General features: G+C 41.8%; 1 pseudogene; it reads right to left on the bottom strand.

The window, feature by feature from the left end:
* Positions 1-29,399: 29,399 nt before the first annotated feature.
* Positions 29,400-29,518, bottom strand: LOC145405432 (5S ribosomal RNA; annotated as a pseudogene).
* Positions 29,519-72,089: the final 42,571 nt, after the last annotated feature.

Raw genomic sequence — 72,089 nt, 5'->3', positions numbered from 1 at the left:
ATTTCTTAAGTCCTTGATGATTTGGTGACCAAGTACTGCACTGGGATAGTAATTGCCGACAAATGTGCGACCACCATTATCAAAGGAGTATTTCGAAGTTGGATTGTTTCGTTTGGCGCAACTGGAAAAATTCTTACAGATAATGGATGTGAATTCAACAAAGCTGAAATACAAGCATTGGGAGAGGCCTTTAATATCAAGATAATGACGACGTCTGCATAGAGTCCATGGAGCAACGGAGTACATGAGCGTCAAAATGCAGTCATAAGTGACATTGTTAGGAAGATAATGGCTGATACCCAGTGTGACTTGGATGTGGCCTTGGCTTGGGCAGTATCGGCAAGAAATGCTCTCACCAACTACGCAGGTTTTTCTCCTAACCAAGTTGTTTTTGGTCAAAACCCTGGCCTGCCTAATGTGTATGCAAATGATCCTCCAGCCTTGGAACCTACATCACCATCAAAAATTGTGAGGGACAATTTGAACGCTCTTCACTTAGCAAGACAAGAGTTTATAAAGACTGAATCGGGTGAATGTTTAGCTAGGGCTCTGCGGCACAACAGACGTTCGAGTGACTTAAACGACATACAAAATGGAAATAAAGTCTTTTACAAAAGAAGTAAGTCATGAATGGCATGGTCCTGAAATCATAATAGGCAGAGATGGAAAACAAATTCTGGTGAGACACGGTGGTGTCTACATGCGAGTGCACGTGTGTTGTCTAGCACGTGCTCCAGAACGAAATAATACAGTTGGAGACAGTGTCAGTAGTTATGAGAAGAACAGTGTAGTCCAAGGGAAGCCTAATGACAGTTCTTCACAAGTACTGAATGACTATCCACCGGATGATGAGTCGGAAAATGGTGCAATTCTGGATGATCAGCCTCCCACAGTTTCTCTTCCGGTTAAGGAGCCTCCCAAGGTTTCTGTTGGTCAGCATATAAAGGAAATACATTCAGAAACTGGAGAGTTGGTGACTGGAAGGATTGTGAGTCGGGCGGGTAAAGCCACTGGAAAGTACAAACACTGCTACAATTTGAAGAGGGACTCTGATGGCAATACTGATTGGGTGGATCTGCAAAATTATTTTAGCACATGGGAAGTAGTTGATGATGAAGCAGAGATGCTTGTTCTTTTCAACTCTGAGGACGTATTATGAGCAAAGGAAAAAGAAATTACAACCTGGCAGAATAATCATGTGTATGAGGAAGTAGATGATGTTGGGCAAGATGCCATAACAGTTCGATGGGCTGTGACGGAAAAAATGAAAAACAAAGAGCCGATTGTTAAAGCCCGTTTAGTCCCCAGAGGATTTGGGGAAGACACAGTGGATCTCCGGAAAGACTCTCCTACATGCTCAAAAGAGGCTGTGCGTTTGGCACTTTCTTTTGCCTCCACCAGCCAATGGGATTGCCACGCTATGGACATGAAAGCTGCTTATCTGCAAGGTAACGACATTGAGTGAGTTGTTCATTTATGTCCTCCGCCTGAATATGCAAACGGTAAGCTGTGGAGACTAAGGAAAACGGTTTACGGCCTTTGTGATGCTGCTAGGCATTGGCACCTGCGCGTTAAAGATCAGTTGTTGAGTCTCGGAGCTAAAGTGTCATCACTGGATTCAGCACTGTTCTCTTGGAGTAATAGTGGCAAGATCGAAGGCATTATATGCATTTATGTCGATGATTTCCTTTGGGCTGGTACACGTGAGTTCGAGCAGCAAGTGATAAACCATTTGAGCCAAATATTCCTCATCGGCAGTTCGGAATCAAAAGCTTTCAAATACGTTGGTCTAAATGTCATCTCCAACAGTGATGGCAGCATAATGCTTGACCAGTTCCAGTATGCTTCATCTTTTAAACCAGTTATGCTGAGCAGACATCGTGCAGCAGTAAAATCAGGAGAGCTGTCTGAGTCTGAGAAAACTGAGTACTGAGCATTAATTGGGCAACTCAATTGGACTGCCACACACACTCGACCAGATATTGCCTTTGATGTGTGTGAGTTGAGTATGACTAGCAACTGAGCTACCGTAGCAGATTTGCTTAGGCTCAACAAGGTGATCGCAAGGGTGAAGACTGACAACATGAGGCTATACATTCCAAGTATGGGGCCACTCGATGAATGTTATATAGAGTGCTTTTCAGATGTCTCTTTTGCCAACCTTGTAGGCAATGGGTCTCAGGGAGGCTTTGTGATCTTCCTACAAGATACTAGTGAGGCGAGATGTCCCTTATTCTGGCAGACAAGAAAGATCAGGCGGGTCATCAAATCTACTTTATCTACTGAAACATTGGCGCTGCTTGAATGTGCTGAAACTGCTGTATATCTCGCCAACATATTGCATAGACGGGGTGGATAGACAAGGATTGTGGAAAGTATTAGGAATATATGGAGTAGATGGGAAGTTGTTGAATGCTGTGAAGAGGGTGTATGATGGTGCTGAGGCTGCAGTGCATGTGGATGGTGAACTGAGTGACTTTTTCTCTTTGAAGGTTGGGTTGAAACAGGGATGTGTCATGTCTCCATGGTTGTTCAGTCTGTACATGGATGGGGTAATAAAAGAGGTGCAGGGTGGGGTAGTGGATGTTGGAGTGGCCCTGGTGAGAGAGGGTAGTGTTTGGAAACTCCTTGTACTGTTGTTTGTGGATGATCCTGTGTTGTTGAGTGAAGATGAAGGAGAGCTGCAAGACTTGGTGGATGAGTTTGGGAGAGTGTGTAAGAAACGGAATCTAAAGGTGAATATAGGGAAGAGTAAAGTGATGGTCTTTGAGAGAGGTGGGGTCAGTGAGTATACTGCGAGGTTGGATGGCGAGGAAATGGGAAGTGTGAGTACGTTTAAGTACTTGGGTGGTGTGATGAGTGAGGATGGAGGTTTGGAGGGGGGAAGAGGGAGGGGGAGGCCGAGGATGAGATGGAGGGATGGGGTGGAGAGGTATATGAGAGATGTGGGGTGTGAGTTGGGAGAGAGGCAGTGAAATGGCGGGGGACAGGGCGACGTGGAGGTGATTTGTTTGTGGCCACCCCGAATGGGGTTGAGGTGTCTGGCAATAGATAGATAGACGGATACTGCATGAGGTTTCTGGACGTGGAGATTTCAAGACCAAGTGTTTCGTTGATAACAAGAGTCTAGTGGACGCCCTTTACTCCTATAGGAGCGTAGAAGACAGAAGATTGCGCACTGATATTGCTCTATTACAAGACATGTTGGAACGAGGGGAGATTGATGAAGTGTCTTGGGTGGATACATCACAACAACTGGCTGACTGTCTCACCAAGAAAGGTGCCTCAACTGGGCGACTGCATGCAGCAGTCAGCCGAGACTAGAAGGATTATAATACTTCAAGGGACACCACATATCTGTATGTAGTTACAGACTGGGTCTTAATGATACTTAAACGAAAGTCTATGTATTGGATACATAGTGTGTATAGGACACCAATAATCCATTCAGTTTCGTCCTTGGGATCTTTCATCAAATTAAGAAGAGAGGACGAGAGTGTTAGAGCATATTGCTGTGTGTGTGTGTGTGTGTGTGTGTGTGTGCGCACGCACTGGTTATGTTCCCAGTGGTGACGTAATCGGAAGGGTCTTGTGGCATGCAGGTGGAGCCCGCTCACTTGGAAGTGTGAGGCCGGTGAGTTCGGTTGTTTCGCATTCCAACAGGGGGTAATCAGGGTAATAAGAGTAGTTAATATTATTTATTATTATCTATCTATCTATCTATTGACAGACGCCTCAATCCCGTTTCGGGTGGCCACAAACAAATCGCCTCCAAGTCGCCCTGTCCCCCGCCATTTCACTGCCCTGCTCCCAACTCACACCCCCCTCTCACATATACCTCTCCACCCCATCCCTCCATCTCATCCTCGGCCTCCCCCTCCCTCTTCCCCCCTCCACCTCACTCACATACACTCTCCTCGTCAGTCTTTCACCCTCCATCCTCTGCACATGGCCAAACCACCTCAGTGTGTTCCTCATAACGCTTCCTATCACATCCACATCAACACCACAACGCTCCTTTATATCCTCATTCGTCAGCCTGTTTCTCCATGTGACTCCACAGGCTCTTCTTAAATAACTCATTTCCACTGCTCTCACTCTTGACTTGTGTCCTTCCAACAACGTCCAAGCTTCACTTCCGTACGTTAGAGTTGGTATCACAATACTGTCATGTAGTAGCTTTTTCACTTCCATGCTCACTTCTCTGTTTCTTATCACTGCTTTCAAAGAACCAGCAACCTTTCTTCCCTGCTGTACCCTTTCAAGCACTTCACCCTCCTAACCTCCATCCTTACTCATCACACTACCCAAGTACTTAAACGTACTCACATTTTCCAATTCCTCACCATCCAACCTCGCTGTACATTCACTGACTTCACCTCTCTCAAAGACCATCACTTTACTCTTCCCTACATTCACGTTTAGATTCCGTTTCTTACACACTCTCAAACTCATCCCCAAGCCTTGCAGCTCCCCTTCGTCTTCACTCAACAACACAGTATCATCTGCAAACAACAGTACAGGGAGTTTCCAAACACTATCCTCACTCACCAGGGCCACTCCAACATCCACTACCCTACCTTGTACCTCTTTTATTACCCCATCCATGTACAGATTGAACAACCATGGAGACATGACACATCCCTGTTTCAAACCAACTTTCAAAAAGAAAAATTCACTCAGTTCACCATCCACACGCACTGCAGCCTTAGCACCATCATACATACTCTTCACAGCATTCAGCAACTTCCCATCTACTCCATATATTCTTAACACTTTCCACAATCCTTGTCTATCCACCCTGTCATATGCTTTCTCCAAATCCATGACAGCCGCATACAACTTCTTTCCCTTCTCTAGAAACTTTTCCACTAAAGATCTAAGAATGAATATCTGATCTACACAACCTCTTCCCTTCCTAAAGCCTCCCTCTTCTTCTCCAACTAGTTTCTCTGTTCTTTCTCTAACTCTGTCAATAAGTATCCTACCATACACTTTTCCTATTAAACTAAGAAGACAAGTGCCCCTATGATTACCACACACTTCCTTTTTCCCTTTTCCTTTGTACAAGGGAATAATTATACCTGACTTCCAATCCTCCGGGACTCTACCTTCCTCCCAGGCCAATCTGCACATCTTCCACATCCATTCTACTACTATCTCTCCCCCATGCTTCAGCATTTCACCACACACTCCATCAATTCCTGGGGCTTTCCCCGATTTAACTTTCTTCATTGCTTCCACAACTTCTATCCTACTGATTTCTTCCTTGTCTTCTCACCTCCCTCCTTCTCCCAGCCATTCCCCAGCCACTTATACTCGCATTACTTCCATCCTCTACGTTCAACAATTCCTTAAAGTGTTCTCTCCATCTGCTCACTTTTTCTCCCTTCTCCACTAGTAATCTACCATTTTTAAACTTTCACTCCCCTGCTAACTTCACTTCCACCCTGTCTTACTTTTTTCACCTCTTTCCAGAACATTTTCTTACAGTCCCTCCACTTTACACTCAAATTCCTTTCAAATTCCTCATCCACTCTCTTTTTACTCTCTCTTACTAATCTTTTCACCTCTCGCTTTCTTTCTACATATAAATCTCTCTTCAGCCTCTCAACTTCTTCCACGTCCCTATTTCTCATCCATTCATTGTATGCTTTCTTCTTTTGTGCCACAGCCTGTCTCACCTCTTCAGTCCACCACGCTGTTCCTTGCACCCCCCTCTGTCTTCTCTTCCTTCCACACACCACATCACACGCTGCACATATTTCTTCTGTAAATATCCTACACACACCTTCCACGTCTCCCATCTGCTCCAATTCATATTTGCCCAATCGTTCCTCCACTTCTCTCTTATACTCTGCCTTTTTCTCATCCTCTTGTAACCTTTCCACTCTCCTTGCAACTACTCCTTCGTCTCGTCTTTCCCTTCTTCTATTCCTCCATCTTACTTGAATTCTAATTCTGGCCACCACCAAGTAGTGGTCAGAAAGTCCACTCCCCCAACCTCTATACACTCTTGCATCCTTTACACATCTTCGCATCCTTTCATCCACACACACATAATCAATCATTGCCTTCCTTTCATTCAGTTCACCACCCACCCTTCTCATCACTTGCCATGTATACCTGTGGATCATTTTATGCCTGAAGAGGGTATTGGCTATCACCAACCCCCTTCCAGCACAAATGTCCACTAACGCACTCACATTCTCATCTATCTCAGCAGGCACACCCCACTCACCAACTATTCTATCCACCTTCACATTCCCAACTTTACCATTCATATCACCAATTATTATTATTATTATTATTATTACTGGTTATGCTGTGTGATACAATGTTACTTTTATGTTTTACAAACCATTATCTGTGCAGCATGTGAGGTGATGTGTGGGGTGAAGTGATGACAAAAGGGGGTGCAAGGAACAGCACGGTGGAATAAAGATGTGAGACAGGCTGTGGCATGAAAAGAAGGAAGTATATAATGAGCGGATGAGAAATAGGGGCGTGGAAGAAGTTGAAAGACGGAAGAGTTATATGTAGACAGGAAGAGAGAGGTGAAAAGATTAGTAAGAGAGAGGAAGAAGAGAGTGGATGAGGAATTTGGAAGGAATTTGAGTGTAATGTGGAGGGAATGTAAATGTTCTGGAAAGAGGTAAAGTGAGTTAGACAAGGTGGCAATGAAGTTAGTCAGGGAGTGAAAGATAAAAATGGTAGATTACTAGTGGAGAAGGGAGAAAAAGTGAGCAGATGGAATAAAAACTTTAAGGACTTACTGAACACAGAGAATGAAAGTAATGCGAGTAGAAGTGGCCGGGGAATGGCTGGGAGAAGGAGGGAGGTGATCTGACAGGAAGAAATCAGTAGGATGGAAGTTGGTTGGAAACAATGAAGAAAGTCAAAATGGGGAAAACCCCAGGAATTGATGGAGTGTATGGTGAAATGCTGAGGCATGGGGGAGAGATAGTGGTTGCATGGATGTGGAAGATGTGCAGATTGGCATGGGAGGAAGGTAGTGTCCCGGGATTGGAAGTCAGGTATAATTATTCCATTGTGTGAAGGAAAAAAGGAGAAAGAAGTGTGTGGTCATCATAGAGGCATCTGTCTTTTTAGTGTAATAGGAAAAATATATGGTAGGATACTTACTGACAGAGTTAGGGAAATAACACAGGAGTTAGTTGGGGAAGAACTGGCAGGTTTTAGGAAGGGAAGCGATTGCATAGATCAGATATTCAGTCTTAGATCTTTAATGGAAAAGTTTCTAGAGAAGGGAAAGAAATTATATGCAGCATTCATGGATTCGGAAAAAGCATATGACAGGGTGGATGGACAAGGATTGTGGAAAGTTTTAAGAATATATGGAGTAGATGGGAAGTTGCTGAATGCTGTGAAGGGTATGTATGAGGGTGCTACCGCTGCAGTGCGTGTGGACAGTGAACCGAGTGAATTTTTCTACCTGATGGTTGGATTGAAACAAGGATGTGTCATGTCTCCATGGTTGTTCAACCTGTACATGGATGGGGTTATAAATGAGATACAAGGTAGGGCAGTGGATGTTGGAGTGGCCCTAATGAGAGAGGGCAGCGTGTGGAAACTCCGTGTACTGTTGTTTGCAGATGATACTGTGTTGTTAAGTGAAGACGAAGGGGAGTTGCAAGGCATGGTGGATGAGTTTGGGAGAGTGTGTAAGAAATGGAGTCTAAAGGTGAATGCTGGGTGGAGTGAAGTTATGGTCTCTGAGAGAAGCAAAGTCAGTGAATGTACAGTGAGGCTGAATGAGGAGGAAATGAAAAATGTGAGTGCGTTTAAGTATTTGGGTAGTGTGATGAGTAAGGATGGAAGTTTGGAGGGTGAAGTGCTTGAAAGGGTACAACAAGGAAGAGACGTTGCTGGTTCCTTGAAAGCAGTGATAAGAAACAGGGATGTAAGCACGGAAGTGAAAAAGTTACTACATGAGAGTACTGTATTGTGATACCAACTCTAACTTATGGAAGTGAAGCTTGGACTTTGTTGGAGGGACAGAAGTTATGAGTGAGAGCAGTGAAAATAAGTTATTTGAGAGGAGCATGTGGAGTTACATGGAGAGAGAGACTGACGAATGAGGATGTGAAGGAGTGTTGTGGTGTGGATGTGGATGTGATAGGAAGCGTTAGGAGAAACACACTGAGGTGGTTTGACCATGTGGAGAGGATGGAGAGTAAGAGACTGATGAGGAGAGTGTATGTGAGTGAGGTGGAGAGGGGGAGAGGGAGGGGGAGGCCAAGGATGAGATGGAGAGACGAAGTGGAGAGGTATATGAGAGAAGAGGGTGTGAGCTGGGAGTAGGGCAGTGAAATGGTGGGGGACAGGGTGACGTGGAGGCAATTTGTTTGTGGCCACCCCTTATGGGATTAAGGCATCTGGCAATTGATAGATATAGATAATTAGTATTGTTATTATTATTATTATTATTATTATTATTATTATTACATTATTCTTTATGCTGTGTGTTGACAATCGTACTCCTATGTTTTAAAAAGCTTTTATTTCATTTTCTGCCACAAATCACATGAAAAGTTCATCAAAAATTACTATTAATAACCATAACAAAACAAACAAAGAAAACATGTAAACAAACACAATATATGGTCAAAAAAACACCTATATCGGTATCTACACATTACACACATAACAATACCAAAATATGTACAGTCTAGCACAAATAGAAAATAAAAGTTATTGTTATGACAACACTGGGCAAGTTTACACAACCTTGGTGAACTCTGACTGCGATTTGTGGCGAAGTTTGTTTGTGGCACACTGGCAGGTTTTGGCGTACGGCCCCTCATATATAAAAATAGCTAAAGAAAAAAATGCTGACTTTGTTTTATTAAGGGATGGTTTGCAAATCTCTGTGTACAACATTAACTGTTATAAACAAAAAATAAGCTTATTTAACATTTAATATCACTTAACTGTGACATTAATGATCAATACATCTTTAACCTTAAAAGGTGATGTTCCTTCCATGAGTAATCATCAAGTAACTGATACATTACTTTTGTAATGTATTCTGACTTTCCTGCCACCTCATTATTGTGCATCGGAGACATGGATAACATCAATGGTGGCAAATTTGATAATAAGCCATAGTATACTGGAAACATTCCTGTATTGAAGATAACCAAAAAAAAAAAAAAAAAAAAAAAAAAAAAAAAAAAAAAAAAGAGCCAAAAGAGGTTCCTTTGGGAAAATTTCTGATTCACTTTTCCCCAATACCAACAAGGAGGATTCTTAAGCTTCTTTTTGTGCAGATTCCATCAGCACATTGCACTGTATAGCTCGGGAATACATCAGCCATGCAAAATAATGGTTTACAGTACAACACTTCATAAAGGTAAAACAAGAAACACCAACATGAAGATTTGAGTCTTGTCACAATCATTACCTTTCAGCTGGGGTCTGCAGAGTCCACATCAGCTCCTACGATGAACTAACTGCAAGTTGCCTTGTGCATGTCCAGTTGCTCTCACACTACACACCTGAATCACAGATTACTTTATTATATACAGAACAGTAGACTATCTAGTGGACAAGTACTTAATGTTACATCAGTGCAACTATGTAATACATTTAGAAGTCACTGGCCTGGAATTAAGAGATTATTGAGTACTTCCTGAGGAAATACAGAAACCAGTAAAGATTAACCCTATCGTGCACGATAAGTTTTGGTAAGTTTACTGGTGCACGATTTTATTCCACCCCATCTCAACCAGCCCCCCGCCCCCCCTTCCCGTACGCCTATGAAAACATATATTCTCGTGTTATTTTTGCCACCAAACATATAAATATTGCCAGAAAAACTCCATCATCTTGACTGTTTGACTGTTCAGCCGATAAGCATAAAAAATAAAAAAATAAAAAAGTAAAGTACAAATGGAAGTACATTAGGCTAGCGTGAATGAACATTTCAGAACTTCAATCTCAGTTCCCAACATCACAGCTCAAATGTTTTCCATCATACAAAAAATTGTTATTAGATGTTTAGAAAGAGAATTTCATCAGCGTTCTAATAAACTTTGCGGATTTTTTGTACGATTTTTAGTTTTTGAGAAAATAGCTAAAACTAAGTCATTTCCTACAGGTAACTGATGTTTTGTTCAGGGCGCTTTAGCGCAAAAGTTTCTCAAAGAAGTTATGTTTTTATTTCATAATCTTGTGTAGAATTTCATGGACTTTCTCATGGTATCTGCAGATTTCTCATGCGCCTCATAGTTCCCGAAGAAATTGCAAAAAACTACCGGGTACCAATGCCCGCGCTGCACTTTCATCATGTGCGCACAGTAACCGTTATATTCCCGCCTATGTAACAACAATTTTTTAACACAGATATTACACTGTTATTTCATGTACATACATAGAATATTATGCGCTTTATCACGGTTCTTTAGCCCCTACACCGCGGGCATGTTTACCGATGTTTTGCGTGTGCCGTGGGGTTATTCGGGCGCCGACAGACTCTCAAAAAAATTTTGCCAAAAATCAGTTATTAGTCCTAGAATATTAAAATTATATATGCTTATGGCACATACCTTCAGCTTTCTCCTGAGGTGTTTGTTGAGCCTTCGTCAGTTACCGTAGGACTTGTGGAGACCTCTGAAGTTGGGTAACGAAGTCTCCACTTTACACTTCCCGACAACCCGTAATATGATTACCACAGCCAGATATTAACACTATAAACACTACTCTATGATTTTCAGGTAGTTTGGGATCCATACTCCAAAAAAAAAAACACTGTGAAAGCAATGAAAATTATGAGCGCGTCTGACCGCCGCACTTGCGCTAGTTCGCTCTTGGTACTCTGTCATTTATTATTCATAAAACCCCTTACACTTTATACTTCTATTACTATATAACACTTATATATATCTACAGTCTTTATCCATAAGTTTCCTTCAGTAGTATTAGTTTATTGTCACTGTAGGGATTCAATTTCTTTCAGTAAAATACGTAGCATTCACTTTCTCGTCCTGTATACTAGCATTGAGAGTGAATGTCACTTTCATCTTCACTCTCATAACTCATAGTATTCAGACATGCTAGAGTGAAACTTTCACTTTCATTACTCCTTGGGTATATACTCGTATTCTTATAATACTACTCATTTACATTTCTATTTACGTTCTCTATTTTATTTACGTTATTTACATTTCTATTTTATTTACACTGTGTTATGCACTGTCACTTGAAGTAACTTATAAAACTATTTTCCATTGTTCACGTATATTTACATTCATTACTTTCACTTGCTGTTTACACATTATTTACAATTCCACTTGCACTGTTTTACTCAACAGAAAGATCGTAGTCACTCTTTTATCAATTGTCAGCCCTTTACCTCTTTCCACACGAGGTTTAGTAGGGGGTAAAGGTCACAGGGCCCTTTGCATGGGGGTGAAAAAGGCCCTGAAGTCAGCAAGAGGATGAGCCATACCTCCTCTTCGGAAGATGAGAGAGAACTGATAAAGGAGGGCCGGCCCGGGTAGAGGCCTACTTAGGGGATATTCAGTACTACCAACGTAGCTCTTGAAACAGCTATGTATTTCACTGAAATGATTGGCAGGAAATCTAGACAATACATTATAAATTAGGTACCGGTAGTTCCAGGTGAATGTAAATATCACTTAGGCTTCTCCCTTCCCTCCTTATATGTATATTTATTACGAAAATAGATACATCATATTTCAAGGGGAAAAAAACAGCGAAAATTAGCGAACGAGTGCACATGAGGTGTTGTCAGGTGATAATTAGCCAATTCCAGGTGTATGGCACTCTCACTTACCTTATTTCTTTCTTGTATATATTATTTGGTATAAGAATAGGGCATAGGGCTTATTTCAATGGATGAAATCAGTGAAAAATTCCAGGGAAGATTTACTTACCGTAGCACGGCCAGGCAGGCGAGAGGATAGGGTAATGGAGGGGGGGTAGGGAGGGGAGTCAAGAACGGGGAGAAATGGCTAAATTGTCAACAATGGATGGGAGTACAGATGAGATTAGGAGTGCTGACTAGTGTTGGACATTGGCAGTACTGATAGATGATACAAGCCCCCACTTGGAAGCCCGGGTGAATTCAAAATAACACAGAATCACAAAAGCGACGCCCCGCGGTATGATCCCTTGCTCCCAAGCGTCACGAAAGTGACGCCCCGCAGTTAAGGGGTTAGGGAAATTGATACATCCAAAAATTTTCGAGTCAGTGGACGACAAAGGTAGAATACTCCTCGTAGCGCACTGCAGATTTTGCCCATAAGCGAGGTAAAAACACTCTTTTCCCGCCTATCTATCTATCTATCTATCTATTGGCTGACGCCTCAATCCCGTTTGGGGTGGCCACAAACAAATTGCCTCCACGTCGCCCTGTCCCCTGCCATTTCACTGCCCTGCTCCCAACTCACACCCCCCTCTCTCATATACCTCTCCACCCCATCCCTCCATCTCATCCTCACCTGTACCTAAAAAATACTCCCAAAGGCTGCTTTTTCTTTTTATGTCATGTACAGATGTAAATTTTAATATGCTTTCTCATGATGTTTTCAAAACATTAACGCGACTAGTACCTAGACGAAAAAGAACAATATATCTCCTGGCACATTGTCAATTTTTCCTGCCTCACCCACAGCTACATATTTTTGCTTGCTAGGCTTTATTTTGTTTTATTCAAAGTATACACGTAAAATATCATAAGTTTTTTTTATAGTACTCTCAGAAACTCGACATGATCACTAGTCTTTTTGCTAGGTACTAATACTGAAGCTGTACTTTCTTCCATCTCATATGTGTATATGTAAAAAACAATACATATTTGTGTAAAAAATACAGAAATATGAATATAGGTCAATATACAAATCAACAAAATATGGACAACTCACTTCCTCCAGAGATGTTGAGCTGCTGGAAGGACCTTGAGGGGTTTGAAGATGAGGAGTTATGTAGTGTGTGTGTGTGTGTGTGTGTGTGTGTGTGTGTGTGTGTGTGTGTGTGTGTGTGTGTACACTCTACTAGGGAATCCGTTGATTGGCACGGTACCACTCGAAGCATATCACCCACGCAAAGCGGCACATCACATACACGACACATGTGACTTGTGTCCCTCCTCTTCTTCACCAGGGAACACATGTCTGTCAACCTTGCGCTAGGATTGCACTAACACATGCAATGCACTCAAAATATTTCTCCACGAACATTTGCTGCACAATTTACGTATATTTCACATAAATCATATGTAATCTGTCAATGTCTGATAACGGTACAATATCTGTTCACTGAAGTCTGTGGTTGTATTGTCATAAAGACTTTGTAGTTACTTGTAGAGAAGTATATTTTAGACTTGTGGTCGAGCGGCTTTTATATCTTGTAGTAGTTTCCCCACCAGATGTCATGTAGTGACGGGAGAGGTAAAGAATAGTATGGGACTATTTTTATTTGTCTTGGAAATATTAAACAGGTATAATAGTATAAGTCCTGGGTAGCTACCTCCCTGTCTCGCTATCTCTCTCTCTCTCTCTGTTCTAAGGCTAATCTCCGTCTCGACCTCTCTCTAGGGTCGCTTGTCTCCTTCTGTGTCTAGCCTGTTCGGTGGCTAATCTAGGTCTGAGCTCTCTTTCCTAAATTCTGGTATAGCAGGGGTGTGTCACATGTGTTCCTCGTGGGTGGACTAGATCTTTCTCACGAGAGGACTGCTGACAGCTAACTGCATCATCTCCTTACTGGCCGCTGTCGTCAGCTTTCCTCCGTGTAAGCATGTTTAGCGCTGCTAGATTCTCGCAGACACAACACCTTCTCATCATTTGACTTCCTGCTTCTATCTGTCTCTCTATCTATCTATTTATCTATCTATCTAGTATGATTTGCAATTATAATATGGAGACCTACCACATTGCTCTGCCGCGCAAAAATGGCGTACCATCGACATTTAATAGTTATAACATATTAATACATACTACATACACATTATAATGAACTTATAAGCTAATTAAGTGAAATACATAATATTGTAAAGTAACATAATTGTATGAATATTGTATACATATATTATTCATAGTAAATAGTGATTATTCAGTAATATTACATTTTAAATAAGTTGTATACATATTTGAATAAATGCAATGGTTGTTGTATAACACTTGTAAGACGTGCATGTACAACAGACGTACGCATATAATTGTGCAATGGTAATACTGCTAGGTTATACATTACATATTTGAGTTATCACTTTAGTAATGTCTAATATTTCACCTAACTTGTATGATGATACTGGTAATACAGAATTGTGCTATAATTGTATGACTTATAATATTGTACTAACATTGTGGTACTACATAATTGTAACATTTTATGAATTGTTACTAAATATTGTGGTAATGCATAATTGTGTTGGCCTTATAATTGTAGTTACATTTTGTTAATGCAACTATTACATAAGTGTCTTGGCCTTATAATTGTAGTTAAAGTTACATAAAGTTACATCTTGTTAATGCAACTGTTACATAATGGTACATATCGTTTGTAGTTACAAAATTGTAGTTAAAGTTACATAAAAGTTACATCTTGTTAATGCAACTGTTACATAATTGGCAAAGTGTAACATAATGCAATCGTTTGTCGTTACATAATTGTTACATATCGATTGTAGTTACATAATTGTAGTTAAAGTTACATAAAAGTTACATCTTGTTAATGCAACTGTCACATAAATTGGTACATATTGTTTGTAGTTACATAATTATAATATGGAGTAACATAATTGTAATAACTGCAGTCCTAACATATGCTGCGGTCGATGATAGTGATGATGTGTCGTGCCACTTGTATGTGGAGACAACAATTTGCTTTTTTGTTTGTAGTTTATGTGGTATTTTGACTTATGTAGTAACACTTACACTTATTTTCATTTGTTTGTTATGTGATCTTACTCTATTTCTCTTTTTTCTGTTTTACTTTTCTTTCTTTCTTTCTTTCTTTTTTTTTTTGTATGTATTGATTTTCTATAGTTTGTTTCTCTTTGCTTGTGTACGCTTTTTTCCATGTTGTTCATGGTTACATAATTACTGGCTAATTTCCTTGGGATACTTTTTCAAAGTTTAGTTTATATTGCACAGATACTATAAAATGATATTATATAGTCCCATATTTTGTTATTTTATATAAAAAATATATACACTATATACAGTATTAACTATACACACTGACTTGTTGTTCACCTGTACCTATCGTGGGTAATATGTGTGTCAGCACTGTGTGGAAATCATTGTCTTCACGATTGTGTTGAAGATGTTCACTCTTGCTAACGGCATTTGTGTTGGCCATTTTTTTTTTCTCTCTAGTTTACCTTGTAACTTAATTTGTCTGTTTCCACTAGGTAGCTTTAATTAATAAATGTTTAATATAGTTCTTTTAATTGCTCACTGAGTAACTGTGATTGGATATTTTCTTTATTACTTTGTAGATGTACTAATGTATAGTTGTATGTATGAAACACGTATTTTACGTAGGTATAAATGGTAACACTCGTTGGTAGTAAATAAATATTATAATAAATGAATGAATATATAGTGTAGAATATTTATTGTCGGTGCAAGTATTTAATGATTGAATTATGCAGATAACTGAAGTAAGTATGTGTATTTAAGCTGTAACTATACAACACGTTTTATATGTTTGTGCAGAAGCTTATTGTCTATCACTGTGTATTGTATGAATGAAGTAACTATGTAACTCACTAATTTTTTACCGTGGTGAGAAATGGTGTGAGTGGTGTTGCACGTGGTGATAGCGTTGTCCTTTGCGGGTTGATTGGCGTGTTGTCGTCTCAGCACATGGTGACGTCGGCTTCCCACACTGGTAGCTGTGGTGAGTGAATGAGTAGCGATGAGTAACTTGAGTGAAGACGAGTGAGTAAGATGAGTTGTAAATATGGACTTGGTGTTTTGCTGTCTTGACCTCTTCACACCTGCGTAAGCGGTGGGGGTTGGGTGGATGTAGCAGAGAGAGGAGGGTGAGGTCTGGTGGTTATGAGTTGTGAGTCGTCTCTCACTCTTCGTTTGTTTGTTTGTTTGTTTTCCTTCTTTCTTGATGTATTCTTGGTCCTTTTTTCTTGTGATTTACTCGTTGTAGGATGAAGACTGCCGCTACTTGTAGGTGCGTGTAGAAGATTATACAGACGACGTAGAGTTGTTAATTGTAGTTGATTGTAGATGGCTGTAGTTGATTGTAGATGGCTGTAGTTGATTGTAGATGGCTGTAGACTTTGTAGAACTGAAGCTAACCTTGTAGTCTCGGTTGCTTTTGTAGAAATTTGCTTTTAATTCGGAGACGATGTCCGCAGATTTGCTGGTTTGTTGTTAAGCTACTTGCAAGGCGTCGAGTGATCTCTTGACCTCTGCATCAGCGTAATGATCTGGGAGACGGAGGGGGCAGGAGCTGATATTGTTGGTTGTTGTCAATCTTGATATTTTGTAGGAATTTAATGTTGATTCGTAGACGAGGTTCGTATACGTTCGCTGCTACCAAATGTCATAAAGACTTTGTAGTTACTTGTAGAGAAGTATATTTTAGACTTGTGGTCGAGCGGCTTTTATATCTTGTAGTAGTTTCCCCACCAGATGTCATGTAGTGACGGGAGAGGTAAAGAATAGTATGGGACTATTTTTATTTGTCTTGGAAATATTAAACAGGTATAAGAGTATAATTCCCGGGTAGCTACCTCCCTGTCTCGCTATCTCTCTCTCTCTCTCTGTTCTAAGGCTAATCTCCGTCTCGACCTCTCTCTAGGGTCGCTTGTCTCCTTCTGTGTCTAGCCTGTTCGGTGGCTAATCTAGGTCTGAGCTCTCTTTCCTAAATTCTGGTATAGCAGGGGTGTGTCACATGTGTTCCTCGTGGGTGGACTAGATCTTTCTCACGAGAGGACTGCTGACAGCTAACTGCATCATCTCCTTACTGGCCGCTGTCGTCAGCTTTCCTCCGTGTAAGCATGTTTAGCGCTGCTAGATTCTCGCAGACACAACACCTTCTCATCATTTGACTTCCTGCTTCTATCTGTCTCTCTATCTATCTATTTATCTATCTATCTAGTATGATTTGCAATTATAATATGGAGACCTACCACAGTATGGCGTACTTTTGTTGTCTGTCATCCTTGCATCAGGTTTGCACTAACACATGCAATGCACCCAAAATACTTCTCCACGACCACTCGCTGCACAATTCACATATATTTCACACTAAATTATACGAAAATATATCACTATCACAATCACTCCATCCCGACCTCCGCAATTATTCCATTCCCGACTATAGTGTACCACGTGACACATGTTCCCTTCCCGAGTATGCCGTACCTCTATATGGCACACATCATATTTCTCCACGACCACTCTCTGCACAATAAACGTATATTTCACACTAAATCATGTGCAGATATATCACTATCGCAATGATTCCATCTCAGCCTCCTCTATTATTCCCTTCCCAACTACAGTGTACACGTGACGCCCATTCCATTCCCGACTACGTCTATGGCATACGTCACACCTGCTAGTTCACTTCACTTATCCAGGCACTATATGTTTCACACAATATAAGCATTGGCTTCACTATAAAGGTATAATATTCACATCATCTGGGCAGGGTGAAGCAAAGTGGCAAACCCCGCTATAGCAAACACGACTCCTGCCCTAGGCCCAACGGCTGATAATGGGCCCAAATGCTTTACGAACAATATACAGTGAGTCCTCGAAATACGAAAACCCGAAGTACAAATTTTCCACAGTACGAAATTGATTAACATAGGACAAATTCCACTGTACGAAAATATATGTCTCGATGATATGAAAATCGATACGAAAGGAAAGGCAGAGATAGCCCGATTAGCCAGACTATATGATGTGAAGAAGTGCCTGAAGTGTCTGAAATCACGATTAATCTGGCAGAAACAAAACAAATACTGTTAGATTAATTTATTTACCAGTAAATGTACAATGAAAGAAACAACTATCTTCCCAGTTCAGTCTGAAGAAAATTTACACCAGGCAAAATACAATGAAAACCCTGTTTCTACTCATGTGTGTTTCAAATGGTTCGATTTTTCCACGCTATATTCGTCAGACTTTGGGAAGATACTTGTGTCTTTCATTGTACACTCGAAGCAGTAAAAAGCCCTTACCAATTCATGATCCTCCAGCTTGTTTCTGTAATTTTCTGACAACTTTCAGTTTGGCAAATTACTTTTTCTTGCTGAAAAATTTCCTCCCCGTTATTATTGTCACTTTCCCTTATGATAGTTTCCAACACAGTGGAAGAAACTCGACGTGCTCAAAGGTGGATATCGCTTCCCAATTTCCCAACTGGAGGTTAGGTTAGGTTAAAATTATTAGGTACAGATAAGCTTGGTTAGGCCAGGTTTAGTTAAACACTTAGGGAAGAACAGTCCTTTCAGCCATCATGTTAACGAAATAAACGAGTTGTCACACCAGAACAGCTAAAAATGACGGGGAAACAGATTTAATAAGAAACGTTTACTGTATTTACCAACCCAGAAATAATCTGGAAAAAAAAAAAAACTATCAGGAAGAGCTGATTTGGTAAGGTGCTTTTACTGCTTAAAATAAAACGTATGTTTAGCCCCCTCAATGGCTGTGGGTTCAGATATTTGCGTGCTCCAATGGTCGGCCTTGGGGCCATTTTGTCAAAGTTCTAAAATCAATTTCTTTTTGTTACATATGTGGAACGATTCGTCTGGCACACCTGGCTTTATTTTTAATTATTTTTTCCCCTAAACCCATCCTGTGATTTGCTATGATTCATGTAAGAATTAATAAAATTAGGATGCGTGTTACATCAGCATGTATACATCCGCTGAAAACATCTGGGACGAAGTGAACTAAGAATGCCAGACTGCTTGAGGTGGTAGAGTAGGGTTGTGTAAACACATCAGTGACCCTCATTCCCTTCCCATAATTGCTCGCAGTTTTTTATAGCTCACCCTAACTCAACGTCACTGACACCAGTACAGTAAGGCATTGTTCAGGGCCAGCAGCTATGAAAGCAATAATGGAATACATTATTGTTTGTATCAGTCCTCTCTTTCACTCATACACATAAGAACAAACAAAAGAATGAGCAGTAAATGTACACTAACTTTAAAGAGCAGAAATAACTGTGCTCAGTCGGTCCAAAATTTATTGGGAAGAGTGATATTGAATGCTAATCTACGAGAACATGTGGGACGAAAGAGTAATTTTTTTTTGATTAGCAAACATTTTTGTTCCATATCGTCTCTTAAAATTGTAACACCCATAATCTTTCGTGTAAGCATACAGCCTAAAGACCTTACCAATTCAGTTCATATTCCTCTAGTTTGTCTTCTATATTTTTCTGACTATTTTGAGGGTGGTAAATTAAGTTCTCTTGCTGAAAGAAACTTACTCAAAATTACGACGCATGTAAACATCAGCGAATACATCTGGAGTGAAGAGAATGCCTGACTGATGGGATGGTAGAGTAGGGTCATGTACACACACAAGTGACCATTGTTCCCTTCCCGTAATTGTTCGCAGTTTTTTATAATTCCCTAACTCAACGTCACTGTTGTTCAAGGCCGGCAGCTATGAAGGAGTTAATGGAATACTGTATGAAAAATTCAAAATGGGCGAGGAGCATAGCGCCGCACTCACTTGCCGAGAGAAAACGAACTAACCCCTCTCTGGTAAGCAGATTTTCGCGCGCTTCTCAGTTGAGTCCACGTCCCTCCTCTCCTCAGAGCCTCGCTGTACGTGAGGATATTTTAGTAGCCCTTCACCTTTTTGTATTGTTTCGCCATGCCTACCAAGCGCCCTGCATCATCTCCAGCATTGGGGAAGCCCGTTGCAAAGAAGCAGCAGCACGGTACTCTAATTCTGGAAAGGTAAATGGAAAATATAAGACCCCATGAGGAGGGGCAGGGAGTCTCAGAGATTGGGGGTGCTTTAGGCCTTGATATTTCCACCATTGGGACTGTGATAAAGAAAAAGGAGATGTACAAGAATATGGCCACCTCCTTCTCTACAATTGTATACAGGTATTGCTTACTTCTTAATAGGGGAGAGGGTGAAGTTTAGGTGGGGGGCCGAGGGGGTTCTGGGACGCATCCCCCCATTTATATGTATATTTCCATGAGGAAAATCGTTCCGATATCTGAAATTTTGAATTACGAAAGTTTTTTTTTTTTTGGTCCCTATCCCTTTCATACATCAAGGACTCACTGTATTTGTGTTCCATAGACACAACCACTTCACAGTATACTCAAAAACACTACACAATAACATTATTTCAAACATGGCTTCTGCCTTGGGTGGGACGGGTAAAACAGAGGAGTTAAAGCGACAACGGACGCAGCACGGCCCTTTGGCTGGGCTAGTCATGAGATACTGAGGATTACTGATGTGCACTGTCCCACCAGAGCGCTCGCAGTGTTGCCAAGTGTTTACTTTGGACGCGAGACTGGCCTGCAAGAATGCACCAAAATTTGAAGCAAATCGGCCGAAAACTTAATTTTTGGTGAATTTTTTCTGCTTTGTCACCCAATTTGCATCAATGTGCTTTTACCAGGAAACACCCAAAGACTGTGAATCACGTCATTGTGCCCTGGGGGCTAAATGTAAAGTATTCCTGAAACAAAGATACATACAGCAATTGTAATTACATAATTTAAACAATGACTGAAGGTAGTAGGTGGTGGCAATGATCATCCACTCACTTAATGTATGATAGTACTGACCTTCCCCCTTCCCATTATATTTCAGCATCTGCCTTCCTCTCGTCTTACCTCTCCCTTTCCTTTCTGATACTTTTTATTACTCTCTTTTCCATATCAGGTGGCTTTATGCTCAGTGACAAGCCTAATAGTTTCCTATAACCCAGGAAACCATTACAACACTGGCTGGTAACAATATAACCAAATCAAAGGGTGAAGTGGAGCCTCCTCTCGTGCCCCTATTAACCCTTAGACTTACCAGTGACGACCTGGGTAGTCATGCGTTTGTCAACCTCTGACGTCAGTATGACGACTTTGCCCATCATCTGATGTAATCTCTAAAGAAATATTTAAGAAGTCGTCATTTTTGTTGGATGACAGACTAAAGTGGGCGGAACTAAGCCTGCCACAGCTGGTGCATGCATGCTCACTTGATTTGCTCAGCTCAGTGTGGTGTGAGGTTCCTCACAGGTAGGATGTACACCTCTTGACCTCCCGCCAAACCCTTATGCTCCTTTTTCTCGCGTATACTGTATATGCGGTATTATTATTTAAGAAATTACAACAAATAATGCATTATTGGAAAGGAAATTTATTCTGGTACGTATTGAAGCAAAAAATATTATTACTTCATGAATAGTTTCTTTTTGGCGGATATTTTTTTAGAGGACAGTGTAAAACTTTAGCATGTCAGCTAACTTCTACTCACTTTTGTTGCATTTTGAAAGACTGACAAAGAGAGTGTATTTGAGTGAGGTGGAGGGGGGAAGAGGGAGGGGGAGGCCGAGGATGAGATGGAGGGATGGGGTGGAGAGGTATATGAGAGAGGGGGGTGTGAGTTGGGAGCAGAGCAGTGAAATGGCGGGGGACAGGACGACGTGGAGGCGATTTGTTTGTGACCACCCCAAACGGGATTGAGGCGTTTGGCAATAGATAGATAGATAGTCTTTTTGGACAATGTATGATAGAGCAAAACTCTCCATCTTCAAAATGAGACCAAAGTGGCCTTTCTATGATGAACAGTAACTATCCTATGAGCGTTAGAAGTAAAATGTTTCTATGCGACTGTTCTGAAAACTCTCAAGCGAGAGTTACATGCACAGCCAGAATTTACGCTCCTTCCTTCACGGGAAAAGGTTAACTGGATGGAGAGTTGCAACTGTGGCTTTCATCCAGGAACCGAACCACACTATTCCCCGCACCTTGCCTGGGTTAGGCACTGTCAGCCACAAAGGAACATCAGGTCATTGCATGGGACAACCTGTAATGCTGCTTGCTTGTAGCTGATGGGTCTGCTTGGCCTGACAGTCTGGGGTTGATCAGCAACAAAAAAAAAACCACTGACTGTATCACAGATCTGGCAAATCCTTTGTGGTGAATATGGGTGCCAAGTTACTCCGCCATGTGCCACCTCTGCATCACTAAACAATAGGTAGCTACTGATTGCTCTCACATTTGTTTCCTAATGTAGACTGGATGCTTCCAATACCAGCCTAGTGCTATTACACTGACTTATTCTACATTCTGACGCCACCAAAACCGTCTAGAATCACAGGAATGACATTCTAAGTTCTGTCACTGCCAAATCCCTTTAGAGTCATAAAATGTAAAAAATGGCAACTGCCTTGGACTGAAAGTCATTTGAGGTACTATCCAAAATTTTCAGGACAGGGATCATGATGCCTAAATGGATTGTAGCAGCGCAATGCCCCTCTACGCGGCAGTACTAACATGCATTGTGAGTCAGTGTGTCATGCTGTGAGAAGCTCAGAGGATGTGGGGATTTGTGAAATTTATTTGTTTGCTTTTGTGCATGTGTCATCAGGCAATTTTTTAAACATGAAAAAGGAACAGTGAATTTGTATCAGATTTTCTGCAAATCTCAGGAAAAATGCAGAAGAGACCCTGACAATGATTCAACAAGTGTTTGGTAGGCAATCGCTGGGTCGGACTCAGGTGTTTCAGTGGTATGCATGGTTGGCCGGTCAAACATCGGTTGACGATGACAACCAAACAGTGAGACTTTGGACCCGGAGCGGTGGCGTCTTCGTCGTGGGTCTACTCCCCAGAGGCTGTCAAAGAGAAGAGGAGGACAGCATTGGGGCCAAACCACCGCAAACCCCCCCGGACCCTCACGGGGCTCGAGTACCTGGCAGTGGCTTCGGCCGCCCAGGCAAGTACCACATCTCCCAACACAACACACACAACAACACTGTTTTTTCTACACCGAGAAATGACTCGCCAGCTGTCATTCCTCAACGACTTCTTCTAGCCAGGGACATCGAGAGCAATCCAGGACCCACCAACAAATACGAATGTCCAACATGCTCAAAATCTATCACGTCGAGCTGACAGACAAAGGGTCAGTTCAGTGCAATTCCTGCAAGAACTGGACCCATTACACCTGCACAACACTTGCATGCAGAAAACATTACACAAACACCTGGACCTGCTCCTTCCCCCCACCCACCAACCCCCCTTCCAATCCTACTCCTACTTCCTTCACACCTCCACAGCCAAACCCAACGATCCCTCCCACACCATCCAGTCCCTCAACTCCTCCCATTCCAACCCATCCTAATCCACCTCAACCCTTAACTCCATCACAACCTCCTCCTACCCCTTCCCCTCGACCCACACTACCTACCCCCCGTGCTGCGGCAGCCAACACACATCGCACACACAACATAAACATCCTTCAGTTAAACATAGATGGCATAAACACCAAAAAACAAGAACTCACACAATTCATCAAACAACAGAACATACACACTGCCATCTTACAAGAAACAAAACTACACAGAGCACAGAAAACACCGACATTTTGTGACTTCACCACCATTCGACAAGACCGGGCCGACGGTGGTGGCGGTGGACTCATCACCCTGGTACACAAATCCATCAACTTTGCAGATACCAGTGCACACACATAGTCACTTCTCCTCCCACATGACACCACAACAGAAATACAATCAATTAAAATACGTACTGGTAACAAATCACACATAACAATTGCTAAAACATACATTCCCCCCCAATCGTCCCCCACAGTACAACACAATTACTCTCCACAGATACACCACATCACTAACATACCCAACATCATCCTGGGTGGTGATTTCAACGCCAAGTCGTCGGCCTGGCATGTCAACAACACTGACACAGACAGAGGGCTGGTATTGCAATCCCAGACAGATCATCTTTTCATACTGAACAATCTAGACCAACATACCCATATCCCACACCAAGCCCTCTTCCTCCCATCATCTTCAGACATCACCTTCTACTCCCCAAACCTCGCCCCCACTACATCATGGAGAGTGGTCAAAACCCTAGGTTCTGATCACCTCCCAATCATCATCACTACCAAAACCAGAATCACTCCAGCTGGCCACAAACACACATACACTAATTATAAGAGAGCCAACTGGGAGGCCTTTGTAACTAAAACAGAACAACTTTTCGAAACATTAAACAGTACACCCATCACAAACATCAATACAAAGCCCTCTTCCTCCCATCACCTCCAGACATCACCTTCTGCTCCCCAAACCTCGCCCCCACTACATCATGGAGAGTGGTCAAAATCCTGGGTTCTGATCACCTCCCAATCATCATCACTACCAAAACCAGAATCACCCCAGCTGGCCACAAACACACATACACTAATTATAAGAGAGCCAACTGGGAGGCCTTTGTAACTGAAACAGAACGTTTCATAACACTAATCAGTACACCCATCACAAACATCAACACAGTTGTGCACACTTTCAATACAATTATACAAAATGCAGACAAAAGACACATTCCTAGAGGCAACAGAAAGAGACACAACCCCAACTTCACACCAGAAATTCAAGGCCTCATCAGACAGCGGAACACACTGTGACACTCCCCAACACCTCATACACAAGACACTGTACAACAAAAACAAGAACTCAACACTCAAATAAACAATAAAATATCAGAACAGCAAACACTAAACTGGAAAAATTACCTCCAAACACTTGACCACAAAACAAACATCAGCAAACTCTACAAAACACTAAACAGCATCACACTTTCCAACAGCAACACCACACATTCACATGCTGCCATCACAACAACAGACACCATACCCTCAAACAAACAACAAGCAAACACTTCCATCAATCACTTTTCACAAGTCAGCCATCTAAACCCCCATCCCGAAGACTGGTGTATCATCTGACGTAAGAGACAGTTCCTCACAGACCCAGACTACGCACCTTTCACTTACAACCAGACGAAGCACATCATTAACAACCTCAAGCACTCATCTGCCTGTGGACCAGACAACATAAGCAACATTCACCTTAAACACCTTGGACCACAAGGCATTCAAGCACTCACCAACATATCAAACTACAGCTACTCACACAACATAATACCCAACATCTGGAAGCATGGCAATATCATCACTATCCCTAAACCCAACAAAGACCCCACGTTACCCTCCTCACATCGCCCCATCACACTCCTCTGCACCCCCTCTAAAGTCACTGAACGACTGGTACTACAACTAGTCACACCTCACATTCCCCTAGTCCAGTCACAACATGGCTTTCAGCCACTACACTCCACAAACACCCTTTTACAGACCTTACACAGAGAGTTTTCGATGGCATGAATTCAGCTAGGCCACCACACAGAACACTCCTAATCACACTAGACATTAGCAAAGCTTTTGATGCCATCCCCTGCCACAACCTCACAAACAAAATACTCAACACAAACATGCACAATAACACAAAAAGATGGCTGGCAAACTACTTAGCAGGCAGATGTGCACACGTAACATTTGCCGGTCAGTCTTCTATCATCAGAAACTTCACAAACAGCGTCCCCCAAGGATCTGTTTTGTCCCCTACACTCTTTAACCTATACATGCACGACATACCCACACCCCACACACCACAGGCACACATAGCTTCCTATGCAGATGATATAATACTTACATGTATGCACCAAAATGCAAACACAGCTGCACACATCCTCCAACCTTACCTCAACACACTACACGAATGGTTCACCACAAACAGGCTCAATACAGCCCCAACCAAATCTACAGTGACCCTTCTCACAAACTGGACAGCAGAACACAGTCACATCCCACACCTAAGCATAAACAACACTCCCCTACCACACACACACACACACACACACACAAAATCCTTGGTGTAACATACATCAATGTCATTTAAACAACACATCACAAACATTAAAAATAAAATAACACCAAGACTCAATGCTTTGAGGTCATTTGCCCATACAACATTCGGACACAACAAAGAAACCACCACCACAGTATACAAACAATACATACATTCAGTGATGAATTATGCAAGCCCTACTTGGTCTTCTAACCTCACTAAAACACACTACAACACTCTACAGACCATACAGAACAAGGCCCTAAAAATAATCACAGGCTGCACAGCTACTACACCCACAGACCACCTACATCAAGAAACCAAAGTCCTCAAAGTCAAGGATCACCTAGACATCAGAGGCACCCAGTTTCTTGCTGCAGCCTCCACACCCCCACAACATCCACTATATTACATGGCAGCACTTCCACCCACACCAAGGAACATCAAAACAACACCCAGCACACGATACCATACACAAATAATGTCATCTCTCGCCCCTCGCCCACCTCAGGCCAGCTTCCAGAAGCATATCCATACTCAGATCACTCGCCGCTCCATTCAGTCACTTAAAGATAACACATAGCTGCATGCACGGCCTCCTGACATCCACCCTTCTGAATCCTATCTCCCTCGTGAAGACGGGGTCCACCTGGCCAGGCTAAGTTGTGGGCACCATCCAGCCCTCTTAACCCTTTAACCGCAGGTGTCATCCCAGAATGACATTGCAAAAACTGGACCAAACCGCGGGTGTCATTCTCGAATGTTTGTGAATATTTTGAATACCGCGCGTTTTTTCCATGCGCCAGTTGTTTCAAGGGAGAGTAGCTATTAAGCTCTTTCACTCCAGCCGACCCCCACCTCCCTCCTCCCACCCCCCAGGCCCCCACCTCCCACCCCCTGGGCCCCCCACCTCACCCCTGACCAAACACGCATCAGTATCTGTCCAGCTGTGTGAGTGACAACACAGCTGATGTGGCAGTGAAGTGCAGGCAATTACAGTGCCTTTTACCTGCCTCAGTGAACACAGAGTGGGTGTTTATCATATGTGCAGTGTTCATATATGTTTATAGTATTATTATCAGAATGAGGTTGGCATTTGGTAATGGTGTGTGAGCGAAAAATAGTGATTACAACACCGCTGATGTGGCAGTGAAGTGCGGGCAATTACAGTGCCTTTTACCTGCCTCAGTGAACACAGAGTGGGTGTTTATCGTATGTGCAGTGTTCATATATGTTTATAGTATTATTATCAGAATGAGGTTGGCATTTGGTAATGGTGTGTGAGCGAAAAATAGTGATTACAACACCGCTGATGTGGCAGTGAAGTGTGGGCAATTACAGTGCCTTTTACCTGCCTCGGTGAACACAGAGTGGGTGTTTATCATATGTGCAGTGTTCATGTATGTTTATAGTATTATTATCAGAATGAGGTTGGCATTTGGTAATGGTGTGTGAGCGAAAAATAGTGATTTTAGATCGCTCACTTCTAATGGCACTGCCCATCCAGTGATAGTAAACGAAATCATGAAACCTACATCACTGCAAAGCCGAAGGTTAGTACTTTCTAATGGTAACTTATTTTTCGCTCTAGATTTATTCTGTGCAGAATTATAAAGGTTTAAAGTTTGTTTACATTTTGGCTGGAACCCCCGTGGGAGAGGCCAGTCGGGGCAAACAATGCCCGCGGTTAAAGGATTAAGCTACCAGAAGAGGCTGGATGACTCCGTCGCTGATGCCTGTCCAGGATGCAACATAGCACCCCATACTGTTAAGCACATTATGGAAGACTGCATTGCACACAATCACCTACGCCAACAACACAACATACACTCTTTGAGAGCTCTATGGGAAAGCCCGGTCTCAGCCATGGCCTTCCTAAGGGACTCGGGGCTGTTCGGCCAGACTGCCTAGGGAACAACAACTACTACTAGTACTGGCACAACTCCTCAGAATGTCGCAAAAATTCAGCAGCTCATCTGTGAGGACTGACACTGGAACATTCATGATATTGGTGGGGTGGTAAAAACTGGTTTTGACACGTCAGAGGATTCTTGCTACAGCAACGTGTCGATGTCTGCACTGAGCTTTTTGGGCTCACCTCAGAAGATGAAACCTCCTTGTCCAGGCCTTCTGTGACTTTTCTATGTTCACAAAAATGAAGCTTAAGCTGACAGGCCAGTGTTTTGATACCACTGAGGACATCCAGAAGGAATAGCAGACAGTGCTTGACACTCTCATCGAAAAGGGCTTCCAAGGAACGTTCCAGCAATGGAGGAAGCACAAGGGAATTACTTCAAGGGTGATGGTGGCTAATAGGAGCTATGGTGATTTTTCAAATTTATATACCATTAATCCAGCAAATTATGGGTTGCACCTCATATATAACCCCTCCAGTTCAGCACACTTTCTCACAAGCTGAATAAATTCGTCCTTACATATCCATTATAATTGAAGACAGGACAACATGAGCCTACTTCAATACTTATTATTACAAGCCAAACCTTACTGTACCTATTCAAACACATGTGTCACCTAACTTAAATTGTCTGAGCTAACAACATAAGCTAGCCCAACCAAAATAACCTAACCCATCTTAACAAGCCAACCCTAACCTAACCTATGATGAACATAGTTCGTCGTAGTTTACCGCTGTTCACCGCTGCTGCCAATACCAATGAGCATCGCCATACATAAACGTAGGGAGGTTGGTTGTAGATCATTGAAGCACCGCCAGTGTAAAGCCGTCAGGCGTCGTATGGTTCAAACTTGATCCTGCTTAGTAAAATGGTTTGTCGTCGACTAGAGTGAATAGGTAGGTCTCTCCATCTCTCTCTCTCTTTCTCACCTTCCCCCTTTGTGTAACATAAGCGAGGTGAATTACATAGCATTCTTGCGCTATGGAGTTTATTGAACAAATTTATACAGAAGTGTGATTTACAGTGTAATGTAGCATGACAGCAAAACCTCCTAGCTGACCCTATCTCCTGCCTTCTACTCTCGATTGTATTCTTGGACCCTCTCTAACTCTTTCTGACCCGAAGGGAATCTCTCTGACATTATATACAGCTTGGAGAGGATGTGTGTGTGTGTGATGTAGTGTCTGGTAGATTTCCATTCACATGGAATCATTGACAAGTGTTGGTTATCCCACAAGTTTGAATACGTCACAAAATTCTTGGTCGTCTGGACTACAAAGAAATTGTTTGAGATACGTCATATGTTAAGACATTTTTGATGGTCTGGGACAAGATTGTGGATATACATTATGTGGACTGACATTCCTAGTGGGAAGCTGTGTACCGGTATGTCTCCAGCAGTCACTACCGCGATATATTCATTCATTCATTGCCAGACGCCATGTATCCCAAACGGGGTGGCCAAGGGCTCAGAGTTAATTGTTTTACAGGGAGAGGCACTAATCCTCCACCAACCCCACTTGACACGTAGGGAGAACGTTATGCCAACAGCATCTGGTGTTCCCAGGCGGTCACCCATCCAAGTACTAACCAGACCCAACGTTGCTTAACTTCGCTGATCGGACGGGAAGCGGTGTACTCAACGTGCGATATATACTAGTGCCTATATAATGCAAACATAACGCTCGGTCACACAAAGCTGTTGTACCACTGACAGTAAATATTGTCATAACATATTAATTCATAATATTTACACATTACAATCAACTTGTAAGCTAATTAAGTGAAATATATACTATTGTAAAAGTAACATAATTGTCATACTGTAACAGTGATAATAATTGTAGTCATTGAAGTAATATAATTGTAACATACACTTGTATATGTATAGTACCATATAAATATATATATATATATATATATATATATATATATATATAACAGTCAACCCTTGGCTATCACGAGTAATTGGTACCCTAGGCGACCCGCCATAGCCAAAATCGCGATAGCCATACTTAAGAACTAATGGGAAAAATTCTAATTGGTTCCCCGACCTCCAACTTTACCCCAACCTTACCCTATTTTCACATCTCCTTCACTAAAATACCTGGGATTACAAACCAATGCTGCAAATTAACAACAGTACAGTACATAAAGGTTATAAATAAAACAGAATTAACTGTAATAAGCCATTTTACTTAACATTTTTGGAGAGGATGAGGGGCTTGGGTGGGTTGAAGGGGTTCCGAGGCTGGGGTGGAGTATTACTGGCCACCCCTCCGACGTTCTATCTCATCTAGGAATTGATCAGCTTCATCAGGAGTCTGGAAGGGACCCTGAGCATAAGGCAGGTTCTTCCTCTTCCTCACTTGCCGTCCTGGGTTAGCCGCGTTACGTGCACCAATGGTAGGAGGGTTGGATGGGGTATTGGTGGCCATTGTGGTTGAACAATAGGTCTTCACGGCTATAGCTGCTGTCGACTGGTAACGCTGACTCTCTCTGAACTAGTGATGTAAGACTCGTGAGTCAATCGTTCAAATCGAACGATTCCTTTCGCTGAATCGGGTGTACCGAGTCATTGTTTTCATTAACTCGTTCACTTAGTTTATATTCTAACATTATATTTCGGTTGAGACTCGAGAGTGGTATGTGCACTGCTCATATCACCGCCTGGTATGAGGAGACACCACCACTCACACCACACCATCACTGGCTGTTCACTGACCAAGTGACCAGACCTTCAGCTCGTGGCAGGCTGCGGGTTTCAGCCTCGAGTTATGGACACGAGTGTCACGAGTGACTTATAACTTTAAAACTCGACCGACTCAGGCCGCTCCGGGCAAATGTGGCGGGGCCCGACCCGGCTCACCACTCATGAGTTTGAAATACCCGGTCGCGGTGTAAGTATTGCTCAGTGTTCACACCACTGCTTGGTATGAACAGTAGTGTGAGCACACATCACCACTCATAGCACAGGACCACTTGCAGGCAGCGTGTTTCCAGCCTCGATTATTGAGTGTGAACAAGATTTCTTAGAACTCGAATTACATGACTTAGGCCACCCCGGACAGATGCGGTGGGGCCCGGCCAAGCCCGGCTCACCGAGTCACTGGTGACTCACGAATTGGGAAGGATTTTAAATAACAGGTCGCTGTGTTTTTCATTTCTGTTTTATTCTAGCAATAAAATAATAAATTATTAAGCAATCTAAATGTTTTTCTTTATCCTACTAATAATTTAAAGCTCTTTACATCACCTCAGAATGGCTTAACGTTTTTTAACGTTGTTTTAATGCAGTCCTCTCAGTGCCTCACTTGCTGCAGCCAGGCTACTGACTTGGTGAATCGAGTGATTCAAGTACCCGATTCTCTTCGGTGAGTGACTCATAAAAACTCGAGTCACCAAAGTGAATCGAGTTTTCCATCTCTACTCTGAACCTTGGCGGGAAGGATGGGTAGCTGTAACCATGTCTTGGGCCAATCAGCGCTCGGGTAGCCTGTGACGTCGCGCCAATCACGGCGCGAGTATACGCATGGGCGGAGCCCGCGCGATTTGAATGTTTCTGGCCGACCATCGTCCGCGATAGCAGTAGTTGAGGTCGCGATAAAGGTAATCGTGTTGCATTTCACCTGTCCGTGATAGCCATGAAACGCGATAGCAAAACCCGTGATAGCCAAGGGTTGACTGTATATATATATATATATATATATTATCATCATCATCAGCCGTTTGAGTATCCACTGCAGGACCGGCCTATCCTGACCGAAGTTGGGACAATACAGTCAAAGTAACTCTACCAAGTGGCTTGGGCTGTCTGGAAGAGATTGTATGTTGGGTGAGAAGTGCTTGTAAGTGTAACTGTAGTGTTGTAGTGGCTTTGGACCTGTGTGTAGTCTGCAAAGTGTAATCGGCCTGAGCAAGCTGACTGGGTGCTAGCATACTTTACAGTAAGTGACACTGGTTCAACCATACCACCCCTTGCGTCTGCCAATACAGTACATGGCCAGATGAACACTCCCAAAGTTTATTACTCTGGCGGGGCGCGAACCCTAGTTCACCAGAGTACGAAACGCACACTCTACCACTGTACCACAGAGGCTCCATATATAATGAATGTATATATATATATATATATATATATATATATATATATATATATATATATATATATATACAAATAAATATATATATATATATATATATATATATATATATATATATATGTTTATCCATCATCCAATCCTACGTTGCCCCATAAGGAGTGTACGAGCCCAGGGCTAGGCAAGCCAGTTCTGACATTTAAGATGAAAGTGACCAGCCTCACTCATCCCTGAGTGGAATTACATGAGCAATAAACTCCAACCACCCCTTGGATATAAACCTTCACCAGGTCAATCCAATTGGAGTTGCTGTAATTACCCACTGAACGACCAGGATCCAAAATCTGGTTATATGGTTACCACCCAGCATAGTAAATGGTTTCCTGGTGTACAAGAAACCACTTGGCTTGTTACTCAGTGTAGTCACCCACAGGCAGAAGGAATGGGAAAGAAAGACAGAAGAGGGAGTGTACACTCACCTGTAGGCAGAAGGACGAGGAAAGAATGAAGGAAAGAAAGACAGAAGAGGATAGAAGGAAAGAAGGATGGAGAGGAGGTAATATATACGAGGTGCTACCCAAAAGTTCCAGTAATTTGAATATTGTAGGAAACTAAGTTACCTTACCTCCTAGTTCTCACTGTTGCCTTTGAAGTAGTCCCCTTGGGCATGTATACAGTAGGCCCAGCATTTTTTCCACAAGTCCATGCATCCCTGGAAGGTTTCAGACTTAATGGTCTTGAGCACCTCCTGTGATTCTGTCTGGATCTCCTCCATCGAGTCAAATCAATGCCCTTTCAGTTGTAATTTCAGCTTAGGAAACAGGAAAAAGTCGCAGGGGGAAAGGTCAGGTGAACAGGGTGGTTGGGGAATGACTACTGTGTTAGCAGCAACCAGGAACTGCCAGACAACAATTCATGTGTGGGCGGGGGCATTGTCATGATGCAGGACCCAGTCCTTGTTCTTCCACCATTCTGGACATTTGAGGTGGATGTTCTCCCTCAGATGCTGCAAAACTTCACAGTAAAACTTTCCGCAGACAGACTGACTGGGTGGGATGAATTCCTTGTGAACAATCCCTTGGATATCGAAGAAAACAATCATCATCAACTTGACATTGGTGCGCCATTGGTCCGCCACCGCCAAACCACCTACACACCACATTACAATAGTCAGTGTAGCTCAACAACACAACCACTCACAGACATGGCTGGGGCCACACTGATGCACAAGGCATGCTGCTAACTCTTCCTAGCGGCAAAAGGCAAAACTGCAAACGGTTGGCTCCCTTTGTTCGAATTACTGGAACTTTTGGGTAGCACCACATATACATATATATACAGTATATATATATATATATATATAGATTTTATATATATATATATATACTGTATATTGTATATATACTGTATATATATATATATATATATATATATATATATATATATATATATATACTGTATGTATATATATATATATATATATATATATATATATATATATATATACTGTATGTATATATATATATATATATATATATATATATCATTTCATGTGGCACCCTCGGGGATGCATAGGGCCTCGATGAACTCACACCACCACATCCTATCTTGTGCTAACTCCTCAAGATCTCCCCAACACTCATCTCCAGCTTCCCGTCTCATTGTCCTCACCCACGTCTCTTTTGGCCTTCCTCTACCTCTCCTACCAAGTGCCACCCACCCTGGTGTACCTCGTACTATTCCCTGTCTCCTATACACATGTCCTAGCCACTTCCATCGTGAGAATCTAACATATTCATCGATCGGCTGCACTCCCGTTATTTCTCTAATTCTACTATTTGGTATCCTTTCCCACCACTTAACTCCTAATATTCTTCTAAGTGCTTTATTTTCAAACACCAAGAATTTATTTTCCATAGTCACTGTGCTGTACCAAGACTCATGTCCATAAATTAAGATACTCCTATCCATTACCTTATAAAGTTTGATTTTTGTATGCACAGAAAAATTGTTATTATTCCAAATATTTTTAAGCATTCCCATTGCCTGATTAGCCTTCTTTAACCTTTCCTCGAATTCAAAGTTCAAAGAACCATCCTTGGCTAAATAAGTACCTAAATATTTAAACCTATCAACTTGCTTTACAACCATACCTCCAATTACACATTCCTGCGCATTTTCCATATTCATATTAATTATTTCAGTTTTTCCACAATTAATAACCAAACCCACCTTGCGACCTTCACTCACCAAACAGTCCAACACTCTCTGCATCTCTTCTGGCCCATCACAAATCAAAACTATATCATCTGCATAATCTAAATCCAAAAGTTTCCTGTTCTCTCCCCAAAGTATACCTGCACTGGTTTCTGTTCCAACGTGTTTCATGATGTAATCAATGACCAATATAAATAGTAAAGGCGATAGAACACCACCTTGAATTACTCCGGACTTGACTTCAAACGAATCACTCAGACAACCATCAACCATCACTTTACAAAATGTGTCCTCATGCATGTTCATAATGACCCTCACAAACTCCTCTGGTATTCCATAATGTCTCATGATCTTCCCCATAGTCTCTCTCGAAACACTATCAAAAGCCTTTTCAAAATCAACAAAACAAAGACTTAACGGTACTCTCATTTCATTAACTTGCTGCATCAAATGCCTAACTATAAAGATCTGATCATTGCAACCACGTCCCTTTCTAAAACCAGCCTGTTCATCCCTCAGAATACCCTCAACCACCGGCTCCAACCTATTTAACAACACTCTACTGAAAACTTTCAAAGCTGTTGGTGACAAAGAGATTCCCCTCCAATTACCACATTCACTCAGGTCTCCCTTCTTCAGAACTTTAACAATTACACCATTCTTCCAAACTGATGGTAGTAACCCCGTCACCCATATCTTACTGAATAGCTTGGTCAAGATCATTATTAATCTATCCCCCTCCACTTTAAACATTTCCGGAAATAAACCATCCTCCCCTGGTGCCTTATTATTCCTTAACTGTTTTACTGCTTTCTCCACTTCTGCAAGCCTCAACTCTCCTGTTTCTATATTTAAATCTTCCTGAGCAGACGGTATATCCTCTTCTGGTGGTATTGGTCTATTAAGAACTGTCTCAAAATGCTCTTCCCATCTATTTTTAATATCTCCATCTTTGGTCAATAAATTTCCTTCCCTGTCTCTAACTGGTATTTCCTTGCGTTTACCTGCATTACCACTCAGTTCTCTAATCGATTCATATGCTATTCTTTGACTCTGTCCATCATTTTTGTTTATTAAGATTTCAGTCTCTGCAACCTTTTCATCCACACATCTTCTTTTATCTCTCCTAGCTAACCTTCTTACTTCTGAATTCAAACTCCAGTACACAGCTCTTGCTAATTCAATCTCTCGTTCATCAACGCATTGCATCTCACTCCTCAATTTAGCCTCACCTCTCTTTTTTATCATATCCCACGTTTCCTCTAATATCCATTTCTTTCTCCTGAATCTATGTCTCCTTCCAATCGTACATTCAGCAGTCTCATGCAAAACTTTGTTCACATCCTCCCACATCTCATCTACACTTCTCTCCCCCTCTTCCAACGTTTCCAACACCAAAAACCTATTTCTGCATTCTAATCTGAATTCCTCCTTTTCTTCTCCTTCCCTTCTAAGCTTAACAATATCGTATCTACCAACACCAGATATTTCCTTCTTCTGATTTTTAAGTTTAAATCTTATTTTTGCAATGCTGAGTTGATGGTCACTACCAATATCCGCTCCCCGTTTAACATGGACATCTAGCAGAGAACTTATATGCCTCCTACTGATAGCGATGTGATCAATCTGATTTTTATATTTTCCACACGGCGACACCCAAGTTGTCTTGTGTATATTGCAATGCTGAAAGAGTGTGCCCCCGATGACTAAGTCATATACACACATATATATATATATATATATATATATATACAGATAGATAGATAGATAGATAATTTTATTTACCTTTAGTACTTCGTAGGGTAGCCTTTACACTTCTTCATGGAACGTCTTGGAAGTGAATGGGCGAGGCACCTGAGGTGCTGGAGGGTATTTTGTCCCAGGAGTCATGAATGACGGCTTCCAGCTTAGGCAGAGAGCTCACGTCCTTCCCTTGGAGACTCTTCTTTACGAGGTACCAGAGGTTTTCAATCGGGTTGAGGTCTGGGCTATTTCCTGGCCAGTCTTTCATGAATGATACCTCACAGTCACGAAGCCAATTGGTGACCGATTTGGCCTTGTGAGCAGGTGCACCGTCCTGCTGAAACACTCGTGCACCTGTTAGCTCGAAGGAGTCTGCTAAATGATCACACAGAAGCGCCAGGTAAACATCCTGATTCACTCTAAGGTTCTTGGGAAGTACAACATGCTTCCCCAAACCCTTCCCTGAGAAACAACCCCATACCATGAGTGAATCAGGATGTTTAACTGTGCTTGCTACATACCGTTGGTCAAGTGGGTCACTACCTTTGCGTCGGTACACACGTGCTCCTCTGTTACAGGTGACGCTAAATGTTGCCTCATCAGACCACAACACTGACAATCATTGCTCCTCATCCCAGTTAAGATATTTGTTAGCAAAGGCAAGCCTACGAAGTCGCTGGTTTTTTGTGAGAAGAGGCTTTCTCACAGGCCTGTGACTTGTGTAACCAAGTTCATGGAACCTGCAAGACACTGTTCTTGCTCCAACTGGACGCGTCAGTGTGCCCCGTGTCAATGAAATGGTAAACTTGGTAAATTTTTACCAGTTGTCAGGACATCCCCCAGGTTGTGCAGTACAGTAATCCCTGAAAGACCCAGATGCCCAAGTCCCAGACACCCCAAGTCCTGGACATTTCGGGTTCAGGCCCATTAAAAAAAAAAAAAAAAAAAAAAAAAAAAAAAAAAAAACCAACATGTTTTCATCTGTGAATTGAACTTGCCGCACGGCGACGAACAGCTGTGTTTGGGTGTGTAGTTAAGCCGACGTCCGGCAGAGCACCCCTGCCTCCTCCCCGTCTCCCGCCTACCCATTGTCGTGAGTGCACGCTCATCGCCATGGCCACCCATGTGCTCGCTTTTGTGGTGGTGCCCCACCTGCTGCAGGCCTTGCTGTTCCTCTGCTGCCTCTTACTCGTGTGTGCGATGATGGCCCAGTCGCCCAAGAAGAGGAAATAAGTGGTTCTGTCTCTGGAGAAGGAGAGAGACATTGGAGACGGTGGACGCAGGGTGGTCGACGTTCCACATCCTCCAGGAATTCAACCTGGGCTGCTCTACCTTGTTCGATATCAAGAAATCCCGGGACAAACTCACCCAGTACACGGCTGACTACACATCGAAGACCAAACGCAATGTGCAAAGGAAGAAAATGTACCCTCCAAAGTTTGCAAAAATCGACCACTCCACGCTGATTTGGTATCGTCAACAACATGCTGCTGGTGTGTGGTACGGAGATGAAGGCTGATGCTGAGAAGTTCGCAAGGTTACATGACACCCCAGACTTCAAGGCAACTGAGAGTTGGCTCTTCGCTTTCAAGTTACGACATGGACTTGCCAACCGTAAGACCCATGGTGAAGCTTTGGACGCCAATAAGGAGGGAGTACAAGAGTTTCGGAAGAAGGTGAAGGGCTTGATTGACAGGGAGGGCCTCACTCTCAGTCAAGTCTACAACGATGACGAAACTGGACAATTCTGTTGCTCGCTGCCAACGAACACTCCAGCAGATGAGACGGAAACGCGTGTGCCTGGATGGAAGCTCTCAAGCAATGGATATCTGCTTTGCGTTGCGCCAATGCTAACGGCATGCACTGGCTCATGCCCGTTACTGTTGGCTGTGCAAAGCAGTCTCGGTGCCTTCATGCATTTATGGATGTCCTTCCTGTTGTTTGGTACCATTCTGTGAAGGCTTGGTTCACAGCTAAGATCTTCAAAGACTGGTTTCACCAGCACTTCATCAAGGAGGTCATCCATTAGCAGACAGAAGCACAATGGAAATCCCACACAACCAGGTAGAGGCTCTCCTTCTCTTGGACAATGCACCTGCACATCCGTCCGACAGGGAGTTGGTGGCTGAGAATGGCCACATTAGGTGCTTGTTTCTGCCACCTAATACGACTGCTCTCATCCAACAAATGGACCAAGGAGTGATCATGGGAACGAAAAGGCTGTACCGTTGGAAGTTTCTGGACGAGGTGATGGTTGTTCTCGAGGACAAGGATGAGTGCAGAGAGGGATGGGACATGCGAGGCCAGCAAAATGTGGAAAACCTTCGCCGATACAACCTCAAGTCGGCCATCTACAACTGGGCCGGTGCATGGAGGGAAGTCTTTGTCAAGACTCTGGAAAGTGGTTGGTCTCGTCAGCTTCTCGGAGCCGATGTGGTGCACGACTTTTTAGATTTTAACATGGATGACTTCCATGCGCATCTTTGTGCGGCTGGGGATGATGTGGATGTAGACGAAGTGTGTGAGTGGTTGGATGACAACAAGGGCGGGTATCATATCATGTCTAATATCGAGATCGCATCTTCAGTTGCAGGTACAAGTACCCAGCTGGAAGGTTCCGATGAGGACAGCGAGGATGATGTGGACTCCTCTCAGGTCGTCACTACTCCAGCCATCCCCAAGCTGAGCGCACTCCAGGAGCATGTCGAGTTCGTTCTGGACTACCTTGAACACCCGGACTGCAACCAGGAGACGGGATCCCTGGGATCAGTGCAGGAAGTGCGCGCTTTTAGACAGTGCATCATCACTCGCCAGAATCACGGTTTCTAAGGTCAATCAACCATTGACATTTTCTTCAGGCTTGTGACTCCTGCCGTGCCCAGTCTCACCAAGACATGCCTTCCACACCAGTCTCACCAAGACATGCCTTCCACACCAGTCTCACCAAGACATGCCTTCCACACCAGTCTCACCAAGACATGCCTTCCACACCAGTCTCACCAAGACATGCCTTCCACCTCCGAGCCACAGCCCAGCACACCAGCCACGGTGGAGTCGCCACTGGACATGAGTTTGTGGCTATCTTCAGAGTTGTCTGCAGTGGGTAGCCCATCACCACGTCCCAGCGACACACCCCTCGGCCACCTGCAACACCTACTCTTGGACTTTGACAGTGAATAAACAGCAAAAACTCGCCACTAGACCACATGGGAATTTACAGTGTTGTGCAGTGTTAAGATCAGAATGTGCAGTGTTAAGAAATTAGAATTCAAAGTGCCAAGGATTAAGTGCAGAGTGCAACACTGGTGAGTTTCAACTGCTGTGCTAGTAAGAAAAGAATATGCAGTGTTAAGAAATTAGAATTCAGAGTGCCAAGGATTAGGGGCAGTGCAACACTGAATTACTGTACGTGCTTCAAGTGCACCCTCGTACTGTCAGATTAATCTTTGCAACGGCCATGGACGTGTTGTAAGTAGCTACCTTGTACACAATACTATGTGTAAATACTGCTTATAGCTATTGGTAACAATATGTAGAACACGTAGTTATGTCTGAGTCCTCCAGGAAGAGTTAGAGAACACATCCCCTTACCCAAGACTAAGCAAGAATGTCAAAGACCACTGATCATGTGTTGGAAACGTAAAGTCATACACACGCACAAACGTACGCCCACACTTTAGCCGGAAGCTAGAGGGAGATATAAGTCTGATATCACATGCAGGAAGGTCACAAGGTAGGAGAAGACAGAGTGGGATAGAATAGGGCAGGAGAGAACAAGAGTTAGGCTAGGGTAGAGCGATAGGGAGTAGGAGAGTGAGAGTAAAGTAGGAGGACAGCAGCTAGCACAAACTGCTACTAACCATAGGCTACTCAGGTCACGCTAAGCTCTTAACTTATATGCAAGTAACTGTCTCACAATAAACTCTGTCGACTCAAATCTGACTGTTTCATCATCCCACTTAAAATACGAAGAGAATAATGGAACAGAGAAGGCCTACACTGATTACCTCCTACATGCCTCACCATTACTCTCTCCTAGCGACTCTCCCATCGATGATTCAACCAAATAACCTTCTCTGTAGAAATACTTACACTGGTGAACAGCAGTAATAACGAACCAACTACGATAAACTACGCCACTCGATGTGGCGAGCGGAGAAAACGAACCACAATCAAGCCACGCCTTATGAGTTTACACAACCGCTACGACAGTAAACTACGACATCTACCTCACTACGTTCACTGGGAGTGGTAGAAGCTGTAAACGAAGCTGATTAAAGTCTCAATCACAGCAATCTAACATTACGCTCTATATGGCAACTTCACGCAATCAAACAAAAAACAAACAAGCAAAGCAGAGAACGAGAGCCGGCGTCGCATCAACACAGTTTAACTTCGTCCTTAATTGCTCCTAAACCACAACTCCTCAATTACGAGAAACAATATCAACGATAAACTACATCGGTCAACAACTCTACAAGCCTACAAGTTAATCTCAACGAGTAAGGAAAATCAAACATAACAAGTGAACAAGGAAACTGTGAAAGAAGAAAGTGCATCTGTGTGTTGATCCAAACTGGTGATGTAACATCAGCACACTTTCCCCCTCCTTGAACCTCCATGATCATAAATATTACAAACTACAAAGTGAAAGATAATTACACAATTTACAATTACGTACCAGTATGTGTTTTATAATTTTAATGTTATAAGTAATCAAGAGAAAAGTAAAATATGATTCACTGTGTAACCCCATTATGCTAAGTAAAGTTCCACAATATGCGTCCAAAGGATCAACATTAACAGTGACAAATACCCTGACAAAAACACCAGAAAACGATCAACAAAATATAAATTCCGAAACACCATCAGAAACACAAGAACAAGCGGAAAACCAGACTCGGGAAACAAAACATACACTAGAAAAAGTACAGCAAACAGATGCAATTTACACTGAAGTAAATGATGATGACACATGGTCAGGAATTTGAGATGTTGATAGTGACCTTTATAAAAATACGCTTCCATTTTACTATAACTCAGACATAGAGTATGAAGATCAGGAAAAACATATAAATTGCCAGTAAATGACAACTGCAAGAAAAACACAGTAAAGACAGATAATGTAGATGAAGCAAGTACTAGTACAGTACCTTCTCCACAAAATCCCAGAAATACTCCACTTCCAGAGTATATTTGTTATAAAGACAACGAACTACCAAAATTCTCTGGTACAGAAAAAGATAAGATTGACATAAACACACTTATTGAACAATGTCAACAGTATTTCATTAGGGGACACAGTACAGATGAGAAAGGAAAAATACCTGTTTTTTCTGCTAGAATAAACCATGAACGATGCCCAGTGGGAAATTTGTTACGGTCAGACAAGTTGTTGAGAGCTTCAACATTTGAGCAGTTTAAGACAGAATTTCTTAGGAAATTTTCTGGAGGCAAGAATTTTTGTGGTGGTATAATCCCAGAATTACACAAAATTGTAGACCTACTTAGGCAAACACACTCAGGCTCAGGTCTAGGGGAAATTACAGAAGATATTTCCACCATTCAGAAGACCCTTTAATCTAGCCTAGAAAACTCAGACTGGCTCACAGAGGATGGCAATATGTCACCAGTGCATGTCATTGACATTACTGGCTACATATCAGCCCTATGCCAATTTCCTGACAGGATATTAAAAATTTCAAAACCCATCCCATATAATCCAGCAATGAGTTTACTTGATTTCATTTATGAGGTGGAATTAAACTGCAGTAAAGCTGGCGTGACTGACACATCACAGGCAAACAGGACAGGGATCAAAGTGCCAGAAATCACAGCAGGGATAAATAAGTCAAGTCCTAGCAAGGACCAGAGACAATCTCGACCAATTCAGAAACATGCACACAGTTAGGTTAGCTCAAGGACTCGTTCCCTCATTCCTGCACACCAGGTAACAGGGCGGTACAAAAGCCTGGCCGAAGTCCCAGTACACATCGATCAGCACAAAGACAAACAAATGGAAGATCACCTCATAGGTCGAACTCAAGTAACACTCTTTGTTACTGTTGTGCAAAGCCTGGTCATACAAAATAGGAGTGTTACATTAAAACAAAAGCAGATAGGCAAAAGGCAAAAGGCTTCGTGGCATTTTGCAGATATCACGGGTCCACTGGACATTGGACCTCAGACTGTAAAACGATGGAAAAATTGTTGTCCATCTATAGGTCGGGGGAAGATTGTACCAGCACAAAAGACGACGACACATAAAACACCCAACTAAACAAATAGTCAACATAGGAAGTCTCCTTGGAAATGAATGCATTTTGGTCTCTGCTTTATGTGAGGAGGAAGAGATTTCATTATTTTTGGATTCTGGCTCACCAGTGAATTTAATAATGCAAGATGAGTTAGCAAGAATTTTTAGAAATAGAAGAAAAGAGACTTTCTGCAAAACTCAGACTTAAATTTGGATGGTAAAGAAATACCAGTTATTGGAATGACTGAGATAAACATGAATTTCACTAAGACCACAAAATCATTCACTACCACCTTTTATGTAGTAGAAAAATTATCAGTTTGAGGAGATATGCTGCTTGAACTTACAACGAGAACACAAAATATAATACAGTACTGATGCCACATTTCAATGGAATTCATTATGACAGTGAATTCATACAGGAAATTTCATCTCCTGATAATCATCATCATCATCATCATCATTGCCAGACGCCATGTATCCCAAACGGGGTGGCCAAGGGCATAGAGTTAATTGTTTTATAGGGAGGGGCACTAATCCTCCACCAACCCCACTTGACACGTAGGGAGAACGTTATGGCAACAGCATCTGGTGTTCCCAGGCGGTCACCCATCCAAGTACTAACCAGACCCAACGTTGCTACAACCAGCAATTATAGGAAAACTAGCATCACAAGAACGATTATTGGGGGAGTCCGATGTACAACTTCTCAAAGAAAATGGGCTCATAGACCTATCACAGCCCAACCCCCATTCCTCACTCACTCACTCACAGTGCAAACGTGACTCACCCACTTACCCAGCCGGCATTAATTATGATATAAATTTACTACCGAAATCATTCATGCAAGTTACAGTTAAGAGTAAATTGAGAAATTGTAATGTCATTGCATTAGAAAAGAAGGTTAGAATAAATGGCCTTTTGATAGACAGCGCCCTGTGCTGGATGAATGACAAGGGTGAGATGAATGTCATTTCAGCTAACACCATGAATGAAGATGTGAAGAATAAGAAAGGAACCTGTATTTGTAGGTTAGAAATTTGCCCAGCTCCTATACGCGAAGTGATAGTAGCAGGGGCACTGAGCAGAGTAAACTCATCAGACAGTGGATGCATAAAGGAGAATTTGATTCAATCAGGTCAGTTCAACAAGGAAAAACATTTCTTAGATCTATTAATGAAACATAGACAAACGGTAGAATTACCTGGAGAACAATTAGGGTGTACTAACCTGATTACACACAAGATAAACGTACACCCTTTGAAAAAAGAATCGGGACCCCACGAGCTGATGCATCTCGCAATGACCACCGCACTGATACGAAAGCCGTGAAGACGTGGTGGGGTTGGTACCCCTGAAGCCTTCCCCCTCCTCCCTCCCTTTGCAGGTGTCTGCATTTTAAAGGATGATGTTCTCCTAGCTCCGTGTCGTCTTGAAGTAATGATAACGAGGAATATGTAACTTGCTTGTAAACCTCTAAACAGTATAACATTACCAACAGGTTAAATAATAATATAAATTGTAGTCAATATGTGCTTGGCAACCAATGAATTTGGGTTACCACCCTGGACATGATAAAATTTTACAGTGGAAGGAAATAAACTCACTACTGTATTATACACCATTACAACGGTTGGATGAATAAGTTAACGTTAAGTAAAAAAGTATAAGGCCACATATAATCGCAGATTGTATGTGATTACAGTAGTATTATTATATAGTTCAGTGTTGTGATCGGTATGACGTAGGGAATGAATCATGAAATGGAGAATTATTCACATATCAAAAGTATGATAAACACGATAAGATTGGTTCATCGTGGAGGAAGGGTGAAGGGTACGGGGCCATTCACGTGAGATATAAACAATTAAAAAAAGAGGTGCAAGATTTGCAGACAATGTATCGAAAATGCTGGTATCGGGAGTGGTTCATCTGCAATGAGCAAAGCATGCAATGAAGCAGTAGGAGGTGTACTGGTGCTTTTAAATCCAACCAGATATGAAAGCTGTGATGAAAACTTCAGAGAAGACACGTGCAGCTATCATCGCATTACACGGATGTGTTTTCTTTTAATATCAACCAATAAACCATGCTCTTGTCTTTGGCTTTCCCATATGATACCTAGGACTCTAGCATATGATCGGTCAGGCTTTTATAACAAAATATTTTATCATCGTCTACACCTCAGATCTACCCCAGGAGACAAAGATAAGTTACTAATGTGCTGTTACTCGCAACTCTGCTATAATTCTTGCTGTGTATCGTGAAGCATAACTTATTTCATGATGCACAGTGTCCATACTGAGACATTATAAAACAGTTTAAATCGCACAAGGTTGTTACCGTAGATAACTGGCAACTCAGTAGACCAGGGATACCAACCACGCACCAGAACTCAGTTGGGGCTTCAAATTTCTTCGTGCGGTGTGGCATATTGTATCGTGCAGTAAGGGTCCCGATTCTTTTTTTATAGGGTGTACATCTGGACACACAACCAATATATATTGTATACCGGCTTATAGGGTCGTGCATTCTCAACACACCCTGGCAAATCAGTATGTTGAGGAAATGTTAAAATTAGGTGTTACTGAACCATCTGTCTCCATGTGGAATGCCCCATTATTTTTCATGCCCAAACGAAACGGAGAAATGCGTGCGGTTGTAGATTACCGTAAAGTAAATCACCACACAATCCCTAACCAGTTTCTTATGCCATTGTTAAGTGATGTCTTACAAAATATTGGACCAGAATATAATGTATTTTCCACAATCGATTTGCTCAATGGCTATTACCAAATTAGCCTCGAGCAAGAATCACGCAAATACACTGCTTTCTCCACAAATACAGGGCACTATCAATACAAACAAATGCCTATGAGATTAAAGACAGCACCACGCACTTTCCAAAGACTGATGAATTACATATTGTCTGGAATGCTGGGAAAAGGAATATTTGTCTATCTAGATGATGATATTATAGCTACTCCAAGTATAGATGATCATCTACAGAAACTAGACCAGCTCCAACAAAAACTTGCTAATACTGGCTTAAAAATTAAGCCGTCTAAATGCAAATTTGGTTTAAGGAAATAAAATTCTTAGGCCACAGATTAGATGCCCAAGGTATTCACACGTAGGAGGACAAAGTACAGGCGGTAAGGAATTTCCCAGACCCCACAAATACAGATGAAGTAAGACAATTTTGGGGGCTAGCGGGATATTACAGCTCCTTTAGTAACCAGTTCTCTTGTATAGCACAACTGCTATTCGTTCTATTAAAAAAGGATGCTGTATTCCAGTGGAAAGAGGAACAAAAATTAGCACTTCATGAATTATAAGACAAACTTACATGCGCACCATGCCTTGCCTATCCTAATTTCACAAAACCATTCATAATTTGCACAGATGGTGCCCACAAAGGCTTATGCTGTATTGATGCAAGAGGATAAGCGAGGAAAATACCAACCCATTGCTTCTGCCAGTAGACAAATAAAAGAAGCAGAAAAAAATTACTGTACAACAGACTTAGAAGCCCTAGCAGTAGTATTTGCTCCACAGAAATTTTGTGACCTCATGTATGGATACGAAATTCACCTATACACAGACCACAAGACTGTAGCACCAGTCGAGCAGGGCAGTACTCCCGAGGTGGATGGAAAGCTGATGACAGGGAGTGCTGGAGCTCCCGTTTCATCAGCCCTCAGGACTAGTTCCTGACCATCCACCTTTGCTGAACTTTTTCAGTGTCTCAGTTACACAGAGAGTAGGCCAGCATGCTCTCCAGTACGAATTTCTCTAACTATCTTCACCAAACTACATGCACAGTACACACTACACTTCCTATTCAAAATTTACCCAAAATGGCGTCGTTTTACCAAGCCTCGAAGTCCCGAGGGGGGGGGACCATAAATGCCCCCACCATCTGCCCCTCTCCCGGTGACGACTCAAGATGCCCGGAACCACTGTCTGACTCTCTTCTTCTTCATTTCTGCAACATTCGCGGCCTTTCCTCTAACTTTCGCTCTGTTGAGCACCACCTCTCCTCCTCTAAACCTCACCTTCTAACGGAGACTCAGCTGTCTGAGGCAACTGACAGCAAACCCTTTTCTGTATCCTCCTACTTTCTCTATACTCATTTCAAAGCCAAAGGTGGCTGTTGTGTATATATACGCAACGACTTATCTTGCTCTCGTGTTCCTGAACTTGATTCTTCTGAATTCTCCACACTCTGGCTTCGGCTTTCCTGTCATTCTCTGACTAAATATATCTGTGCTGTTTACTTATCCCCTAATTCTACTGACTATCAAAAATTCTTCGACTATCTTACTTCTACGATGGAACACATTCTATCCATTTCTCCTTTCTCTGAAATCTCCATTCTTGGAGATTTCAATGTTCACCACCACCTTTGGCTCTCCTCTCCTTTCACGGATCCACCTGGTGAACAAGCCTACATCTTTTCTATCCTTAATGACCTACAGCAGCTTGTACAGCACCCTACCCGTATCCCTGATCGCCTTGGAGAGAGCTCCAACATACTTGACCTCTTCCTCACAACTAATCCTTCTGCTTACTCTGTTAATCTTTTCTCTCCGTTGGGCTCCTCCGATCACAACCTTATTACCTTAACCTGTCCTATCACTCCGGTACGGCCTGTGGACCCTCCAGAGAAACGTCATCTGTGGCATTTTGGAGCCGCAGACTGGGAGGCCCTCAGGCAGTACTTCTTTGATTTTCCCTGGAATGATTATTGCTTCCATGGCCGTGAGCCATCTGAGTGTGCCTTGCGCATTACGGAGGTTATTCTCTCGGGCATGGAAGCATACATTCCTTTCTCATATCCTTTGACTAATGCAAGAAAGCCTTGGTTTAATCACGCTTGTTCTAATGCTGTCCGCAACAAGGAGAGGGCCTACAAAAGGTACCGGAGCCAACCCACCCCTGAATCACATCATCTTTATGTTTCTGCCCGGAATCGTGCTAAGTCTGTTCTTCGCTCTACTAAAAATAATTTCATCCATACTAAATGCTCTCAACTCTCCAACTCGAATTCTTCCCGCTCCTTCTGGCATCTTGCCAAAAATCTTTCTAACAACTTTACCTCATCATCCTTCCCTCCTCTTTTCTACTCTGATGGTTCTGTAGCTATTTCTTCTACTGATAAAGCAGATCTCTTCGCACAGACTTTCTCCTCCAATTCTACCTTAGACGATTCCGGTGCTGTTCCTCCATCACTTCCCCCCTCTGACATCCTCATGGCTGACATTAAAATTTCTTCAGTTGATGTATATTCTGCCATCACTGGCCTCAGTACTAACAAGGCATATGGGCTGACGGGGTCCCTCCTGTTGTTCTCAAGAACTGTGCTTCTGTGCTTACACCCTGCCTAGGCAAACTCTTTCGTCTTTGTCTGTCAACTTGTACCTTTCCTTCTAGCTGGAAGTTTCCTCTCATTCAGCCAGTCCCAAAGAAGGGTGACCACTCCAAACCCTCCAACTATCGTCCAATTGCTTTAACGTCCTGTATTTCAAAAGTTTTTGAGTAAATTCTTAATAGAAAAATTTTAAGGCATCTTTCCTATCACAACCTTCTTTCCGATCGTCAGTATGGGTTCCGTCAGGGACGCTTCACTGGCGATCTTCTCACCTACACTTTCAGACTCCTGGTCATCCTCCTTTCGGGACTTTGGCGAAAGCTTTGCAATTGCACTTGACATCTCAAAGGCTTTCGATCGAGTCTGGCATAAATCTTTAATTTCCAAACTGCCCTCTTACGGTTTCTATCCTTCTATCTGTGCCTTCATCGCTAGCTTCCTTTCTGGTCGTTCTATAGCCGCTGTTATAGACGGCCATCGTTCTTCTCCTAGATCTATCAACAGTGGTGTTCCTCAGGGCTCTGTCCTATCACCAACTCTCTTCCTTTTATTCATCAATGATCTTCTAAGCTGTACATCTAACCCTATCCACTCATATGCTGATGACTCCACCCTTCACCTTTCCATTCGGTTCCCGCAACGCCCATCTCAACAGTTACTTCAACAAACAAGGGATGAGGCTATGGCACACCTAATGTCTGACTTGGCTCGTATCTTTGACTGGGGTAAAAATAATATGGTTGTCTTTAATGCATCTAAGACTCAGTTCTTACACCTTTCAACCCGACAAAATCTTCCACAGGCATACCCACTAATGTTTAATAATATTCAGCTTAATCCTACATCATCCTTGAACATGCTTGGGGTTTCATTTACTCGGGACTTATCTTGGAAAGATCATATTACATCTCTTGTAAAATCTGCTTCCAAGAGATTGGGTGTGCTAAGCCGACTCCGCTCTTTCTTTACCCCTGCGCAATTGTTGACTCTATACAGGGGTTTTATCCGCCCCTGTGTGGAGTACAACTCTCATGTGTGGGGAGGCTCCCCTCATACAGCTCTTCTCAATAGGGTGGAGTCAAAGGCTTTTCTGTCTCATTAACTCTCCTCCTCTTACTGACTCCCTTCAACCTCTGTCTCTTCGCCGCACTGTTGCATCTTTATCTCTTTTCTATCGCTACTTTAATGGTCACTGCTCCTCTGAACTGTCTGCTTGCATTCCTCCACCTCTACGACGGGCGCGTAGCACCCGTCTGGCAGCAGACTCTCATCCTTTTTCTGTCCAACTCTCTAATGCAAGAATTAACCATTACTCCCAGTCTTTCATTTATGCAACAGGTCAACTCTGGAACTGTCTCCCTCTGTCTGTATTTCCTGCTGCCTATGATCTCCAGTCTTTCAAACGCAGTGTGTCCAGGCATCTCAAAATGATTGGATCTTGAATTTGGCTCTATATTGTATTTTGTTTTTCTCTTGGAGGGAACTGTTACTGCGGGCTCATGGCCTTTGGTTCCTTCTTCCTCGCATAAAAAAAAAAAAAAAAAAATGTTCCAAGAAAAACTCCTCTCTGGGAGGAGAGCATGATGGAAATGTAAAATCCTGAATTACAATGTAAACATTCACTACATAAAAGGTAAGGTAAATTTAGCGGCGGATGCCTTATCACGAAATCCGATAGCCACTGTTACTACAGTAAGTCCATGGGAATCACTCACCACCAATGATGAAACAATTCCCACAAATCAAGAAATTTCACAGGCACAAAGACAGGACCCAGTATGGTCTAAAGTAATATATCATCTCAAATCAGGCAATGATGTACAGTGGTTTCTCGAATTTCAATGGGCATGAGTACCTAAAAATCATCGCGAAATTCAAACCATCGTAATTTAAACTGAACTTCTTATGCGAAAAATTAGTTTGGGTATGGAGCTTCCAAACCTAACTACGTAAAATCATGATTTTTTGCCCACATCGCCTGTAAACTTTATGAACTATAATTGTGGTTAAGTAACTGTAGTTCTGCATTGTATTACCATACTGGCAGCAAGTGTATACTTGGTGTATTTCTGCCCTTTCCTGTGTTGCCACTTCTCGCTGCAAAGATGTAGAGGTGCCAGGCTGCTCTTGTCCATTACCACTGCTACCCAAAGAACCACTCTTGCTTGTCATCTTGAAACAGGTAAGATGTGACAAAAATACAAAGAAAATACATACAACTAAATTGCAGTGAAATGCATGTCCACATGTGGAAGGCACACGCTGAAAGTGCGGCACTTCGCTGGAGAGGGCTGGCTGCTGGCAGGACAGTCACAAGATGGCTGCCGATATCAGAACATCACCTTGCACATGGCTTGTTGTTGTTGGTGCCTACTCCCATCCGGGAGCTCTTGTCCTTAACCCGTACACCGCGACTATGCCCAGTTGGTCACTCAGTAGGCGACATCGACTATGCCCAATTGGGTCGCTACCTGTCTTGTCAAAGTGAGCTAAATATTTGGTCGGTGACACCTGGCAACTCCACACTACCTGATAATGACCCAGTACTAACCTATCGTGTTCAGTGACCCAGCGACCACCACGAGAGGTGGAAGTGTTGACAGGTCTCTGCCCACGGGGGACACAGTAATTCCAGAGGAGGCCTTGCCTCTCTTGAAAAGGATAAAAAAAGAAGCATGCTGTGTGGTGTTTGGATTTTGTGAATGAGCCTCCTCCCCTGTACCATCCCACCGATGACACTTCAACATGTAATTGAGCCGGAAGGAAAGGGAAGGGCCAGAAGAGGATCAAGCGAAGTCGCCCTGGTGAGTATTACACATGAATTTATTTTCTCTCTAAAATAAATGGTTTATAAAATATAATGGATATAAGACTACTGAAGACTTAAAAAATAACTAACGCAACATTTGGTGAGTCACATCAAAGGCCTCACTCATTATGTATAATAATATACTGATATAATAGTTACACTGTACTTTGAGTAAAGTATCAGTGTATACTTCGGGCGAAGCAATATGAAACCACGCACGAAGACGCTGATATATGCGTGGCACCAAATGGACGCCAGACTTAACATTTCGGTGAACATCGATCACCCCTTGCAATTACACTTTTTTTTTTTTTTTAACCTATAGTACAATGTACGTATCTGATACACAAAAGCCATTTTTGAGAAGTGACTTCTGCTAGTGACTGTTTTCTGCACATAAAATGAGCATCTCCATAAAGAATCAAAATATATAAAGATTACACCATCAATCTTATACAAAATAAAATAAAAAAAAGTTATTTTTACAAACCTAACCTGGAGAAGGTGTGAATGTGTGAAGAAGAGGTCAGGCAATCAAGGGATTAGTTTTGGAGTGGAAGAGAATGTATAGGTCCAGAGGGGGGACAATTGAATGTCAGACAATTTAGTACCTACACATGTGTACATGCATAATAACCTGTACTGTGCCTATAGCTGTACTGATAATGTTGAAAAATTCGGTTGGATCATTGTAAGATGAAAATATCTCTCTCACACACTCACACAGTTCCCAGTCATTACCTGCCACCCCTTCTCCCACTCCGCTCTCTATAGTATCTCTAACAATACGTACTTTGTGTATTGTTTTCATATCAAAATAGCGCTTTGGGAAAAGAAAGTATGATGTACTTTGATATGTAATGATATAGACAGTTGAAGAATAGCTGGTATCTCAGTAAAATACCCGGTATTATATGTAAAAAACAAATGCAAAAATTTCTGTACTGTGAAGTGAAATATAATATGAAGTGAGTATCTGAACCCGAGAGAGAGAGAGAGAGAGAGAGGGGGGGGGGAAGAAAAGCAAGCGAGAGAGGGAGGGGATGACAGATAGGTGCTAATAGGGTAAAGAAGATTAGGTGTGAGGGGATAATCAGATCAGAGGTTGAGGTGGATCTGTATGAGAGACGGAAGAGGTAATAACGAAAAAAGAAGAGCAATGAGCCAATGGAGTACGAGTAAAATACTAAAATATGCCAGGAAGGAAAGGGCATGTATCAACAAACTGATTTTTTTTTTGGGGGGGTGGGGGGGAATGTGGGTGGACAATAAGGGCAATGGTGAAATACTGAGAACTGCAAAATTGCGAGAATGATAAAGTAGATTTTTTGTTTAATTCTGAAGAATTGCTGAGTGTTTTATTACTAAAGTATGTAAAAAGAGATAGAAAGGTAAAATGGATGGAGAGAGAGAGAGAGAGGCAGGTAGGACTCAAAGGAATGGAAAGCAAGCAGCAACGGACTCAGACAGGCTGCAGACAGGAAAGACAGGCTATAAACACTGGAGGATACAGATAATAATAATAATGATGGTATTCTGATCAGCTATTTCAGGTCAGGTGGGGGTAAGAGGATGAGTCTGTTATGATGTAGCAGGGTAAACCAGCTCTGCTGTCGGGCCCTGCTGCGGATGTCACTGATTGCATTGCGCAGTCGAACCCTTGTGCGGTGTGGTGCGGTAAGGATCTGTCCGTTCTCCCCTTTGGGGCTAAGATGCGAATGAATGTGTTTGAATGGATGAGTAAATGGGGAGTGTGTCGTCCTGTCTCGGCTACCTCCCTTTCCTTGGGGGAAGCAGCCTAGGTATATAAATAGATAGATAGTATTCATTATGATGATGGAAACAATAATAATAATAATAGTTGTAATAATATCACAACAAGTTACTGGGAAAAAGCTGGGAACATTGATGAAAAGAATAATAGAAAATGGTGGAAACAGACAAAATAATAAAGAAATAAAAAATAATGAAAATACAAGTAATGAAAACTGATGATAATAATAACAGCAGTACCAGTTAGAGGAAAACAGGATACCAACATAGATAGCCATAAAGAAGTCATAATAATTGTAAAAGAAACAATAATAATAATAATAATAATAATTTTAAAGGCAACAGTACCAGTTACAGGAAAAAAAAAACTGGCTACTATATAACACTAATACTGCTGCTCCCCCTCCCCCCTTGCCTCCCCCTTCCTCTTCCTAATTCAGTCCCCCACCCTCCTCCTCCTTCTCCTCCCCCCAGCACCCCATATATAAATGCATTATGTTCTTACTCATAGTCATACCTGAAAAGGGCCCAAGTCGGGTCGAAACGTTGTATCTCCCCAATAAAGACCCGTTTCGACTTGTGGGTTTAATTCTACCATATTAGAAATCACGGCTATGTGATAACAAGACACAGAAAATGGATATGTTAATATCTGACAATTTGTACATGTATACTGTACATGCAAAATGGCCTGTGACGAAAAGAATAGCTGGGGGGGGGGGGAGGCTGAGACATCCGAAAATAGTACAGGTAAGCCCTTAATTAACGCGAGGGTTAGGGTCCCAGACCCTTCGCGTGTGGTAAATTCGCGTATATGTTCTGCCCTTGTGTGTACATAATTACGCATGTCTATACGTATATTACATCTGAATAATACTGTTTATGCACTACATACACCTTATAAACTAGCATAAAGTATTCATTCATTCATTCATTGCCAGACGCCATGTATTCCAAACGGGCTGGCCAAGGGCTTAGAGTTAATTGTTTTACAGGGAGGGGCACTAATCCTCCACCAACCCCACTTGACACTTAGGGATGCCAACAGCATCTGGTGTTCCCAGGCAGTCACCCATCCAAGTACTAACCAGACCCAACGTTGCTTAAAAACAAAAATGTAACAAATTTAAAACTGAAACCTGACAAGCACAGGCGTAGGTGGAGACACTTCAGCAGTCGGTGCACTAGCCCTCACTGCCTCCCGTATACTACATTCTGCCTTCTTTATTGTATGAACAGTTGACTCATTCACCCTAAACATGCGGTTACAAGACAATTCACATGCGTAGGTGGAGACACTTTAGCAGTCTGGTGCACTAGCCCTCACTGTCTCCCGTTGCTACGTTCTCCTTCTTTACTGTATGAACAGTTGACTCACCCCAAAAATACGGTTCTGAAACAATTCACCATCAAGTCAATTCACCATCAAAACATGGACAATTCCCCGTCATTCTATTAATATACTTATTATTGATTAATTAATACTTTAATAACTAATTTTCAGGGGGATTTTATAACTCATATAAGTAAAAAACTAGTGTACTGTACTTGCTAAATTAACTGGTATGTAAATAAATGACGGGGAATCGTCCTGACAGAATTGTCGCCGACATTCCTCCCTGAAGTCTGTCCAACACTCTAACTTTCTCTGTCAGCAACATCACTTTACAAGTCAGTTTTGGTGTGTTACCACATGCATCACTAGCACTACACTTATGCCCCATGTTGACAGACAAGGCAAGCAATTACTGGAAGGCAGAAAAATAAGCCACAAATAACGATTTGCAAGTCATGCATGGTTCGACCTATCGGCTCCCACACACACATTCACACACACACACATATATGTGTGCACACGGGCAGCAGGTAGGCATTTTTCATACTTTATTTATTTCTCTTGTATATTGAAATTACTTATTTGAATACCATACTCTAAATTAGAAAGGATGGGAACACCCAGTAGAGAGGGCAGTTGTCCTGACGCCAGTCTGGAAGGTACTAACCCACCACTGCTATACCTTCAGCTTACAACACTTCTGTTGAGACTACAGAAGCCTCAATCCACAAAGCCTCAAACATCTATTCAGACCATTCAAGCTAAACCGAAGCCAAATGATAACTTCGAAACAAAACAATACTGAACTGAGACACCAAGCCTGGTTCAGTGTGACTTACCCTGACAGTTGCCAACATGCAGTTCAGGGATATTACCACCATAAACACACAGTATGATACCTATGAATGCTAATGGACCCCATAACCCCATTCGCAAATTGGTACTTAGAGATACTAAATTTTTGAAAAGCATGTTATTAAGCATTTTCACCTAGCCCTGCAAACCTATGGGAAATGGGGGAAATAGGTGGGGTAAAATTTATAATTAATACCACGAGATTGTTCTGAAGACAAAGCAGTAGTCGTAACAATGACGGAAACTTAAAAAAAATTGAATTTCCAGTTCAGTTATCGATTACACCCTGAAATAACAATACAGTACGTAGTATTGATATTGAGCCTATCAATTCAGTACATCCCCATGAATATGATAGCCCATTTTTAAGCATTTTCAGCACATTAGGTGTTAGGTAAGGTTTTTTTTTTTTTTTTTTTTTATGAGGAAGGAGGAACCAAAGGCAACGAGCCTGCAAAACTATTCCTTCCAAGAGAAAAACAAAATATAAAAGAGAGCCAAATTCAAGATCCGACCATTTCCAGATGCCTGGACACACTGTGTTTGAAAAATTGGAGATTATAGGAAGTAGTAAATACAGACAGAGGGAGACAGTTCCAGGGTTGACCTGTTGCATAATTGAAGGACTGGGAGTAACGGCTAACTCTTGCATTAGAGAGTTGGACAGAAAAGAGGATGAGAGTTTGCTGCTAGACGGGTGTTACGCACCCGTCGTAGGGGTGGAGGAATGCATGCAGACAGTTCAGAGGAGCAGTGACCATTGAAGTAGCGATAGAAAAGAGATAAAGATGCAACAGTGCGGTGAAGAGAGAAAGGTTGAAGGGAGTCAGTAAGAAGAGGAGAGTTAATGAGGCAAAAAGCCTTTGACTCCACCCTATTGAGAAGAGCTGTATGTGGGGAGCCTCCCCACACATGAGAGTTGTACTCTATACAGGGGCGGATAAAACCCCTGTATAGAGTCAACAATTGTGCAGGGGTAAAGAAGGATCGGAGTCGGCTTAGCACACCCAATCTCTTGGAAGCACATTTTACAAGAGATGTAATATGATCTTTCCAAGACAAGTCCCGAGTAAATGAAACCCCAAGCATGTTCAAGGATGATGCAGGATTAAGTTGAATATTATCAAACATTAGTGGGTATACCTGTGGAAGATATTGTCGGGTTGATAGGTGCAAAAACTGAGTCTTTGATGCATTAAAAACAACAAAATTATTTTTACCCCAGTTAGAGATATAATCCAAGTCAGACATTAGGTGTGCCATAGCCTCATCCCTTGTTTGTTGAAGTAACTGGTGAGATGGACGTTGCGGGAATCGAATGGAAAGGTGAAGGGTGGAGTCATCAGCGTATGAGTGGATAGGGTTAGATGTACAGCTTAGAAGGTCATTGATGAATAAAAGGAAGAGAGTTGGTGATAAGACAGAGCCCTGAGGAACACCACTGTTAATAGATCTAGGAGAAGAACGATGGCCGTCTACAACAGCGGCTACAGAACGACCAGAAAGGAAGCTAGAGATGAAGGCACAGACAGAAGGATAGAAACCGTAAGAGGGCAGTTTGGAAATTAAGGATTTATGCCAGACTCGATCGAAAGCCTTAGAGATGTCAAGTGCAATGGCAAAACTTTCGCCAAAGTCCCGAAAGGAGGATGACCAGGAGTCTGAAAGGTAGGTGAGAAGATCGCTGGTGGAGCGTCCCTGACGGAACCCATACTGATGATCAGAAAGAAGGTTGTGATAGGAAAGATGCTTTAAAATTTTTCTATTAAGAACAAACTCGAAAACTTTTGAGATACAGGATGTTAAAGCAATTGGACGATGGTCACTGCTCCTCTGAACTGTCTGCATGCATTCCTCCACCCCTATGACGGGCGGGTAGCACCCGTCTAGCAGCAAACTCTCATCCCTTTTCTGTCCAACTCTCTAATGCATGAGTTAACCGTTACTGCCAGTCCTTCATTTATGCAACAGGTCAACTCTGGAACTGTCACCCTTCTTAGGTTAGGTCTGCTAGAGTAGGTTAACCTGTTGTGCTGTAATATTTTTCTGGTGTTTTTTTATGCAATTTGAGTGATTTTTATGTTCGTTTTTTGTTGGAAATGCTTCATTTCACCTCCTCATCCATTCAAAGTTGATGACTGGAAAAAGAGGCAAAATGGAGTATTTCTGACAAAAATGAAGGTCAAAATCACTCAGATCTCATCAAAAACTATCAGAAAAATATACTGCACAACCTGGGGGGTGTATTGGCAAGTTGTAAAAATTTACCCTTAATGATTTAACCAAACCTAACCTAACCTCACTTGCATTTAACAGCCAGCTTTCAAATCTAAAAATGTGCATCATGAATGTTAAACATGGCCTGCTACTGACAGACGGCAAAATATTTACGCTAACTCATCATTCATAGCTTTTAGAGGTAAGTTTATAAGAATCCTCAGTAGCTGTGGTAATCCAGAAATGAATAACCGGTGAAACATTTAAATTGAAAATGTGGAAAGGCCGCGTTCGTTTGGTAAAGATTTAATCAGTTCTGTAAACATTTCTAATTTAGCACTTCAGACATCGATAACACAATAACTTACTGGTGGTCTCTCTCCTTGAATGACGCAGTGAGCACACGACCGCCCTGACGGGGAAACAATCAAGCACACCTCACCTCACCAATGATTACATACAGCTGACGCCTCAACAACAACAACAATCTCGTAATATCACTGATGCTGACTCTGCCATCTTTCCACTCCAGTTATCACTTATGATATATTGATTTACGGTAAGAACCTGGCAAAGTTCCATATATTCCTAAGTGCACTATTAATATTTTTGAACGTTCAGTTTAAAATATTTAGATTTCCCGTGCTCTTGTACGTGATCTCTTGTTATAGATTATTGATCAGAAATACGGCGACCATTTTGCTTCATAGTTTGAATGTTGTCCTTTAGTTAGGACGTATCAATGATATGTCTGTGTACATATTGTAGAGCCATAGTTTTAAGTATTCCTAAGGACCCTATATCAAAACGGTATGCTAAAAGTTTAAGTAGGTAAAGACTTCCCTCAATAATCAATATGTAGGGTTGTTCCAACATTTTTTTTAAGGGAAGGAATGCTTGGCTTTCGCAAACCCTATATTTAATTATTCGTAACAAAGTAACTCTGTACCCCCAGAACGCATAGAATAATGTAAATAGTTTATGAAAAAAATATTTTAACTTGCCAAAAGTGCAATGCAAACATACGCGGGAACTGAACCGTTGGTTATTAAAACGCGGGCTGTACCTTACCGAGTAGTAGGTCTAACCCGGGCCCGTCTCTGGCCTGGCGGAGATACTCAGTCATTTTTATTTTTTTAAGAGTAGTTGACAGTAGGCGAGATCCTGAAATTGACATGTGTAAACCACTTTTATACGTCACTCATGTGATTTTAACTGAATATAGAACGTTCAGTCAGTGCTAAAGGTAATAATATACTTCGCTCATAGGCCAAACTACTGTTCTTCGCTCATACCGAAGAATCACACGAGTAACGTATAAAAGTGGTTTACACATGTCAATTTTAGGATCTCGCCTATTGTCAACTACTCTTAAAAAAAATAAAAATCATTGCGCGTCTCCGCCAGGCAGAGACGGGCCCGGGTTTGACCTACTACTCGGTAAGGTACAGCCCGCGTTTTAATAACCAACGGTTCAGTTCCCGTGTATGTTTCCATTGCACTTTTAGCAAGTTAAAGTATTTTTTACATAAACCATTTACATTATTCTATGCGTTCTGGAGGTACAGAGTTACTTTGTTACGAATAATTAAATATAGGGTTTGCGAAAGCCAAGCATTCCTTCCCTTAAAAAAATGTTGGAACAACCCTACATATTGAGGGAAGTCTTTCCCTACTTAAACTTTTAGCATACCGTTTTGATATAGGGTTCTTAGGAATACTTAAAACTATGGCACAAACAATATGTACACAGACATATCATTGATACGTCCTAACTAAAGGACAACATTCAAACTATGAAGCAAAATGGTCGCCGTATTTCTGATCATTAATCTATAACAAGAGATCACGTACAAGAGCACGGGAAATCTAAATATTTTAAACTGAACGTTCAAAAATATTAATAGTGCACTTAGGAATATATGGAACTTTGCCAGGTTCTTACCGTAAATCAATATATCATAAGTGATAACTGGAGTGGAAAGATGGCAGAGTCAGCATCAGTGATATTACGAGATTGTTGTTGTTGTTGAGGCGTCAGCTGTATGTAATCATTGGTGAGGTGAGGTGTGCTTGATTGTTTCCCCGTCAGGGCGGTCGTGTGCTCACTGCGTCATTCAAGGAGAGAGACCACCAGTAAGTTATTGTGTTATCGATGTCTGAAGTGCTAAATTAGAAATGTTTACAGAACTGATTAATTCTTTACCAAACGAACACGGCCTTTCCACATTTTCAATTTAAATGTTTCACCGGTTATTCATTTCTGGATTACCACAGCTACTGAGGATTCTTATAAACTTACCTCTAAAAGCTATGAACGATGAGTTAGCGTAAATATTTTGCCGTCTGTCAGTAGCAGGCCATATTTAACATTCATGATGCACATTTTTAGATTTGAAAGCTGGCTGTTAAATGCAAGTGAGGTTAGGTTAGGTTTGGTTAAATCATTAAGGGTAAATTTTTACAACTTGCCAATACACCCCCCAGGTTGTGCAGTATATTTTTCTGATAGTTTTTGATGAGATCTGAGTGATTTTGACCTTCATTTTTGTCAGAAATACTCCATTTTGCCTCTTTTTCCAGTCATCAACTTTGAATGGATGAGGAGGTGAAATGAAGCATTTCCAACAAAAAACGAACATAAAAATCACCCAAATTGCATAAAAAAACACCAGAAAAATATTACAGCACAACAGGTTAACCTACTCTAGCAGACCTAACCTAAGAAGGGTGACAGTTCCAGAGTTGACCTGTTGCATAAATGAAGGACTGGCAGTAACGGTTAACTCATGCATTAGAGAGTTGGACAGAAAAGGGATGAGAGTTTGCTGCTAGACGGGTGCTACCCGCCCGTCATAGGGGTGGAGGAATGCATGCAGACAGTTCAGAGGAGCAGTGACCATCGTCCAATTGCTTTAACATCCTGTATCTCAAAAGTTTTCGAGTTTGTTCTTAATAGAAAAATTTTAAAGCATCTCTTCTATCACAACCTTCTTTCTGATCATCAATATGGGTTCCGTCAGGGACGCTCCACCAGCGATCTTCTCACCTACCTTTCAGACTCCTGGTCATCCTCCTTTCGGGACTTTGGCGAAAGCTTTGCCATTGCACTTGACATCTCTAAGGCTTTCGATCGAGCCTGGCATAAATCCTTAATTTCCAAACTGCCCTCTTACGGTTTCTATCCTTCTACTGTATCTGTGCCTTCATCTCTAGCTTCCTTTCTGGTCGTTTTATAGCCGCTGTTGTAGACGGCCATCGTTCTTCTCCTAGATCTATTAACAGTGATGTTCCTCAGGGCTCTATCTTATCACTAACTCTCTTCCTTTTATTCATCAATGACCTTCTAAGCTGTACATCTAACCCTATCCACTCATACGCTGATGACTCCACCCTTCACCTTTCCATTCGATTCCCGCAACGTCCATCTCACCAGTTACTTCAACAAACAAGGGATGAGGCTATGGCACACCTAATGTCTGACTTGGATTATATCTCTAACTGGGGTAAAAATAATTTTGTTGTTTTTAATGCATCAAAGACTCAGTTTTTGCACCTATCAACCCGACAAAGTCTTCCACAGGTATACCCACTAATGTTTGATAATATTCAACTTAATCCTGCATCATCCTTGAACATGCTTGGGGTTTCATTTACTTGGGACTTGTCTTGGAAAGATCATATTAAATCTCTTGTAAAATCTGCTTCCAAGAGATTGGGTGTGCTAAGCTGACTCCGTTCCTTCTTTACTCCTGCACAATTGTTGACTCTATACTGGGATTTTATCCGCCCCTGTGTGGAGTACAACTCTCATGTGTGGGGAGGCTCCCCACATACAGCTCTTCTCAATAGGGTGGAGTCAAAGGCTTTTTGCATCATTAACTCTTCTCCTCTTACTGACTCCCTTCAACCTTTGTCTCTTCGCCGCACTGTTGCATCTTTATCTCTTTTCTATCGCTACTTCAATGGTCACTGCTCCTCTGAACTGTCTGCATGCATTCCTACACCCCTACGACAGGCGCGTAGCACCCGTCTAGTAGCAAACTCTCATCCCTTTTCTGTCCAACTCTCTAATGCAAGAGTTAACCGTTACTCCCAGTCCTTCATTTATACAACAGGTCAACTCTGAAACTGTCTCCCTCTGTCTGTATTTCCTATTTCCTATGATCTCCAGTTTTTCAAATGCAGTGTGTCCAGGCATCTTGAAATGATCGGATCTTGAATTTGGCTCTCTTTTATATTTTGTTTTTCTCTTGGAAGGAATAGTTTTGCAGGCTCGTTGCATTTGGTTCCTCCTTCCTCATAAAAAAAAAAAAAAAAAAAAACACCTAACATCTAATGTGCTGAAAATGCTTAAAAATGGGCTATCATATTCATGTGGATGTACTGAATTGATAGGCTCAATATCAATACTAGGTACTGTATTGTTATTTCAGGGTGTAATCGATAACTGAATTGGGAATTCAATTTTTTTAAGTTTCTGTCATTGTTACGACTACTGCTTTGTCTTCAGAACAATCTCGTGGTATTAATTATAAAATTTACCCCACCTATTTCCCCCATTTCCCATAGGTTTGCAGGGCTAGGTGAAAATGCTTAATAACATGCTTTTCAAAAATTTAGTATCTCAAGGTACCAATTTGTGAATGGGGTTATGGGGTCCATTAGCATTCATAGGTATCATACTGTGTGTTTATGGTGGTAATATCCCTGAACTGCATGTTGGCAACTGTCAGGGCAAGTCACACTGAACCAGGCTTGGTGTCTCAGTTCAATATTGGTTTGTGTCGAAGTTATCATTTGGCTTCAGTTTAGCTTGAATGGTCTGAATAGATGTTGGAGGCTATGTGGATTGAGGCTTCTGTAGTTTCAACAGGAGTGTTGTAAGCTGAAGGGATAGCAGTGGTGGGTTAGTACGTTCCAGACTGGCGTCAGAACAACTGCCCTCTCTACTGGGTGTTCCCATCCTTTCTAATTTAGAGTAAGTGTAACTTTATCATTTCTTCTTCACTTCACTGTTCCTTCTTTCCTTAAACTTACAATACATGTTGTTATTGCCATATGGTTTAAGTGTGGTTGTGGGTACGTGTGTATATTGTGGATTGGTCTTATGCAGTTTGTATATATGTATGTTTTGACAGTGGGATGCAGTGATGTAGTGGCGTAGCACTGTTAGACTGGACGACTGCCACTTTTGGGAAAGATGCAGTGATGTAGTGGCATAGCACTGTTAGCCTGGATGACTGCCACCTTTGGGAAAGATGCAGTGGCGTAGCACTGTTAGCCTGGTCGACTGCCGCCTGTGGGAGAGACGCAGTGGCGTAGCTATGCTGGCTAGAACGACTGACGCCTCTGGGAGGGCAAAGGAGTGTGCCTTCTTCTCCAGTACCCTGGTGTTTGGGGCATTGTACTGCTGGCTGCCTGTTGTAATCCTGGTGTTTGGAGCCTTGCCAGGACAATGCCGCCTCTGGGAGGTCAAAGGAGTGTGCCCTTCTCCAATGCCCTGGTGTCTAGGGTATTGTACTGCTGCCTTCCTCTGGTAACCCTGGAGTTGGGCATTGTTCAGCTTCTGCACCCATAGTGACTGGTTGTTCCTCTACTGTAGTGCAGTGGATCTTATCCAGATGAGCATGGTCACCCTGGGGATCACCTCGTATCCTACAGCTCTTCATCTATGTCCCTAATGTGTTTGTGTGTGTGTGGGTGGAGTGTGCATGTCCAAGTGATTGATAGTTGTCTGGTGAGTTGTATTGTGGATCTTTTATTATTTTTCTAATTTCTCCAAGTGTTTTAATTTCCCTTGCTATGGTAATTCCTTGATGGCCAGTTCAATTTTGGTCCTTTTCTTTAGACCAGGTCATGATTAGAACCTGCACACCTGCCTAGTTCACTGCTGTAATAATCATGACCCTGACAGCAACATGTAAAATAATACCTCATTAGGTTTGCGGTATTGTCAACTTTTGGAAAACTACATTTCTCCATTTCGAAGCTAAATATATTTTTTCTGGTCAATATTTGTGTGATTTGAATGAATTTGACCTTCATTTTTGTCGGAAATCACTCGTTTTGGAGATAGGCCTCAAGCCTATCTTGAAAATGAGTAGTGAGTTTTACGCCAGGTACCCCTTTTTTGAATAAGGGCTAAGGCGTTGCCCCTGGGTAGAGGACTTTGGTTTGGAGCGTGTAGCATTTTATGACCGGATGCCCTTCCTGATGTCTACCAATGACCCTTGGGTGGATTCGATCCTCCGACCCTTCGGTCAGAGCAGAGCGCTCTAACCCACTGAGTACCGGGTAATTTCCAACAAAAACCAAGGTTAGATTCATTGAAATCACTAAAATTGACCAGCAAAAATATTTTTGGTTTCGAAATCGAGGCTATGGGTTGAACCGTATACCCTAACTGGGGGGGCTTTGCCTCTCTCTCCCCCCATATTATTAACCTAACCTAACCTAACCTCACATTAACCAAAGCCAACCCGGCCTAACCATACCTTAAATGTCGGAGGACGAGGATGAGGTGAAAAGGTTTACCTCAGTCCTTGGGGAGTCAAGAAAAGTTCCCGAGTAATCTGATACACAAAACACATGCCCTCTGCTTCTTTGAATGTGCGTAACTCTTGAAATTCTTAAGGTACCATTGATGAAGGTCCTGTCCATAATGTTGGTCACTTCCACATTTTGTACATTTCTGGGAGGAAGTCAGAACACCGTTACTATGTAGGAAGTTCACACTTTCCTGATTATTCTTTAAAAAATGAATGATGGCCTCATATTCAGACACAGCACACCCACTACAAGTGGAAGCCATCACTGAACTGACTAAAGTAAGGGATGTTTGAAATTTGAAAATATCCTAATGCTATCCATGATTTGATTGGCCCACCTTTTGGCTGATTTTAATCTCACTGACCGTGACGTCCAAGCATGCTCTGTAATGGCATGATGTCACGCCCGGAAGCTTCCGCGACAGGGAGAAAGACTGATGTGAAAGTTTGAAACAGATTGGAGATCCAAGGTAATATTGTACAGTGGGGCACCAATTTTCGCGCCTAATTGGGTCCAAAAATAATGCGCGAAAGTGGAATTAGCGAAAGTTGGGGCATTGTCTTTATGGCAAAAAGGCTAATTGGTTCCCGGTTATCCTAAAGTAACATCAGATTTTCATTTTCACTTGCAATACAGTACATCAAATCACTATTATACATTCCATTGTGAGATACAAACAATAAAAACTGTACAGTACACATTATATGAGGAGAAACATACCACAGAGACCAGGTTGAGGTGTTTAATGGATGTTGGGGGTAAGTATCCGAGGTGTTTCCTCCCGACTTTGAATGTCCCGGCCACTTTTTATCACCACCACTGCCTCCCGGCCCTCCCCCCACACCACCAGGCTCTCCCCCCACACCACCAGGCCCTTTCCCCACACTACCAGGTATAGTATAGGCCATTGAACCGTGAGAATCCAACACAATGGAGCTAGCACGCTCGTACACAATGGCGGGAATGGGTGGACAGAGTGTTGACATGACGTCATTCAAGATGGCGGTGGGTTGCGGGCGGGCGGTGCAGGAAATTCAAAGTTCAAAATATTGTCCCAAACCCAAAATTTGTGCGCAAAAATCGATTTTTTTCAAGCGAAAGTGAAAGTTAGGGAATATTTGGTGCATGCCGCGAAAGTGGATTCCGCGAATCCTGCTGTAGCGAAAGTTGGTGCACTACTGTATAGGATTTTTGTGTTAAATATACATTTCCAAAAACAAATATATAGTGGAATAGATTCAGAATAACATGGTCTGCAGTGTGGTTGTGTCAGATTTCCTGGATTGAGAAATGTAGTTTTTCAAAAATTGACCGCAGTATTATTTTACAAGTTGCCAGTATGAGATTCAGGGATATTACCACCATTAGTGCGTAGTATGATACCTAACTCTAAGGTAAGCATTCCACTGCAGCAGGTTAGGATAGGTCAGGTTAGGTTAGGTCCAGAAAAATACACAGTAATCCCTCCAAGACCCGACATAATAGAGCCAAAGGCATGTCCGGGACTTGGGGAAAATGCCTCCTGGACAGGTACTTATGAACCCTAACCCAGCCTGACTTTGAAAACCACCTTACTAACTCCCTACCGGACATGTACAGCACCTGTTTAACCCGTACAATCCTGCCGACGTCACAAAACGTCTTGAGTAATCCCAGCGACGTGATGGTGCCAACGACAAAATTCAAGCGTTGTAGCGTGTCTCTAACTGCTTCAGTCTAGCTTATTCTTTTGCTAAGGAGTAGCTTAATGTATTGGCAACATTGTGCACAAGCACTTGTAGCATTGAGTTTGGTTCTGCATGGCTTGGTGACATCAGTGTGCCACTGTCCATCACAACATTAGAATGTCATGAAAGTCATGCCATTTTTCCGCCTCATTGGGCTGGATGAGGCGGTTGAAAAAACTGTCACATGGACTCTCTGTTCCTTCATTTAGTGATTCTATAGAAGAGGAGGACCTGGACAACTCTTCTGGGGAGGAATATGAGTCAGTGGAGAAGAATATTGAGAACAGGGATTCCCCCATTCTCCTCTTCCGTTTTCTCTCATCCCGCCCAGGTGGGTGGGAAAACGTAGCTCACAGCTTGGGAAACTGGGCTAGAAACATGATGGATGGCCATCCTGCACTTACTTCTCCTTTAAGAAGGACTTTTTTTGCTTTTCCCTGATTTATATGTCCTTTTGGATTGTTTTATGAAATAAAATTTTGTTCCGTTTTTGGTCCGGGATTGGGTGGGTATAAAATTACAGAAATGCCTGGGATGGTACGGGTTAAGACCCTGTTCACACAAGTCCGTGGGTGTTGCAAAGATTAATCTGACAGTACGAAGGTGCACTTGTCTAATTAGACGTAGCCGAGGGGTGTAAGTATACAGAGAAGGTTATCTGGCCACCAATCTCGATAGCGTAGTTTTAGGTACTTGTAGTGAGATAGAGCACTTGTTTATGGATCGTTAAGCTCAGTCAGAGTTAAGTAGTGGGACTTGGTGTCAACGAGGTGAGTTACAGCACTCTTGGGTTACAAAGTTTATTGCACAAAGTTTTAAAAAAGGTGAGCTGCAGTTTAGTAGCGCTAACTAACGTAGGACCTTCTCACCAGCCCTTCTCTCCCCTTTCTTTCTCTAACCCCCGTCTCATCTGAAGGAAATCTCTCCGACATTGCAGTATATAGATTGTGGGGAGGATGTGTATGGTAAATTTCCTATCACGTGGACTAACTGACTAGGGCTGATTACTCCACGTGTTTGGATACGTCATGAAATTCTTGTTTGTCTGGCCTACAAGGAAGTTTGAGATACATCTTATGGTTAAGAATTCTTGATGGTCTGGGACAACACGGGTTGTGGATGTATATTATGTGAATTGACATTCCTGGTTCGTCTAGACAAGGGGATGTGTTCTCTAACTCTTCCTGGAGGACTCATACATAACTATCTGTTCTGCATATTGTTACCTATAGCTATATACGGTAGTTACATATGGTATTGTGTTATATTATGCCTGCATATTGCTCGGTCACGCGAAACTGGTGTACCATCGACAGTAAATAGTCATAACATATTAATGGATACTAGATACAGATTACAGTTAATTTGTAAGTGAAATACATAATATTGTGAAGGTTACATAACTGGGATAATGTAGTTATTGTATTTATGAAATTGTACATGTATAATAAAATAGTAATAGTAAAATAATACAATGGCAAGTCTACTGTAGTCAATGGGGTGCTTTGTGGGGTGGAAGACAATTGACAATCGTCATGGTCGAGCCTGCCACAGACGTCGTAGGACACGCATGCTCATGAATCATATGCTGCATTTGTTTGTGTGCACTTGTGATAGGATTAATGTCATTCCTGCTTACAAAACCACTTACACTCTCCAATGAATACACACAACAAGAGCTTATTCATTTGTATGAGTCATACAAAAAGGTAAAAATATTCTAATCTGGCAAGTCTAGCAACTAGTCAGCTCATTCATCCCTTATAATTTAATGTTTTCTATGTTAATTCTTTAGAAATGAGTAGATTTGTATCTCTTAATATATGGTTTCAATGAGGAAAGTCATATTTTCCTCCTCTGAGACGATTTACTAACTTAAATTTATTAATGCCTAAATTCGCTTTCAGTCAACGATTTCAACAAACCGTCCCAAATCCAGGAACGGTCCACAGTCATTTTTTGCCTGCTCTGAGAGAGGTCGGAAGGCTGGACTGAAGTCGAGAGGACGCATGCTGAGAATCTGAGGTGTCAGGATCGTACTGTTGTGTTCCCCTGTGCATTAATAGGGGTGGCCATCAATTTCCTCAGATTATGAATGATGAAATTACAAAATAAACAATTTGAATAATATAGTGTCATACAGTATGTATATATTTCTCAAAGTGGCTAATCAATCCAGAATAGAATATATTCTCTATAATAAGTATATATAGAAAACTATATGTATATATATAAAAATATGTGCTTTTCACTTTCACTCACAAAGTACACACTGCTTCCTACCCAGATGACTTAACACTTCCACACACACTTCATGACTGGTGTACTACAAAAAGACTCAGAATGGCCTCTTTTATGGTAGAACACAGTCATAACTCACACCTCACTATCAACAACATTCCTCTTGTCCCACATGCACACAAAATCTTTGGTGAAATGAAAGCACAGTAACAGAAGAATTTGGTAATATCTTGCAGCATAGAGCAGTTAGTTAGAAGCTGATCTGTAAAAATATTTATCTAAGACAGCCTTTCTGAAATTATCTTGATGTCCTCAAATGTGAATATTACAGTATCTTGGATGCCGCAATATTAGTAAACAAAAGCAGAGTCTATCTTGTCCCTGGGACTGTACCTTCAATGCGCATGCGCCACTTGGATATTTGGGATGTTACGAGCGTCGTACCGATTTTTTACTTATATTGGCTAGTAATCGACTTGAAGAGGGCAATTACAAAGTATTTCGTTCCAGTCAATAGTGAGTAATATAACTCCACCTCTTTCAGTACAATAAAAAACTACTAATGCAAAATAAATGAGGATCTTGGAGTTCATTTGATGCTAATCTAGCTGAATAAATATTTTTTACGTATTACCATGAAAATAATAAGTAGTTTCCCTTCATTTCTTCTTAATTATTTGAGAAAAAAATAATTCCTCTACACATTACAAACATTAATTTGAATCATAAGTCCACACAAAGATATATTATTAATGATTCATGAGAGTGCGACTGTTCACTGTCAGTGGCAGGCTCGACCACTTCAATGGCGGCCCCAAAGCACCCCATTATACAATATATATGAGGAGGACTTGCTGTATATATATATATATATATATATATATATATATATATACACTCAATCCTTGAGTACCGCGGGCAATAGGGACTGGACAAGGATCATGGTACGCAAATCCGCGTCACTCAGACAATATGTTTGCATGTATAATGGTACAATGTGTTCTGGCAACTTTCCAAAACTCTCACTTTTACCCCTTCTTACCACCTAACCCCACATAAATTACCCCCACTTGCACCCACCATGAGGTAAAACATTGAAAGAGATATAACTGTTGTAATTAAAAACATCAGTGATATTAAAAATAGCATTAACAAAAATAAAAGTTGGGATGGGTACCCTTTTGTTGATACGTAGCTCCCCGGTATTTTCCTCCCATCCCCCAACCCCAATGTTGTTGTCAAAGTTTCGCCTTCTCTCATATCATGTGGCTTTCAGGAGAGACCTTAGGCCATATGGTTAGACAAAAATTCATAGGTCTGGCAGTTTTAGAGTACGAAATAGAACGAAAATTTGTGCTAACAAGAAACAATTACTTTAATCCGTGTGTTCTCGTGAGTTAGCGTTCAGTTTCACATTTTTCGTTTGATATCGCATTTCCCAACGCATTTCTGATAAACTAAACATATGGCTAAACTGCTCAATCAGTTCGAAATGTGTTGGGAAGAGCGATACCGAACGAAGAGTAATGTGTTGGGAAGAGCGATACCGAACGAAGAATGTGAAACGGAACGCTAACTCAGGGGAACACATGGATGAAAGAGTACCTTTTTTCTGGTTTGCAAACATTTTCGCTCCATTTTGTTCCCTAAAACAGCCAGACCCGTAAATTTTAGTCTAACTATACAGCCTAACGTCTATCTCGAAGGCCACATGATACGAGAAGGCGAAACTTTGACAACTTTGGGGTTGGGGGGCGGGCGTAAAATACCGTGGAGGTGGTGTTGACCCAGTCCAACTTCTGTTTTTGTTAATGGCATTTTTAATACCACTGATGTTTTTAATTACAACAGTTATATCTCTTTCAGTGTTTTACCTGATGGTGCGTATAGGTGGAGGTAAATACATGGGGTAAGATGGTAAAAAGGGGTAAAAGTGAGAGTTTGCTTTCTCTGACGCTCCACATAACGCCCTATAAGCTTCTCAGTCAGTTTCAGGACAACATATAAACCTTCACAGCTGCCAGGATTGCATCACTTCCTACGCACGGTCTTTATCTTCTCCCTGTCCTTCCAAATCGTTATGATGGTGCTTTCTTTTATGCTGTGGTTTTTCTTTTTTTCTTTTGCCATTTTGGTATTTGTACGCTTAAAGCAGTGGAAGAACCTTACCAATTCAGTTCATATTCCTCCAGTTTGTTTTCTGTATTTTTCTGACTATTTTCAGGGTGGTAAATTACCTTTTCCTGCTGAAAAATTTCCCACTTTTCATCATCACATTCCTTAACCCCTTAACCGCGAGGCGTCAGTTTTGTGACGCTTGGGAGCAAGGGATCATACCGCGGGGCGTCGCTTTTGTGATTCTGTTATTTTGAATTCACCCGGGCTTCCAAGTGGGGGCTTGTATCATCTATCGGTACTGCCAATGTCCAACACTAGTCAGCACTCCTAATCTCATCTGTACTCCCATCCATTGTTGACAATTTAGCCATTTCTCCCCATTCGTGACTCCCCTCCCTACCCCCCCTCCATTACCCTGTCCTCTCGCCTGCCCGGCCGTGCTACGCTAAGTAAATCTTCCCTGGAATTTTTCACTGATTTCATCCATTGAAATAAGCCCTATGTCCTATTCTTATACCAAATAATATATACAAGAAAGAAATAAGGTAAGTGAGAGTGCCGTACACCTGGAATTGGCTAATTATCACCTGACAACACCTCACGTGCACTCGTTCGCTAATTTTCGCTGTTTTTTTCCCCTTGAAATATGCCCTATAATCTATTTTCGTAATAAATATACATGTAAGGAGGGAAGGGAGAACCCTAAGTGATATTTACATTCACCTGGAACTACCTAATTTATAATGTATTGTCTAGATTTCCTGCCAATCATATCAGTGCTAGACAAAGCTGTTTCAAGATATAACATTGGTAGCTCTGAATATATATATCTCCTAAGTAGGCCTCTAATCTATTTTCGTAATAAATATACATGTAAGGAGGGAAGGGAGCAACCTAAGTGATATTTACATTCACATGGAACTACCAAATTTATAATGTATTGTCTAGATTTCCTGCCAGTCATATCAGTGCTAGACTTAGCTGTTTCAAGAAGTAATATTGGTAACTCTGAAAAACCCCTAGCAGGCCTCTACGCTGGTGGTCCTCCGTTATCACTCAGTTCTCTCTCAACTTCCGAAGCGAGAGTACGTATGTTTCTTCTTGCTGACTTCAAGGCCTTTTTCACCCCCATGCAAATGGCCCTGTGACCTTTACCCCCTACTAAACCTCGTGTGGAAAGAGGTAAAGGGCTGACAATTGATAAAAGAGTGACTACGATCTTTCTATTGAGTAAAACAGTGCAAGTGGAATTGTAAATAATGTGTAAATAATGTGTAAACAGCAAGTGAAAGTAATGAATGTAAATATACGTGAACAATGGAAAATAGTTTTATAAGTTATTTCAAGTGACAGTGCACAACACAGTGTAAATAAAATAGAAATGTAAATAACGTAAATAAAATAGAGAACGTAAATAGAAATGTAAATGAGTAGTATTATAAGAATACGAGTATATACCCTAGGAGTAATGAAAGTGAAAGTTTCACTCTAGCATGTCTGAATGCTATGAGTTATGAGAGTGAAGATGAAAGTGACATTCACTCTCAATGCCAGTATACAGGACGAGAAAGTGAATGCTACATATTTTACTGAAAGAAATTGAATCCCTACAGTGACAATAAACTAATACTACTGAAGGAAACTTATGGATAAAGACTATAAATATATATAAGTGTTATATAGTAATAGAAATATAAAGTGTGAGGGGTTTTATGAATAATAAATGACAGACTACCAAGAGCGAACTAGTGCCAGTGCGACGATCAGACGCGCTCGTAATTTCCATTGCTTTCACAGTTTTTTTTTTTTTTTAGTATGGATCCCAAACTACTTGAAAATTGTAGAATAGTGTTTCTAGTGTTTGTATCTGGCTGTGGTAATCATATTATGGGTTGTCGGGAAGTGTAAAGTGGAGACTTCGTTACCCTACTTCAGAGGTCTCCACAAGTCCTACGGTAACCGACGAAGGCTCAACAATCATTCCAGGAGAAAGCTGAAGGTATGTGCCATAAGCATATATAATTTTATTATTCTAGGACTAATAACTGATTTTTGGCAAATATTTTTTGAGAGTCTGTCGGAGCCCAAATAACCCCGCGGCAGACGCAAGTCATTGGTAAACAAGCCCGCGGTGTAGGGGTTAAGCCATAACATGATTGTCTTGATGTACTCAAAGGTGATTTTCGTCTCCCAACTTCCCAACTGGATGCTACGTTAGGTTAGGTTAAATTATAAGGTATAGTTAAGCTAGGTTAGGTCAAGTTTAAACACTTAGGTTAGGACAGGCCCTAATTTCGCCGTAACCCTGATGTGTCAAACAAGTTGACAGCAGAATACAACTTAAAACGACGGGGGAAAGAGATTTAGTATGAAACGTTTATTTACCTCCCAGAAGTAATCCGACAAACATAAGACTATCAGGAAGAAGAACGAAGAATGTGAAACTGAATGCTCACTTACGCGAGCAGAAGTATTTTGTGTGTGTGTGTGTGTGTGTGTGTGTGTGTGTGTGTGTGTGTGATTAGCAAACATTTTCGTTCAGTTTCGTCTCCTAAAACTCGAAACCCATATGACTGTGAGGTAGAGTCTGTGAGATGTAAGAAAGGACTTGATAGCCGTATGCTCAGTCGGTCCTAAATGTGTTGGGAAGCACGAAACCGAACGAAAAATGTGGAACTGAACACTAACAAGAACACATAGACGAAAGTATTTTTTTCTAATTAGCAAACATTTTCGTTCCATTTCGTCCCCTAAAACTGCGAAACCCATTATGAGTGTGGGGTGGAACTAGGTGAAACATGAGAAAGGATTGATAACAGTATGCTCAGTTAGTTGGAAGTGTTGGGAGGCATTAAATCGAACGAAGAATGTGGAACTGAACGCTACGATAACACATGGATGAAAGAGTAACTTT

This window comes from Coenobita brevimanus, chromosome 66, assembly GCF_032717465.1.
Source record: "Coenobita brevimanus isolate Jiangsu-jjx chromosome 66, ASM3271746v2, whole genome shotgun sequence".
NCBI classification, from domain to species: Eukaryota; Metazoa; Arthropoda; class Malacostraca; order Decapoda; family Coenobitidae; genus Coenobita; species Coenobita brevimanus.
This window is presented reverse-complemented; position numbering and strand designations above follow the sequence as displayed.